This window comes from Pleurodeles waltl, chromosome 4_1 (assembly GCF_031143425.1).
Source record: "Pleurodeles waltl isolate 20211129_DDA chromosome 4_1, aPleWal1.hap1.20221129, whole genome shotgun sequence".
Classification (NCBI taxonomy): Eukaryota; Metazoa; Chordata; class Amphibia; order Caudata; family Salamandridae; genus Pleurodeles; species Pleurodeles waltl.
Window position 1 is genome coordinate 561,191,758 of NC_090442.1, and position 72,089 is coordinate 561,263,846.

A 72,089-nucleotide genomic window follows, 5' to 3' on the forward strand; every position below is an offset into this window, starting at 1 on the left:
ATAGGGATCCACCTGTCATATACTGTAGAGGCACCTGAACCTGGCCTTCAGGAGGCCGAAGGTCCACTCTATAATCCTCAGAGTTCGCCCATGAGCCTCATTGTAGCGTTCTTCTGCCCTTGTCCTGGGATTCCTCACTGGGGTCAGTAGCCATGACAGGTTGGGGTAACCAGAGTCTAGAGTTGACCCATCACATAAGGGATGCTGGTATTCCGCAGTATGTAAGCGTCATGCACTGGGCCAGGGAATTTGGCATTGACATGGGAGATGTACTGGTCTGCCAAACACACCATCTTTACATTCATGGAATGATAACTCTTCCGGTTTCTGTACACCTGTTCACTCCTGCGGGGGGTACCAAAGCCACATGTGTCCCATCAATGCCACCTATGATGTTGGGGATATGTCCCAGGGCATAGAAATCACCTTTCACTGTAGGCAAATCCTCCACCTCAGGGAAAACGATGTAGCTCTGCATGTGTTTCAGCAGGGCAGACAACACTCTGGACAACACGTTGGAAAACATAGGCTGGGACAATCCTGATGCTATGGCCACTGTTGTTTGAAATGACCCATTTGCAAGGAAATGGAGTATTGACAGCACCTGCACTAGAGGGGGGATTCCTGTGGGATGTCGGATAGCTGATATCAGGTCTGGCTCCAACTGGGCACACAGTTCCAGGATTGTGGCACGATCAAGCCTGTAGGTGATGATCACATGTCTTTCCTCCATTGTCGACAGGTCCACCAGTGGTCTGTACACCGGAGGATGCTGCCATCTCCTCACATGTCCCAGTGGACGGTGCCTATGAAGGACAACAGCGAGCACAGAGTCAACCAACTCAGAGGTACGTATCCACAGCTTACACAGAACACGATTCATAATCCTATATTTGCATTTATGAGTGTTGAGGCAAGGCCTAGGTATGTGTGACGCAGTTAAAAATTAAGCCATGTGGGCCCCTGAAATGGCGGCTGCCTGACCTGTGAAGTGGGACAATGGGATGTGAGGTAACTGTGCTGGCGTTGTACACCGTCGCGGTAGGCGGTCGAAGACCGTGGCGCAATTCTGCATTGGTTAACAATGGACCCTATGGGTCCCAGGAGCCAATGACGACGTACGCCGGCGGTGACGGTACGCGCCGCCATGGACGTGACCGCCATTTTCTATCTGTTCAATCACTCGATATCTGATCTTCGACAGGAGAGGACCTACACTGCAAGTGTTGCTGTGACCTCAGTCTGGAAGAGATAATTGCTCGTGCGTCTGGGGAAAGGGCCCCTGCCTTCACATCGGAGGAGTTGGAGAAACTCGTGGAAGGGGTCCTCCCCCAGTACACGCTACTCTACGGTCCTCCAGACAAACAGGTAAGTACACTGGGAGCATGCTGTATGGGCTATGCCTGTGTGGAGTGGGGTGTATGAAAGATTGGGGGGGGAGATTGAGGCATGCATGAAACGACGGTGAGTGCATGTGCCACATGGCAAAGGTAGGGATGGGGCCCAAACTGTGACAGTGCAGTTGGTAATAACTTTTCTTTTTCCCCTGTACAATTCATGTAGGTCAGCGACCACCAGAAGAAGGACATCTGGTGTGCCGTCGCCAAGGACGTCCGGACCCTGGGGGTCTATCACAGACGGAGCACCCACTGCCGTAACAGATGGAGGACATTCACCGCTGGAGCAAGAATACAGCAGAGGCCCAGCTGGGGATGGCCTCCCAACGTGGGAGGGGTGCCCCTCGCACCATGACCCCCCTGATGTTCAGGATCCTGGCGGTGGCGTACCCGGAGTTGGATGGGCGCTTGAGGGCATCACAGCAGACACAAGGGGGTGAGTACACTCTGATTCAGCTGATTCCGCTGATTCAGCGCGCAGTGGAGGTGTCTGGGTGGGGAAGGTGGGCTGTGGGTTTCCCTAGGCCAGGGTGAGTGTGCTAGTTAGCTCCCCTGCTTCTGGCAGACCCTTTGGCACCCCACCCCACCTGTGTACAGTGCAAACTACACCTAGTCAAGCTCCTGTGACATCCATGTGTGCAGATGTCAGCCATAGCCTTGTAGGCCATGTCCCAGGGATTGAAGAGTGGACCCCAAGTGCGCGGCATAGTGCAGGGGGCTTCTGTGTCTGTTGTGTCCGCCAACGGTAGCGGTAATGCATGCATTCAACATGTCTTTCTTCTGTCGTTCCCCCCCCATTTTGTGGTCTCCCTGTTCTTGTGTGCATTAGCATCATCAGGCAGAGGAGCAGTGGCACCGGAGCAGGAGGGAGCTGCATCCCACATGGCCCTGGAGGGTGAGACTACGGACTCAGAATTCACCCGTGGGACGGAGGGCGAGGGAAGCTCCACTGCGTGGACAGGAGCTGACACCAGTGATACGGGCTCGTCCTCTGATGGGAGCTCCCTTTTGAGCCTTCCGCATCTACAGGTACAGCTGCCACCCCCCCCCACCAGCACCACCCTCCTAGCAGCCCCTCAGCATTTGCCCCATGCCTGCTCACACAGGAGGGTGGGCATCACCTTCGCCCCAGGCACCTCAGCCCCTGCCCCAGTCACCCCTGCTGCCCTCAGTGAGGAGGCCATTGACCTCCTCAGGTCCCTCACTGTTGGGCAGTCTACCATTTTGAATGCCATCCAGGGTGTAGAGATGCAGTTGCAACAAACAAATGCATTCCTGGAGGGCATTCATTCTGGTCAGGCAGCCCTTCAGCGAGCTTTTCAGACTCTGGCCTCAGCGCTGACGGCAGCTATTGTCCCTATCTCTATCCTCCCCCCTCCAACTTCCTCCACCCAGACCCACACCCCTGTACCTCAGCCTACCCCAAGCACACCATCAGACCAGCATGCACACACCTCAACACACAAGGGAAGCTCTGGCAAACATAAGTACCACACATCCCATAGGCACTCATGCAAGCATCACACACATGCAGACACACCAACATCCACTGCCTCCACTGTGTCCCCCTCCTCCTCATCTCCCTCCTCCCTCCCAGTCTCATCTCCACTCACACCTGCATGCACTACATCTACAGCCACTATTTCCATCACCAGCACACACACCACCACACCCCGCTCATGTGCAGTCACCACCCCCACTACCATTCACACGTCCCCTCTGTCCTCTCCCAGTGTGTCTGTGACGCCACCTCCCAAGAACCACAAACGCAGGAACACACCCACCCAACAGCCATCCACCTCACGACAGCCTCCAGCGCATGCACCTTCACTCAAAGTCACCAAACTTACACCTCTTACAACCACAACCTCTTCCTCCACTCCCGAACCCCCTCCAGCTACCCGTCCCAGTGTTCCCAAGAATCTTTTCCTGTCCACCCTTGACCTCTTTCCCTCACCTCCCCCACCCCATCAGTCTCCTACGGCCCGACTCTCCAGGTCCCAACCTAGCACCTCAGCCACAACATCGGCGGGACAAGTTGTGCCAGTAGTCACCGGATTCTGGACTGCACCAGGCAGCAGGGCAGCCAATGTGGCAAGGAGCCACAGCATGGACAGTCCCCCACCTGTCAAGCATCAAAAGTTGGCCAGTGCCCAGCAGGAGAGGAGGAAGACTCCAGCCACCAAAACCGCTCCCAGGGGTACAGGTGGGAGTGTGGAGTCAGCTGCGACACCTTCCAAGGTGGGGAAGGGGCACAAGAAACCTGGCAAGTCTGGGAAGAGCAGCACGGCGGAGAAGACCGCCATCATTCCCGCTGCCCAGGAGGCCACCGCCATCAGCGCAGCTGGGCCAGACAGGACCGCCAGCACCAGCCCCGCTGGGCCACACAGCACCGCCAGCACCAGCCCCGCTGGGCCAGACAGGACTGCCAGCACCAGCCCCGCTGGGCCACACAGCAACGCCCGCACCAGCCCCGCTGGGCCAGACAGCACCACCAGCACCAGCCTGCTGTGCCAGACAGCACCGCCAGCACCAGCCCTGCTGGGCCAGACAGGACCGCCAGCACCAGCCCCGCTGGTCCAGACAGGACCGCCACCACCAGCCCCGCTGGCCCAGACAGGACCGCCAGCACCAGCCCCGCTGGGCCAGATAGGACCGCCAGCACCAGCCCCGCTGGGCCACGCAGCACTGCCAGCACCAGCCCCGCTGGGCCAGACAGGACCGCCAGCACCAGCCCCGCTTGGCCACACAGCAACGCCCGCACCAGCCCCGCTGGGCCAGACAGCACCACCAGCACCAGCCTGCTGTGCCAGACAGCACCGCCAGCACCAGCCCCGCTGGGCCAGACAGGACCGCCAGCACCAGCCCCGCTGGCCCAGACAGGACCACCAGCACCAGTCCCGCTGGCCCAGACAGGACCGCCAGCACCAGCCCCGCTGGCCCAGACAGGACCGCCAGCACCAGCCCTGCTGGGCCAGACAGGACCGCCAGCACCAGCCCGGCTGGGCCACGCAGCACTGCCAGCACCAGCCCCGCTGGGCCAGACAGGACCACCCGAACCAGCCCCGCTGGGCCAGACAGGACCACCAGCAGCTGAGTCACTGCCAAGGACCATGCCGCAACAAGCACTGCTGAACAGGACACCGCCGCCACAAGCACTGCTGCCAAGGACACCCCCGCCACAAGCACCGCTGAACAGGACACCGCCGCCATAAGCACCGCTGCCAAGGACACCCCCACCAGAAGCACCACTGAACAGGAAACGCCGCCACAAGCACCACTGGCAAGGACACCCCCGCCACAAGCACCGCTGAACAGGACACCGCCGCCACAAGCACCGCTGAACAGGACACCCCCGCCACAAGCACAGCTGCCAAGGACACCCCCGCCACAAGCACTGCTGAACAGGACACCGCCGCCACAAGCACCGCTGCCAAGGACACCCCCGCCACAAGCACTGCTGAAAAGGACACCACCGCCACAAGCACCGCCACAAGCACCACTGAACAGGACACCGCCGCCACAAGCACCACTTCCAGGGACACCCCCACCACAAGCACCGCTGAACAGGACACCGCCGCCACAAGCACCACTGAACAGGACACCGGCGCCACAAGCACCGCTGGCCCATGAGCGCCAAGGGCACTAATGCTACTGAGTCTACCACGAGCAGGATGAAGCACTTTGGGCACAAAGCCCCCTCCAGAACCAGTGGAGAGATACATCCACCACCTCTGTCCTTGGCAGGATGAAGCACTCTGGGCACAAAGCCCCCTCCAGAACCAGTGGAGAAAGGTATCCACTCACACAGTCCTTGGCAGGATGAAGTACTCTGGGCACAAAGCCCCCTCCAGAACCAGTGGAGAAAGGCATCCACTCACACAGTCCTTGGCAGGATGAAGCACTCTGGGCACAAAGCCTCCTCCAGAACCAGTGGAGCTGATATCCACTTGTGAGACTGTGGCTTTGCACTCCCAGGACTGAACAGTGGGCAAACCAACCACTGTAGAGACTTGAGAGACTGTGGCTTTGCACTCCCCAGGATTGAACAGTGGGCAACCAACCCACTGTAGAGACTTGAGAGACTGTGGCTTTGCACTCCCCAGGACTGAACAGTGGGCAAACCACCCACTGTAGAGACTTGAGAGACTGTGGCTTTGCACTCCCCAGGATTGAACAGTGGGCAAACCACCCACTGTAGAGACTTGTGAGACTGTGGCTTTGCACTCCCCAGGATTAAACAGTGGGCATGGGGCCCCCTCGTGGATTTAGCGTTGTGCACTCAACTGGCTGAGGTGCCCCCCCTTTCCCTTCCCCCTGAGGTGCCTGTTTTATTGCTATCTGATGCCCCTACAGTGTTCTCTCCATCATGTTCGGGTACTGAGTGTGGGCCTCGCCCAGGCAGTGTGGGCCCAGTGTTCCATGGAATTCAATGGAGCAACACCTGGACTACTAATCTTGGTGTATATATTTGTTAATAGTGTATATATATTTTTGCGTACTGGATTTTAATATATTACAATGGTTACACTCATTTCCTTTTGTCTTTGCATTCTTCCGGGGGGTTTGGGAGGTGTAAGTGTAATGTATCAACATGTATTAGTGTGTGTATTAGTGTGTGTGTTGTAGTTGGTGAGGGTGGGGGTGTTGCGTGGTGCGTGTGTGTGTCCCTGTTTTTTCCCTCACCCCTCCCCTGTGTTGTAGGTGCAGTACTCACCGTGGTCATCGCCGCCGGCGTTCGTGCTCCTGGTAGAGGGGCAAGAAGATAAGGGCAGGGAAAATGTGAAGCTCAGGTTCCATGGCATCCTGGTTCCTCTTGGGGTGTGTAGAGGTGAGCGGTTTCCCTTCGAAGTCCTGTTTCTGCCGTGTTTTTGTTCGTGGTGAATCCGCCCCGGAAAAGGTGGCGGATTGGTAGGTTGTGATACTGTGGGCGGTACATTGTCATGCTGTTTGTTTGTACCACCGTAGCGGTCGGAGTGTTAAAGTGGCTGTCTTTGTTGGCAGTTTCCGCCACGGTCGTAATTTTCATTTTTTTCCGCCGGCCTGTTGGCGGTCTTACCGCTGCTTTAACACCGTCTGCCAGGGTTGTAATGACCACCATTGTGTTCAGAGCATATTATTAGGGATAGGGTTATGTTTAATAATCCAATTGCAGTCCAACAAATGTTGGGTTAAGTACATATATTTGGGGGTAGAGGTGCACATTTACTAATCTGTGGAGAACCCACCTGATGGCAGCCACTGTCTGTAGGCTGCCATTTCCATGCAATGCACGGCCTTTGGCAAGGTGGGGGTAGGGTTGGCCTGTGGGCCCAGGCGACATCATCCCCCAAGGCCAAAACATATATATTAAGAGGAGTGGGCATTGTAGCTCCCTTCCTCAAGTCTTATTAGCCCCTGAAAATCCAATCCCTGGGGCCTAATTCTATGGAGAGGAGCGTATGCCACCCCCATACCAAGCCTTAAGGGTCTCTGGAAACCCCATCCCAGTAGCCAATTTCTAAGGAGAGGGGTGCATGCAACCCCATTCCCTGAGTCTTAAAAGGCCCTGGGGACCCCATCACCTTGAGACAAATACAATAAAAAAGGGGGCACATGGCCCTCTCCCCAAGCATTATCAGGCCCAAAGGCCCCCATTCCCTGGCTCCAAAAGTAATAAAAAAGGGGCACTGGGGCCCAGGTCCCTTCCAAAAGCACTATCAGACCCTGGGTAGCCTATCCCCAAAGGCCAGCTTACTTACGTGTCCCAGGGAGCCCACTCCAGGGTCACAGTAGTTGTTTCCCTGGTCGCACACGCAGGAAAAGATGTGTTTGCTCCTGTGTGGTGGGCAAATTTTCTAAACTCCTGACAAGTGGGAGCAAAACCTAAGTCTACTCCCAGCTGACGAAAGATTTAAAAATGCTCCTCTCAGCTCTGAGCTGACTTATTTTCTAATCCCCTGTCTCCACTGATGTGAGCAGGGAAACAGAATTGATATTGCCCCCTCCCTGAGGGAGCAAGCATAATTAGCTGCTTCCTCTGTGAGGGAGCAATGCTGGCTCCCACACTATGCTGGGAGCCGGCTGGTACTGGGTGGACCCTGGGGCTCATCTTGTGGCCACCAACTTGTTGTTTATGGATGCCCTGTGTGTGTACGAGAGCACCCACATTTATTAAAGGCAGGCCCTGGCGGACCAGGTCCCCGGGGCCATACTAGGCTATTGAAGGGGGCTGTATAGGCCTCCTCCCCATTTAATAAAGTATGGCCCTGGGCATAGGATCCCCAATGACTAATATGGCTTAGTGAGGGGGGCTGCGCAACATCCCTCCATTTTGTATTACTAAATACAGCCCTGGGAGATGGGATCCATGTGTCCTATGAAGGCTAGGTGGGGGTGGTCCCCTCCCATTTTTATTAATGAAATCTGGACCCATGGAATAGGGTCCCTGGGACCTATGAAGGCTCATGGAGGGGAGTTGTACCACTCTTCTTCCCTCGTTAAGAAAATATGACCCTGGAGAATGGGGTCTCCAGGGCCTAATGCAGCTTAGGGAGGGGAGCTGCTCCTCTCTCTGCTTTTTTATCAATAAAATACAGTCCCAGGGCAAGGGGTCCCCGGGGCTTATGAAGGCTCAGGAAGGGGGGCTGCATGGCATCTCTCCTTTTAATAAAGTAAGCCCCGGTGATGGGGTTCCCTGGAAATAATGAGGGTTGGTGATGGAAGTCGTGCACCACACCTATTAAAAACAAAAAATACGGCCCAAGGGATGGGGTCATGGGGTCTAGTAAGGCTTAAGAAGTGAGGCTGAGTAGCCCCTTCCTGTTTTTATTAATAAAATACAGACCCAGGATAGGATCCCTAGGGCCTATGAAGGTTCAGGGAGGGGGGCTGCATTGCTCCCTTCCCTTCTTTATGAAAATATGGTCCTGGGGGATGGGGTCTCCAGGGCCTATCAAGGCTCGGGAGAGGGTCTGCATGGCCTCTTCTGCTTTTAAAATAATAAAATAACGCTCTATGGGATGGGGTCCCTGTGTCCTATGAATGCTTTGAAAGAGGGGTCAAGTGGCTCCCTCCTCTTTTTATTCAGAATATAAGGCCCTAGGAGATGTGGTCTTTGTGGCCTTTGAATACTTAGGGGGACACGTGTCACCATCCCCTTTTTTGTTGAATTGGGACCTAGGGGAGGGGGTGCTTGGGGTCTATTAAGGCTTGGAGAGGGGATCTTCACTCAAGAGTGTATTTGTCATCTTTCCAGATCTTAGTTAAGATTGTGACAGCCAGTGATGATTGCTTTTCCCACAGCCTTCCTTAAATTTTTCAAATTCTAATTTAAAAAGATGGGTCTCCTGTAGGAGAGCATTGTAAGGTTTTTTTTTTACTTAACTGGAAAAATAGTTTTGAATCATAATGTATTATACCATGTACATTACATGACTGAATGGTGAGGTTATTCTTCTTCTGAGTAATCATTTCTCTGAATGCCTCAATAGTTCTAGTGCTATATAAAAGAAATAGAAAAAAAACTCTTAATACATCTGGAAGTGATAGGTGTGTATGTCATCTAAGGAAAAAGAACCAACAACTTCAGCCAGGAGGGTAGCGACATCTACTTACTTCATGTATATTTTCTGGATCTTGAAAAGTGGTATCACTTCTCCAGAGTATGCCATAGGAGGATGAGGAGAGGTAAGCAGAGTGGGTGGGGCTGCAGAAGGTCATTTATCAATTAGCATGTTTTAATGCGTAAGTAGGGTGACTAGTAGAAAGATTGTAGACATCATACTTGCTGAGGAGATCTAGATTTGTCTCCATCCTTTATTGTGAGGGGGACATATTTACTCTGATCCCTATCATGATTAGGACTGGGTTATAAATTTCTCTCCACCTGTGAAGTTGGCATAATTTTGGCTAGCCCATGTTATGTTTGTAATGCAGAGTTCTGGCCAAGTTTTACCAACAGCTGTGTGAGTTTTTTCTCAACTGTAGGTTGGCGAGGGCAAGTAAGAATTGGTGTCTCCTAGCACCATTTTCAAGCACCAGGAGGGAATTTCTTACTGCAAATGGTCATTGGCAGTCACAACCATTTGTGGTGAGAAAGATGCCGCTCCAGTAGAAAATCTACTCAAGTGGCATCAAAATCAAGTATGACAGCATCGTCCTCTAGTGTACTGCATGGTGCAGTTTGCATTGATTTTGCAGTGCCAAATGTGCTCCCAGCTGTAAAAATCAGCACGGAGTGACAATTTCCACCAGTTCTCAGAATTCTGTGGAATCTTGTGGCATTTTCATGTAACTCTGCAGAATTTCACAGATTGATACTGTGGAAATTCGGTCCATCTCTAATCATGATCCCTGCATTTAGAGGGTGGCTCTTTATGAAAGGGAGATGATATATGAGGTGTTATTTCCATATCTGAAAGCATTAAACCTATATATTCAAGCACTCTTTCTAGGTTCTGTAGGTAGTGGAATTCCCTAGTAATCTCATTAAAATTCACTAGCATTGCAGCAGTAGTCAACAAACCATATTGGATTTTTTAACCTTGAGGGAGGGGTGCTGTGCCTGAAATTTCTTATGAAGAATGTTGATATCATTGGAAAAATCGAAGACAAAGCAGATTCTAAGTTCCTTGTATGGATATGATCCATGGCTTGTGGAGGAATGCAGGATACGGAATCTATGATGCTATGGCACATTGCAGGTCATCTTTCAGGGCTCAGTCATTGTTCTGAATCTGCGGGCCCTTTCAAATTCCAGAGGTGGTTCAAAGTTTATTTCTTTCAGTATAGGTAGGGTCATTGCTAGAAACAGTAAGAGGTCTTGACCAGATATTGTCCTGCTGGCTCTTGCCCGCCACATCTGTCAGTTTTCTTCTGCAAGTGCCATATTTTGGGCAACAATATGCAGACTCCATGATTTTATTGTAGGTTAATCTATTTTCCAGTTGGTTCCTATTGAACATATACATAGTATACATGCTGGAATATGAAAGGTTGTAGGCAGCACATTGTAAAGGCATGTTCATGTACTGCTGCTACCGAGTTGATACCACTGTGTATGGAGGTGCGTGAGCTATAGCAATGTAAAGGAAGTGCATACATTTTAAATTTAGTATAAATATAACTTTAGAATTTCAAATATGTATATAGTTTATGTTTGATATGTTTAGAAAGAATAAATTAAGTTATAGTACTTTGAAGGTGGTACATACATTGTAAATTTAAGGCATAAGTATAACTTTAGGGTTTCTAATGTTTCTAATGTTTCTGTGGTTTATGTTTGGTTTGTATAGAAACAATAAATAAAGTTTTATGAACTACAACTAAGCTGCATCCTCAATTGTTTTCATTGACTTTCAATGATTTTTATTCCTTAATAAAAAAGTGTTTGAAATTATGTAGTAGAGTGTTTTTGAGTGGACTGTCGTTAAGTGGGGGATCATTGAATACAAAGGAGGAGAATGCCATAGAGTGGAGTGGTGTAGAGTAGAGTGGCTTAGGGTGAAATAGCATAGAGTGGGATGGGATAGAGTGGCATAGAGATGAGTGTCATAGAGTGTAATACCATGAGTGGAGTGGCTGGAGGGGCGTAGAGTTGCATAGAGTTGAGAGGTATACTGTGCAAATATGTAGAGTGGAATGCACAGAGTTAAATAGCATTGATTGGAGTGGCATAGAGTGAAGTAGCATAGAGTTCAGTGGTGTAGAGTGAAGTGGCACAGAGTGGAATGATGCAGAGTGGAGTGACGTACAGTGGAAATGCATAGAGTTGACTGGCATAGAGTGGAAAAGAATTCATTTTAGTGGCATAACGTAGAGCAGCTTCAAGTGGAGTCTTATACAGTACAATGGCGTAGAGTAGACTGACTAAGGAATATGGGTGAACAGTGGAATAGCATAGACTTGCATGTCATAGAGTGGGGTGGTGTAGAGTGGAGTGGTGTTGAGTGTAATAACACAAAATAGAGTAGTGTACAGTACACTGACATAGAGTATAGTGGTGTGTAGTAAAATAGTGTACAGTGAGGGGCGGTGAGTGGGATAGCACAGAATGGACAACATAAAGTGGAGTGGCATACAGTGGAATAATGCAGAGTGGAGTGGCATAGAGTGGTTTAGAGTCGACTGGGGTACAGTAGAATAGCATAGAAGGCTGGGAGTGGCATAGAGTGGAGTGGCATAAAGGGGAGTGGTGTGGAGTGGCACAGAGTCCAGTGGGGTACAATGCAATAGTGAAGAGTGGAGTGGAGTACAGTGGGGAGGAGTGGCATACAACAGAGTAGCTTAAAGTGAAGCTGAGTAATGTTGAATAGCATAGAGTGGAGCTCCATGGTTTGGGATGAAATAGAGTAGAGTTGTTTAAAGTGGAATAACATATAGTGGAGTGGCATAGAGTGGAGTAGCTAGAATGCATTGGTGTACAGTAAAATATCCTAGGCTGGAGACAAGTAGAGTACCATGAAGTTGAGTGGTGAGGAGTAGAGTGCAGTACAGTGTAATAGCATAGAGTGGAGTGGCATACATTGGTGCTGCATAGAGTGGAGGAGCATAGGGTGGACTGGCATGCTGTAAAGTGGCATATAGTGGATTGGCATAGAGTGAAGTGCCATAGAGTGGAGTGATGTCGAGTGGAGTGGCTTAAAGTGGGTTAGAGCTGAGAAGTGTACAGTGGAATAGCATGCAGTGGCAAGGAGTGGATTGGTGGAATGGCATATATTACAGTGGCTTAGAGTGCAATAGCATAGATTGTAGAGATATTGAGGGGCATAGAACTTGAGTGTCACTTGAGTGGCATATAGTAGAATTGTGTGGAGTGGCACGGAGTAGAATGGCATGGAGTGGAGTGTCATGGAGTGCCTTGGCTTGCAGTGAAAAAATGTAAACTGGAGTAGGGAATGGGATAGCGTGGAGGGGAGTAAAGTGGAGTGGCATAGAGTTGAGTGGCATACAGTGGAGTGGCGTAATTTGCAACAGCACTGAGTGGAGTGATGTAGAGTTGAGTGGCATAGAGTGGAATAGTGAAGAGTAGAGTGGCATAGAGTGGCATGGCATAGAGTAAATTGGCATAGAGTGGAGTGGCATAGAGTAGAGTGGCATAGGGTTGAGTGGTGTGAATTGGCATACAGGACCTCATAATGAACATGGTGACAATCACCCCCCACTGCTGTGGCGACGGTGAACAGAAGACCGCCAGTGGTGGCGAACAGGGCACCGCCTTATAATGATGCCAAAAACCTCCAAAAATCCTGCAACCTCCAGCCACTTCCAGGGCCCATGATGGTGGAAAGGCTGTACACCTCACCCCGCCACCACCAAGCAGACAAATCCTCCACCCAACAAATAATGATGCACCAATCACCGTGGCGGATAGTGGATGTCGAACGACCATTGGCGGTATGGACCGCCACAGACAGCAATGGGACCCTACAACAGGAAATGCACACATTGGAAAGTTTGAAACCCACACACCTGACATACATCCATGACACTATAAAACACTCACATACACACCCCAACAATCCTTTGCAACGCCAATTGCACGAATGAGACTGACAATACTACAAGCATACACTGAACACAGCATAACAAAAGTCACACAAATATACACAAAAGCACCCTCACCAGTACACCCAGAACACACACCATGGCACCCCCTAAGCACCCACATTTCACAGATAGGGAGCTAAGGACCATGGTGGATGAAATACTGAAGGTCGAGCCACAACTTTTCGGGGAACAAGTACAGCAGACAACCATCGGCAGGAGTATGGAGTTATGGCAGACGATTGTCAACAAGGTCAATGCAGTGGGAAACCATCCACGCACAAGGGACGACATCTGCAAGAGATGGAATGACCTGCGTGGGAAGGTGGGGTCTATGGCATCGCAGTCCAGAAGACTTGTGGAGGACCTCTACCTACACCCCGACTATACCAACTGGGAAGAGAAGGAACTGGCTATCCTGCACCCAGGGTTTCACTTGACTCACTGGAGGACTGGACTCGGGTAAATCAACTACAATTACTTCATATCCACCACACCTGTAATGCATGTACCACCCAACCCCTCCCACAACCACCAGGACCACATCCCTACCCAGGCCACAACATCCACATCCAGGCACCCTCCATGCCCACAAACCCACTAACAGGCCCACATCCCTCCCTCTGTGCACAGTCACCTACCCCTGCAAGGATTCACATTGGCATTACTGCACCCACAATGTACCTCCACACCCCACACAAAATGAAAGAATAATTCAACAAAAGGTCCATGCATGGCCAGACAGGGAAATAAAAGCACAAAATAGGGCAGGGCTGTGCATCTATCTTCAAATTAAGACATGTAACATACATGTCCATTCCCACCCATAGGCACCACCACCCATGCCACCCGGACGGAATGGCCAAGGAGTGCCAGCACCCCACATGGAGAGAGAGGCCCCACTCAGGAAACTGGAGAGGGATGCATGGATAGTGATGAATACCCTGGCCTGTCATGCAGCCCTGGACTGTCACCCTCCAGCAGCCCCACCCAGGATACCACTGACACCCCTGCCACCCAGCCACCACCATCAGCTCTGGCCAAACAAACCCACACCAGTGTCTCCAGGCCACAGACTGGCAGACCACATGTACAGAGGACAGAGTCTCCACCCAACAACAGGCAGGACGATGATGGCCCCAGTGCAAGTGGGACTGCCAGACCTGTGTAGGGGACACAGGCACAGGGGGCAAGGGCCAGTGGGAGGGCATCAGTGCCCCTGGGGGGAGCCCAAAGGATGGATGCTGCAGACCAGGAGGTGATATCGGAGGTCCTGGAAGCATACCACCATACCCAAGGCAGGATGGGCCACAACCCAGCCACCATGGAGCAGGATCAAAGGCTGCAGATAGCACAACACCAAGAGGCCATGGAGCAATGGAAACAACTCAATGCCACCATGGCCACCATCGCAGGAGTGCTGCAGTACCACAACCCTAGCCAGCCTGAGACCCCCACACACCTGGAAGCCCCTACCACTTGTCAGGACACTGACCTGCCATCTACATCTGCAGCAGCTGCTGTACTGGTGGCCCTGCCACAGGACACACAGGAGACCAGCACCTCTAGCCCTGCAGCCCAGCACCAGTCACTCAAACGTGCCCTCAGACCCAGACATGGCACTGGAACACCAGCTGGGACCAAGGCCCCCACTAAGAAGTGAGTCATCCCTGAACTGTCTCCAAAGTGTGCCACTGTGCTACCATGTTGACCTGCCAATACCAACAAACCAACTAGCAAGGGACAAATGGATCAATACCCACTGCCACCAACAGCTGAGCCCATGTAACTGGTATGGATATGCACCATGAGCGCACTCCTTATCACTGTACAGCGCACCTACAAATTTGTGAAACTTAATAAAACACATCTACACCAAATCCTCTGTCCTCTGTCATTATGAGTATACAATTGTGAGTGTGTTTGCATTAGCCAGTCAATTCCATATTCATACCTTTATTGCAGGAATGGTACCCCATGCACAACAGTGTCTGAAGTAAGTCAAAATGTACACCATTTCAGTTTCCCTGGCACATGCCACTTTAGTCTTCAGTTAACAGTGTCAGTGACTACAGGCACCACATCCCCAAGCAAATAAGTCAGACTAACAATATGCAGTGAAGACAACAGCATCAGTGAACAGTGCCCCATAGTCACTCGAAGTATAGGTGGATGAGCTGGTTCCTGGAGTTGACATCTTCCCCCTCTTCATCCTCACCATTACTCTCATCCCCCCTCAGAGGTTGCAGGTCTGGATGGACAGCACCCTCCTCCTCTGGAAGGGGGATAGCTTTCCTCACAGCCACGTTGTGCAGCATGCAGCAGGCCACCACTATTCTACACACCTTCTCAGGGCCATAGCACAGGGATCCCCCAGAGAGATGGAGGCAACAAAACCTAGCCTTCAGGAGACCTATAGTGCACTCAGTCACTCTCCTATTACGTCCATTGGCCTCATTATAATTCCTCTCTGCATCTGTCCTGGGATTCCTCACAGGTGTCAGGAGCCATTGCAAGTTGGGGTACCCAGAATCACCTGCAAATGTGGGCAAAAGAGTACTTGAACATACTGCCATTACTTGCATACTGGATGGTTGTCAGCTATGTACAGATCAAGTGTCATAGACACTCACCTATGAGCCATCCTCTGTCCCCTTGTAGTTGTCCCATCAAGTGTGGTACACTGCTGTTCCTCAGAAAAAAGTAATCATAGACTGATCCTGGAAACCTGGCATATACATATGATATGTACTGGTCAGCAGTACACACCAATTGTATGTTCATTGAGTGGAAGTTCTTTTGATTCCTCTACACCTGTTCATTTTCTCTTGGGGGTATGAGAGCTATGTGGGTTCCATCAATGGCACCTATCACATGGGGGATGTTAGCAAAGGCATAAACTCCAGACTTGATGGCAGGGAGTTCAGCCCTTTGGGGAAACTGGACATATGTCTGCATGTGTTGGACAAATGCATCCAGGAATTTGGACAGGATGAGGCAAAACATTGGCTGTGAGAACTCTCCATCCATGGCCACTGTCACCTGAAATGAGCCCATAGTCACAAAATGGAGTACAGATAACACTTGCACTTCAGTATGGTTGGCATGCTGATTCTGATTAGCCGGTCTAAGTACAGGATCCAGTAAGGCACATAGGTCATGGATTGTTGCACGATTGAGTCTATAGCTGACAATGATGTGACATTCATCCATGTTTTCCAAATCAACAAGAGGTCTGTACACAGATGGGGCCCTCCCTCGCCACATGGGTCTGTACCTACGGGGAGGAAAGAACACATATGTGGGGCACACATTCACGTTCAAAACAGGTTGTAAATGAATACCTGGATGTGCAATATGTAGGTTACACCCACAAGCTATGTATTATGTACAACGTTATGCACATGTTTGAAGACCAAACTGTGTTCTAATGGCATCCCAGTGTGGACACATTTCATAAGATGGGTGCTTGTGAGGATCAGTCACTCAAGTGAGTAAGCAACTAAGGGCTAGGATTTGTAGGCCCTGAATGAGGCTCCTGGCCAGGATACACGTACGTGGTGCTAGCAAAATGGTAGCCTCCTGCCATCCAGGTGTGAGGGAGTGGAAGTGACATCATTCTACTGGCGGTAGTCGTCACGGCGGAAGGCGGTGTTCACCGCCGTGCACCCATTCATTGGTATACATGGTTGTCAATGGGGAACCTGGGCCTATCATGATTGCCGCCGACGGTGACAGTGCACACCGCTGTGAAGCCTACGCCATGTCGTCACACCCATGAAACTTGACTCCCGATTCCCGTGCATGCAAGTACTCCACTGAGTGTGCTGCTGTGTCCTGACTCTGGTCCCTGAAATGGTGCAAGTCACAGGGAAACGGGCCCCGGTCTTCACCACGGAGGTGCTTGAGAAGCTGGTGGACGAGTCCTACCCCTGTATGCCAAGTTATATGGGTGACCAGAGGAGCAGGTGAGTTGGTGGTTGTCTTGCTTGGATGTTTGTGTGTACGATTTGTAATTACACAGGCGAAGATTGTGTAGTATGTACTGTCTGTGAGTTGGTAACATGATTCTGTGAAATGTCCGTCCTATAGGGGACGACATGTCATCTGTCTAAGATGGCCACATCCTGATGTCTGCTTTTCTGCTCTGTGTGTCCCATACAGGTCTGTGGCAAGCCATTGCCAGGGAGGTGCGGACCCTGGGGATCAACAACCAGCATAGCACCCACTGCAGTAAGCCGTGGGAGGACCTGAGGCGCTGGGCCAGGAAGACCTGCAAGGCCCAGCTGGGGAAGGCCTCCCAACGAGGAAGAGGTGCCCATCGAACATTGACCCCCCTAATGGCCTGCATTCTGGAGGTGGCCTATCCGGATTTGGATGGGCACTTGACGGCAGCACAGCAGCCACAAGGGGGTGAGTACCAACACTTTTAATACTACTTTGATGGATGTGTGTGGGTGCTCTGGTATGTATTCTGTCCAGTGCCAGGCACTCTGACTGATGTGTTTCTTTAGTCCTGCCCACCGTAGACACAGAAATGGTGTGGGGCAGGTATCGATGGGTGCAAATAGACTATGGGGTTTCACCTTCCTGTACTATTGGATGCTTTGCGGGCCCATGGACTAGTGGGTGCATTGGCTGGCATGGTCCCCCATGTGTGTAGTCCAAACAGTTCCTCAGGTCCGTGATTCATGTGGGTAATGTGGTGTATTCTGGGGTAGTGTCCACTAGTCAGGGGCACAGTCATGACTATTGTTGTAGGTGCTGCATGTAGGTGTGTGAGCTGGATGTGAGTGTGTGTGAACCAGATATGTACATTAATTCTGATATTTACAGATTTTTCTCATGTTTTGTCTCCCCACTCCTGTGCTCTGTGTCCTTTGTGTATATCAGAATCATATGGTGAGGGAGCAGTGGCACCAGCGAGTGGGGATGCAGCAGCCCACGGTTCCAAGGAGGCAGAGTCAGCGGAGGCCAAGGGAACCAGTGGGTTGGAGGGCGAGGGGGTTACCACGGGGAGGGAACTAGCACTGGCGGTAGTGACTCTGATACCTCCTCCGATAGCAGCTCCCTGGTGGTGGCGGACCCTAGTGGGCCCACCCACACTTTGTCATCTTCCTCCACCCCCATGCCATCTCTGCCCTCCCAGTTGCTCCCCACCCAGTTGCCCGTGCCTGCTCACCCAGGAGGGTGGGTGTCTTCTTCGCCCCAGGCACCTCCTCCCCTGCCCCAGTTAGCCCTGCTGCCCTCACGGAGGAGGCTATTGACCTCCTGAGAACCTTCTCTGTAGGGGAAGACAACCATTGTGAATGCCATCCAGGGGCTAGCATCCCAGATGCAGCAATGCAATGCATACCTGGAAGGCATTCACAGTGCCATGTCTGGCCTACAGAGATCTTTTCAGGCTCTGACCTACCTTTGACGGCAGCCAGTGTCCCTGGTCTTTCTGTCCCCCTCCAATCACCTCTACCCCTTCCAGCACCCCACTCCCTTCTCCCTCCCAAGCACACATTCAGACCGCCATGCACACAACTCAACACACAAGAAGCACACAGAGAAAAACAAGCACCACACTTCCCAAGACTGGCATACACACATCCAACATACAAAGGCACAGACAACAACATCTGCTTCCCCCAGTGTGTCCACCTCTCCTGCATCCCTGTCTGTTACCTCAACATGTACACCCACAAGCACTGCACCCTCAGTCACTGCTGCTGCCCCCATTCTTGCAGTCACCACATCTGACATCCAATCATCCACCCCAGACACCACACCTGCACTCACCATAACTATTGACTGACATATGCAGCACACTCACCAGACCTGCAGATACCAAGACAACATCCATATACACTGGCAGCCTGTATTGTCCCAATGTGTCCACCCCCCCTCCTCCCAAAACACTCAAACGTTTCCAGACACCCAGCCAACACACATCCACCACACATCAGCATACTGTACAGGCACCTGCATCCACGTCCAGCACACCTACACCTGGTACAAGCAGTCCCTCCATCTCCACTCCCACACCTTCCTCCAAATCCACCCCAACTGCCCTTACGAAACATTTCCTCTCCCATGTGGACCTGTTTGAACCCACTGGCCCACCCCGTCTCGTCCCTAAACGTGTCCATCTCCTTTCCCAGTCCACTCCTTCCTCATCCAAGTCCGTCCCAGTCTGCCCCTCCCATTCCTGTGCCCCTGCCCCAGGGAGGAAGAAGCCTCGTGTTGCCCTAGGTCTGTCTGCCACCCCCCGGTCTAAGCCCACTCCCCCACCTTCCAAGGGCAAGCCCACACCCCCTCCACCTCCCAAACGTAAGCCCAAACCACCCCCTTCCAGGCGTAAGTCCCTACCCCTGCCACCCCTTGCCCCTGTTCCCTGAGGTGCCTGGCTGCCCCATGGATGTCCCTTTACAGTGGAGTACACTGTGCACATGTGGGAGTCAAGTACGGGCTATTTGGGCCCATCAGGGTATTCTGTATGGAGTGGCCAATGGCCTTATTTGGACATTCCTTTTTTGGAGTTTTATTAAAGTTTGAGTGCCCAGTGGTGCTGTTGGCACAATATGGTGACGTTGTTCATCATTTCATTGTGGGGGGGTGGTGTGCACATGTGTGTACTTTGATGACCGACCTTGGAGCCTTGTGTCGGGTAAGTACATCTTGTTCTCATGGGTATGGTGTGTGATGGCGTGAGGGGTGGGAGTGCATTGCAGGGTGGGTGGGGTGGTTGTGTAAATGTGCCCTTTCTTCCCATGTTTACTAGGTTGCGGTACTTACCGTCGTCGCCTTTGTCGGTGGTCATGGTCATGGAGGTATATGGCAAGGAGCAGCAGTGACATTATTTGCATCTCTCTCTCATGTCTGCTGTGGTGTGTTGTTTGTGCTTTCGGTGAGTGTTTCCTTTTATATTGTTCGTTTCCGTTCCCGCCCCGGAACTGACGGCGGTCTTGTGCTTCATTATTTGGTGGGTGGGTGGTGCCTTTCCACCAGCCTGTGGGCAGCCTCCTCCGTCCTCGTCGCCACTCCAATGCTGGCAGTGTGTGGCTAGATCGCTACTTGTTTCTCATGTGCTTCATTATTTGGCAGTCCAGACTGCCAGCCTGTTGGCGGTAGTTTCCGCACCGCCGGCGGAGCGGTGTTTCCCGCCATGTTTATAATGACCATCACATTGTAACAGTGTAGAGTCAAGTGGCGTACCCTACAGTGGCATAGAGTAGAATAGAGTAAAGTGGAGTGGCGTACAGTAGAAGGCATACAGAAGAATGAGGTAGACTTGAATAACATAGAGTGGAGTGGCATTGATTGCAGTTGTGTACATTAGAATAGCATAGACTTGAATGGCGTTGAGTGCTCTAGAATGAAGTGGAATAGAGTTGAACGATGAAAGGTGGAGTGATATTGAGTGGAGTGGCATAGTGTGGAGTGGTGTCGGGTTGAGGGACATACAGTGACACAGTGTAGATTGGAATGGCATCAGGTTGAGGGGCATAAAGTGTAAATTAGAATGCATAGATTTGAGTAATGTAAAGTGGAGTAGCATACAATGCAGTGGCATAGAGTGGAGTGGCATTTAGTAGAAACACAGAGTGGAGTGGCATGAACTGGCATAGGCAGGAGTGGATTAGCGTGGAACAGTATAGAGGAGAGCATGGTTGGATAGCGTAGAGTGACATGCCATACAGTGAAGTTGAGTACAGTGTAGTAAGATAGAGTGGAGTGGCTTAGAGTACTGTACAGTTGAGTGACATATATTGGAATAGCTCAGAGGCGCAGAGTGGAGTAGCAAGCAGGGGAGTGGCATAAAGTAGATTAGCATAAAGTGGAGTGGCATGGAGTGGAGTTGCATAGAGTGGAGTGGTGTACAGTACAACTGTGTACAGTGGAGTGGCTTAGAGTGAAGTGGTAGAGTGGAGTGGCATAGAGTGGAATACGTTTGAGTGATGTACAGTGGAACAACATAGAGTGGAGTGCTGTATAGTGTAGTGGTGCAGAATAGAGTACCATTCACTACAGTGGTGGAAAGTGAAATAGTGTAGAGTGGAATGGCATTGAGTGGAGTGGGATACAGTGCAATTGCATAGAGTGGAGTGGAATAGAGAAGAGTGGTATAGTGAGGAGTGGTGTACAATAAATTTGTGTAAAGTGGAGTAGAGTGGAGTAGAGTGGAGTAGAGTTGAATAGCGCAGAATGGACTGGAGCAGAGTGACATAAAGTTGAATGATGTAGAGTAGTGTGGAGTAGAGTGGAGTGGTGTGGGGTGGAGTGCTATGTGACTTAGAGTTGCGACACATACAGTGGAATTGCAGGTAGTGGAGTGGTAAAAGTGGAGAGGTATAGAGTGGAGAGTACAGTGTCATAGAGTGAAGTGGCATGAAGTGTGGTAGAGGCAAGTGGTATACAATGTAATTGCAGAGAATGGAGTAGCGTTGGGTGGAGTGGCATATAATGGAATAGTGTAGATTGGAGTGGTGTAGAGAGGAGCGGTATAGCGCAGAATGGCATACAGTACAGTGATTTAGAGTGGAGTGGTTTAGAGGAGAGTGGCACAGAATAGCATAGATTTGAGTGTTGTTAAGTGGAATAGTGTGTAGTGGCGAAGATTGGAGTGGTGTAGCGTATAGTGGCATGGAGTGGAGTGGCATAGAGTGGAATGGAGTACAGTGGCATAGATTTCAAAGGTGTACAGTGGAACAGTAAGGAGTGGAGTTGAGTAGAGTGGAGTGGTGTACAGTACCCTGGCCTAGAGAGGAGGGGCGTGGAGTGGTATAGAGTGGAGTAGGTAGAGTGGAGTGGCATATAGCCGCATAGATTTGAATGAGGAACAGTGGAATAGTGTAGCGTGTTGTGGAATTGAGTAAAATACCATACATTACAGTGGCATAAAGCATAATAGCTTGAGTGGTGTGGCATAGAGTAACATGGAGTAGACTGCGGTACAGTGCAATTGCGTGGAGTGGAGTGCTATAGAGTGGAGTGGCATACTGTGGAGTGGTGTACAGTAGAGTGGGTAAAGTGTAGCGCAATAGAGTTCAACAGCGTAGAGGAGTGGTAAAGATTAGAGTGGTGTAGAACGGCATGGCATAGATTAGAATAGCATAGAGTGGAGTTTGATAGACTACAGCAGCATACAATGGAATGCCGTCACCTGAAGTGGCATAAATTGGAATGGTGTAGAGTGGAGTGGCAAAGAGTAGGGTGCTGTAGAGTGCAATAGTGTAAAGTGAACTGGTGTACAGTGGAGTGGCATATAGTGTAATGGTGTAGAGTGAAGAGGGATAGCCTAGAGCAGAGTGGCATAGAGTGTAGTGGCATGCAATGGAAGAGCATAGAGTGGAGTAGTGGAGAGTGGCATAGAGCCAAAAACTGTAGAGTAGTGTGGTGTGGAGTGGTGTAGCACAGAGTAAAGTGGCTCTGTGGTACAAAGTTGAATGCTGTACAGTGGAAGAATGTAGAGTGGACTAGTATGGAGTGGCTTGGAATCAAGTGGCATAATGTGCAATTGTGCAGAGTGAAGTAGTATAGAGTGGAGTGGGGTACATTGGAAACAGCAAGGATTGTAGTAGAGCAAAGTGGCATACTCTACAGTGGCATAAAGTGGCATAATGTTTAATAGAATAGATTGGAGTGGTATACAGAGCAATTGCATAGAATGAAAAGGTTCAGAGTGGTATGGCGTACAGTTGAAAGGTATACAGTAGACTGGCGTAAAGAGAAGTGACTTAGAGTTCAATAGCACAGAGTGGAGTGGCGTGGAGTAGTATAGAGTTGAGTGGCATGAAGTGGAATAGCATAGATTGGAGTGGCTTAGAGTACAGTAAAGTAAAGTGAAATAACAGAGTCGGGTGGAGAGAAATGGATTAGAGTAGAGTGGCATAGAGTTGAGTGGCACAGAAGTGAGTGTTGAAGATTGTAATATCTTAGAGTAGTATACAGGGCAGTGGCATAGAGTGGAGTAGCATAGATTCAAGTGGCATAGATTTGAGTGGCATCGAGTGGAATAGCATAATGTCGTGAGGAACCTTTTAGGACCCAGGTTGGTCCCCCCTGTTTTGGCTTAGATTTACAGTTCATGATTTATTTACATCTTATTCATGTTACAAAGACTGCTTTTAGGAAAGGCTCTTACACATTTTATCAGTTTGCTTTTATTCTAGGAAAGCAATGACCTTGCTGCTCATTTAGCTTAGCCTTTGCACAACATATATAATCAGTACTTTCAGTCCAAGCCTGTGGAGAGCGGTACACAATATGCTAGCTTATGTTGCCCACACAGGAGACAGCTTCTGTCAACCAGGCATAGCATTAAATCAGAACTGTACTCCCAATGTAGTATGTTTTTTTTAAAAAGCCGTACACTGACCCAGGGAGGGCAGAGGGCACTCCAGCCATGATGATCCTGAGACACATGCTGTGTGACATGCTGCTTGATTGGCTTTGATGTGCCAGCTTCCCAAGAGGATTGCCATCGACACCACAGGCTAATTATTGACATTCAATCCAGGTATGGGATTGGGGCTTATCCCTTAGATCAAGCCAAACAGAGGGTTAAAACCACAATGCTCTCAGAAATAGACATAGGGTTAGGTAGAAATAGGCATACTGTTAGGTAGTATCCTCTAGAACTACTAGAACTACTAGAAACACATACATCATGGTTGGATTGTTTATCTTCTTTACCATGTTTATAATGCTGATTACCTTGCTTTGTTTCATCTGTCTAATTATTGCAGCTCATTCTTTATCTGCTAGATTGAGATAGTTTCAACAAATGTATTGAAAATGTATCTCGCATCTTTTTTATTGCCTCAGCATGCATGAGCAACTGAGCAAAAGACGTATGATCTATGTCATGTTCAGGTTGTCATAATCACCTTTTTCCCCGGTGTGTTTGGGTGTGGCACTGTGAGCTAGCCAGGAGCTAGGCCAGTGGTTACTAACTACATTGATAGACTCAGTATCTCACACTTTGACGTTCTGGCATCCTAAACATACAGTCGTACTACCAAAGTTGGAGTGGCATAGCATAGAGTGGAGCGGCATAGAGTGGAGTGGTGTAGAAAAAGTGGCATAGAATGGAATAGTGTAGAGTCGAGTGACATACAGTGGAGTGTTGCAGAGTGGAATAGCATAGATTTGAGAGGTGTAGATTGGAGTGGAAATAGAATAGATTTGAGTGGTTTGCAATGGGATAGCATAGAGTGGAGTGGCATAGAGTGCAGTGGCATACAGTGGAATAGAGTAAACTAGAGTGGCTTAGACTGGAGTTGAGTAGAGTGGAGTGGCATAGAGTGCAGTGGCATAAAGTGGACTAAAGTAAAATACAATGTCTTAGACTGGAGTTGATCAGACTGAGTGGAGTGGCTTGAGTGGAGTGGCATAAAGTGGAGTAAAGTCGAGTGGCCTATAGTGGAAAAGCATAGAGTGGAGTGGTATACAATGGAATAGCGTAGGTTGGAAAAGAGTAAAGTGAAATAGCATAAAGTGGAATGGTGTAGAGTGGAGTGGGGTACAATGGAGCGGCGTACAGTGGAAAGGGTATAAGGGTGTACGTTGGAGTGGTGTAGAGCTCAGGGGTGTACAGTGGAATAGTTTAGAGTGGAAGGGTGTAGAGACGAGTGGTGTAGAGTGGAGTGGTGTAGAGTACAGGGATGCTGAGTAGAGTGCATAGAGTAGAGTGGCATAAAGTGGAGCTGCTCAGAGTGGAGTAGCATGGAGCAGAAATAGCGTAGAGCTGATTGGCATGGAGTGGAGTGGCATAGAGGTGAGTAAAATAGAGTGAAGTAGCAAGGAGTTGAGTGGCGTAAAATAGACTAGCATTGAATGTAGTAACATAGAGTGGCATACAGTCCAGTAACAAAGAGCGAAATAGTGTAGAGTAGAGTGGAGTTGAGTGGAGCATAGATTGGAGTGGCATGGAGTATAGTGGAGTAAAGTGGAGTGACTTAGAGTTTAATGGCACAGAGTAGCATAGAGTCAAGTAATATGCAGTGGAATAGCAAAGAGTGGAGTTGCTTTGAGTGGAGTGATGTGGAGTGGTGTACAGTGGAATAGCGTAGAGTGGAAAGTCATAGAACAGAATGCAGAGTAGAGTAGCACAGGGTGAAATGGTGTACTGCAGAGTGATGTACAGTGAAAGAGCATAGAGTGGCACAAAGTGAAGTGGTGTACTGTAAAGTGGTGTGCAGTGAAAGAGCATAGAGTTGGAGTGACATGGACTGGAGTGGCATAGAGTGGAGTACTGTAAAGTGGCATAAAGTCTAGTGGCATAAAAGTGAGGTGGAGTACAGGGTGGAGTAGCGTATAGTGAAATAACATAGACTGGAGTGATGTAGAGAGGAGTAGAGAAGAGTGGAATGCCATAGAGTTGAGTGAGGTAGAGTGACGTGGTGTAGAGTGTAATAGCTTAGAGTGTAGTGGCGTTCAGTGGAGTGGTGTAGAGTAGAATAGCATAGAGTAAAGTAGCCTATAGTTAAGTGGTATAGAGTAGCATAGAATAGGGTGAAGTGACATAGATTAGACTGGTGTAGAGTGGAGGGGCATAGAGTGAAGTGGCATAGAGTGGAGTGACACAGAGTGGTGTGGCACAGAGCGGAAACACGTAGAGAGGAGCAACGTACAGTGGAGTGTCAGAGTGAAAAAGCATTTGAGTGTGTGGCATGTCATTGAGGTGTCATAGAGTAGAATGATGCAGAGTAGAGCAGAACAGAGTGGGATGATGTAGAGTGGAGCATCATACTGTGGAGTAGCATATAGTGGAATAACAGATGTAGTGGGGTGGATTAGAGTTGCATTGAGCTGAATGACATAAGGTGGAGTGCAATAGAGTATAGTGGAGTGGCACACTTTCGCTGGTATGTACAGTAGGGCCCCTCCAGTAAGGTGCAGGCACCTGAATCTGGCTTTCAGCACTCAAAAGGTATGTTTGATTACCCGTTGGGTCCTACCCTGGGCCTCATTGAAAAGGTTTTCTGCTGCTGTAGTCGGACGCCTGAGAGGTGCCAGTAGCCAAGTCAGGTTGGGATAACCAGAGTCACCTGTGTGCACAGAGGTAATAGGCATATTGAAAGCTGTAGGTAAATCTGGAAGATGGTGTAGAGTGTGCAGAATACAGAGGCACACATATGACACAATACATACCGATGAGCCAGGCACGATCCCTTTGCAGTGGTGCCATCAGGTGTGGGATGCTGCTGTTCTGCAGGATTTTAGAATCATGCACTGACCCTGGGAAACAGGCAGTCACTTGAGTGATATAGAGGTCTGCAAGATATACCACCTCAACATTGGTTGAGTAGGTGTTTTTACGGTTCCTAAACACCTGTTCACTTCTCCTGGGTGGCACCAGGGCAATGTGGGTCCCATCAATAGCCCGATCACACGTAGCACAGGTGCTACAGCGTAGAAGGCTGATTTCTCAGTGGGCAGATCGTCACGTTGGGGGATCCTGATATAGCTGCCAATATGTTTGAGTGGGGCACATAGGACGTTCTCCAAGATGTCACTAAACATGGGCTGGGACATTCCGGCAGCCCAGCCCACTGTTATTTGGAAGGACGCTACTACAGTGCAATTCCTCATTGGTTAACATATTTGCCTATGGGAGACATGAGCCAATGGCGATCACCGCCAGTGGTGACAGTGAAGTCCATGGCGACCGTGACCACCATTTCATGTGCTCATGTTCACTTGACTCCTGGCACTCATGCAGAGAAGACCTCCACTGCGAGTGCTGCTGTGTTCTGCCACTGGTAGCCAAGATGCCACATGCTGCAGGGGATAAGGACCCAGCCTTCATGTGAGTGCACTATGATTATATTGTCTGTGAGTGGTACAAATGTGACTGGGGACCTTGGAACGATGATGAGTGACTTGTGGAAGGACCTGGCTGAGGGCTGTTAGGGCAACTGGAAGGTTAAAATGTGCATATGTACAGGGGATGTGTTATGTCCAATACAGTCCTTAAGATGCCACGCTTCATGTCTCGCTCCTATTCTCCGTGTTATCCATGCAGGTGAGTGCCCATCAGAAGAACGGGATCTGGCGTGCCATCGCCAAGCAAGTACAGACCCTAGAGTTCCATGCTTGGTGGAGCACCCACTGCAGGAAGCGGTGGAAGGACCTGAGACACTGGGTGAGGACCAGCTGGGGATGTCCTTTCAACGAGGGAGGGGTGCTCGTGGGACCGTGACCCCCTTATGTCCCGTATTGTGGCGGTGGCATACCCTGAGGTGGATGGGCGATTGAGGGCAGCAGAGCAGCCACAATGGGGTGAGTTCACATATGTACTTTGGTTATGTGATGAGTGATAGAGCAGCCTGTGCAGTGTGTGAAGGCTGTAGAATGTGTGCTAGATAGCTACTGTCAGATTAGGCTTGGGACACATAGAGGACGGATGTGCTACATTCATGTGTTCATATGCCGTGCAGGATATGATTTGAGGTTGATGTAACTGATAAGTGGCATCGATGACAGGACAACTGTGTAGTACATGAGCAGGGTCTTAGATGTGGGAAGGGTTCCTGTTTCTGGAGTTAACACACATTGGGGGTCATTCTGACCCCCGCGGGCGGCGGTCGCCGCCCGCCTGGAGGGAGCTGCCATATGGCCCTCCGTGGTCGAAAGACCGCGGGGGCCATTCTGGCTTTCCCGCTGGGCTGGCGGGTGACCGCCAGAAGGCCGCCCGCCAGCCCAGCGGGAAACCCTTCCCCACGAGGATGCCGGCTCCGAATGGAGCCGGCGGAGTGGGTATGTGCGACGGGTGCAGTGGCACCCGTCGCGTATTTCAGTGTCTGCAAAGCAGACACTGAAATACAAAGTGGGGCCCTCTTACGGGGGCCCCTGCAGTGCCCATGCCATTGGCATGGGCACTGCAGGGGCCCCAGGGGCCCCACAACACCCCATACCGCCATCCTGTTCGTGGCGGGCGACCCGCCAGGAACAGGATGGCGGTATGGGGTGTCAGAATCCCCATGGCGGCGCAGCAAGCTGCGCCGCCATGGAGGATTCTGCAGGACAGCGGAAAACCGGCGGGAGACCGCCGGTTTTCATGTTCTGACCGCGGCTGAACCGCCGCGGTCAGAATGTCCTGAGGAGCACCGCCAGCCTGTTGGCGGTGCTCCCGCATCCCCGGCCCCGGCGGTCCTTGACCGCCGGGGTCCGAATGACCCCCATTGTACTCCCAACTATACAATCAGTATTGCTGGGGCCATATCCCTATCTGTTGTCTGCTGGCATGTGGTGTATGTGTAGTCAGCAAATTCTGAGGTTTCACATCATACAGCAATATGTGCTTGGGTTATGTGGCTGTGCAAGTATGCCTCCAAATGCCGGTAGAGTATTATTTTGGGGTCTAGTGATCATATGGAGCCATGAGCCAATGGGCTGGGTCAGGCATGTGTTGAGGGCATGGCTTTCATCCTGTACAGGTTAGATTGTGTGTCAGCATTAGTGAAACTCATGTGCATAACTGAGGTGGCACGCATGGGCTGTCATTGCAGAGACATGTGTGTGTGAAGGCATGGCATGTAATAACATGGCATTAGAGTATGTTGTAGTGACTTGTGTGTGGCTGGTTTGCTGGCATTGACCAATTGCTCCCTGTTTCTCTTTCTCTCACCCTGTCTCTCACTCTCCCACCCTCCCTCCCTCTCCTACTCTGTCTTTGTGTGCATCAGCATCACCTGGTGAAGGAGAAGGGGCACCGGCGAGTGGGGAAGCTGCATCCCACGGGACCCAGGAGGCTCATACCAGTGAAGCCGAGGGGACCAGTGGGACGGAGGGCAAATGGAGCACCATGGGGAGACAGGAACATCTACACCATCATCTGATTCTTCCTCTGATGGCGACTCCCTGGTGGTGGCGGACCCTTTAGGTCCTATGCCTGCACCATCGTTGTCCACCCCCCTTACCAGCACTGCCCTCCCTGTAGCTCTCCACCCAGTTGCCTGTGCCCGACGACCCAGGAGGGTGGGCATTTTCTTCGCTCCAGGCACCTCTGCCCCTGCCCCAGTCAGACCTGCTGCCCTTAATGAGGAGGCTATTGACCTCCTGAGGTCCATCTCTGTTGAGCAGACAACCATCGTGAATGACATCCAGGGACTGGCATATGCAACAGTCAAATGCATTGCTGGAAGGCTTTCACAGTGCCCTGTCTGCCCTTCAGAGATCGTTTCAGGCTCTAGTCTCCTCATTGAATGCAGCCAGTGTACCTTCTTCCTCCATCCCCCCTCCAACTACCTGTTTCCACTCCAACATCCCTCTCCCATTTCCCATCCAAAGCACACTTTCATACCAGCATGCATCCCCTCCAACAGACCCAGAGTGCAAGGACTATCACATGCATCGCAAATGCCACCACCGCCATGCACACACCCACCATTCAGATGTACACACAACAACATCTACTACCTACCCTGACTCACCCACCTGCTCTCCCCTCACAGTCACATTGCCACTCACACATGCAGAAACCCCATCATCAGTCCCAGGTTCAGCCACATGTGCCATCACTGCCACCGTCACCACAACAGCAGACCCCCATACATGGACCCCATACACCACATCCACACGCACCACAGCAGTCAACTCATCCACTTGCAGCACATCCACGCTACCTGCACACACCACCCCAAGATTCACTCACACATCCTCCCTGCCATCTCCCTGTGTCTCCTCCAATCCTCCTCCCAGTACACCTTTACACCCACACTCATCCTGCCAACACACACCCAGCACACACATATCATACACCCATGTACCAGTACCCAAACCACATACACACCTGTCAACCATCCTCTCTCCCTCAACTCCCAAACACCTCACCCATGACCTACCCACTGCCTCTAAAAAAAAGATTCCTGCATGAGTTTCCCTGTTCCCCGTACCCTGGTCCAGTCCCTGTTCCCCCCAAACACCCTGCTACCCTTCCCAGACCCCTGCCTTCAACCTCTCTGTCCTCCTCTGGGCTGAGCTATGACTGCAGACAGCAGTCTGCAGTGCTGCCACAACAGTCACACCTGCCCCTCACACCTCCAGCCCTGGTAGCACTCCATATGGGTCCCCTGCTGTAGTAGCCTCCACCGCCGGCCCACCAAAGAAGGCAGGAAAGGGAGGCAAGGTAAAGGCGTCCTCCCGAAAGCAGGATTGTAAGGAGGGGAAGCCTAAAAAGAAGTGGAGGGACCCACCATACAAACCCTGATCACACATCCCATCCCCCAACCCTGAGGTACCTGCATGCTCTATTGATGCCCCTGCCCTGTGGAGATCTGCACATTGCAGTCTGGAGACAAGTAGGGCGGTCCTCACATGGCCAGTGTGCCCGGGACATTTGGACAATGATGCACTGGCCCTTGTGGCATTTTGTAAATAGTTGTTATAATTACATATTTGATATTTCAAATAATATTTCTCTACAACGGCACCGTTGGTGTTGATGCTACATAGCTTGTCCTGGCTTTCCTTGCGCATGTGTTTATGGTGACTGTGCGTTTGTGCGTGTGGACTAATGTCCTTCCCTACAGTGTGTGCTAGGCTGGGGTACTTATGGCTGGTGTCTATGTCGGCATCGCTTGTTCTGGATGTCAATGGCCATTTGGAGCTTTGGAAAGACTTGCAATTCACGTGCCTTGGCACCTACAGATGTGCCTGTGTTCCAGAAGGTGGGTTCTTCCTTTTATGGTATTTATTACTGCCATGGTTTCCGTGGCGGTTAGACCGCCGCGGAAGTCCTGGTGTTTTGCAACCTCGTAATATGGTGGTTGGAAACTGTCTGACCGCTGGCCTGAAGAGGCCTTCTGCCTATAACAGTGGTCCATCCACAATGGCAGTCCGGACGGAAACTTGACTGTGTTCTGCAGGTGCCTTCCCAGTACTTGCAACATGGCGGTCTATGCCACCAGGCCCGCGGCAGTGCAACCGCGGCAGTTTACTGACTGCCAAACTCATAATGAGGGCCTAAGTGTAAAATTGCAAAAAACTAAATAAATGTGCAACATGTACTACATTATATTTGCCCTTAAATATAATGTAGTAGTGTTTTTTGTCTTTTTTTTTGTATTTAATTATTTTAAGTAGCACTGTACTTTCAGGTAGTGCCACGGTACTCATTAAAATGGTTTCTGTTTTAAAAATAAATATTGAACAAAATTGTTCAAAAACTGTTTTTCATGCTGTGGACGACCTGCAGAGCTATGGATCTGAAGTCCAGAGCTGAATGGATGCCACCACATCAACAAATATGTGGCAGCTACCAATTTAGGACTCACATACTGAGCCCCATTGCTGAAAAAAGGTTTAAAAAGCATATAAAAGGACAGGGTAGGGATATCTTGCTCTCTGAGGCCTGTTGGGGAGTCCACTGGGACCAAACATGATTTACATTACACAGAGGGGGAGGTACATTGCATTGTAAAGGAGAAGTGGTCTTGGGAACCCCCGCTCCCTAAGTCTCCGTGAGGTCCCAGGGACCCCATTGCATGGGACGATCTCTTAATGAAAGGGAAGGGGGCTTGCAACCCCTCTTCCCCAGCCTTTTTTATGACCCTGGGACCCCATCCCCTAGGCTGTTTATACAATTAAGGAGAGGGGCCTGGCTCCTGAAAGGCCAATAGGGCTTCGTGAAGGGAGCTGAAGTGGCTTCAGGAGCCCCAGGACTTCCCTTGAGGCATCCAAAAAAAGTAAACATGTGGGTGTCCCAGATGAGCATCAGGATGCCCCAAAATTAGATAATAGGAGCCACTCGTTTATTATTCACTGCTCCTAGCAAGAAGCACCCTATAATGCCCTGCAAAGGCTCTTCAAATAATGTTTTTGGAGCCTGGAGATGTTCCTAGAAGGGACAGGGGCACCACAAATAATTTTTTTAAACGTAATGTGGGGCAACAGGGAATACAGAAGCCCTCTAGCAAATTGAAAAAAAAAACCATCAAATCCATAACTCCAGTAGCGAAAGCTTACCAGTCTTTTAAAACACTTCTAGCTAGAGCTCTATGCTTGTCAGCTGGAGTGCAGTGCCCTTTTGTGGTTAGTTATATGTCAGCACTTTGTAGCTTGAAAAAATGTAGAGAAAAAAAAGGGAAAGGCGAGTTGATTTTTTTAATAAATCTTTATAAAAATGTTTTTATGATAATCACTGATATTTAACATTGGTTACTTTTCACAAAGAAAATACCTTTGCTTTATATGTGTTAATATGCTGACCTTCTCATTAAGCCAATACGCTCACCTTTCATATTTTGGTATTCTGACCCTTTGACAAAGTCAGTAGTTCCTATTTAAAATGACACTCTTTATATTGTGCCATCACGTAGTCAGCTGTGAGCAGCTTTGGCATTTAGGAGCATGCTAGGTGTTACCCCCACACACTAGATGGCACAGGACATAAAATGGTACCCTGAGTATTCTCTTCAGATCATCTCTAGATCAGTGGAAGACAGAAGAAGGACTGCACCTGCTGTTCAACCTGTGGAGAGAACACCCAAGGGCTGGATCTCCTCCCAACTTGTACCTACTCTAAGGGCTGATTAGAGAGCCTCCTGTTCAGTTTCAGGAACAAAGAAACTGTAAGAAACCCAAATTTCTGCTACGTCTAGCTGAGCACTTCAAACTGGATTTGCCATGGACTCTCCTGATTGCTTCTGGAAGACTGAGTCCTAAATCCCAAGGCTACCACTGGACCACTGCTAAGTCACAGCCACTGATGTCAAACTGCTCGTAGTACTCAATTTTCTCGTTTGCCCCGTTGAAGGGATCCTGGATACCAGAACATTTCTAAGTACGAACATAAAGGACTTCACTGGGATCAATGCTAAGTAGGACCTGCCATTGACAACATGTTCCTGGAGCCAGACTTCGGACCTTGCCTTGTTGGAGTTTTCCCACCATCAAGAGACTCAAACTCTCACTGTAATGACAGGGTTCTTCCAGTGGAAAAGATAAGCTGAGTGTTGTCAGCGTATAAAACACTAATGACAATAGACTGAATGATAGTGACTAGTGGAGAAATGTGCATATTAAATAGTGTTGGACCAACCAACCAGATACCTCCATTCAGCTTTCCTCTCCCTCACAGACACACCACTGATCCATCAAGCCAACAGCAAAGGGCGCTCCTTCTCGCACCTGACAGCCAAGGCTTGGAACAACCTCTTCCTGTACCTCAAAGCCACATTGTCACTCCAGTGATTCAGAAGAGAACTAAAGACCTGGATGTTCAAACGATCATATCTCCACACAGCAGCATACACGTCCAGCACCACAAAACCCTAATGGGTGATTTGCTGTGTTCTATAAATGTTTAATTGATTGACTGACTATTGAGGAATCCCTACAGAACTCCATATTTGAGTGATTTTTTTCCAGAGGAAAGAGGAGAAATAATTACCAATTGATCTCTATTGTTGAGGAAAGACTGTATTGCAGACCTATCATTGGGAACACTATATTGAACTCAGTGCAGTGATAGGTCGAGTAGTGAAGTAGTATCAAGGTGAAACCCTGAAGGTGTATCGTCTTTAATCCAATCACCAACTTCCACCTTTGTTTTACACACCCTCTTCCTTTCATCAAAATAATTTTTCCTCACTTACCCTTTTTCACAGCACACCATCTTCCAAGACTCATGAAACCGATCCCTCGAGCCTTTCCTCCAACTCTTCCAAGAGAAGACCAATTCACTGTTGAGGATTCTGCCTTGAAACAAAGCACAAGGTGACTTTACTGTAGACTAATGCGGAGAAAATCAATATGCAACCAGCCTATCATGTAACTCTTTCTACCATTATAAACCAGCTGCTTTTGTTACCTGTCACATGAAAGTAATGGCAAATAGTTGAACACAATGTATGATCACTGATCCTGATACAACCTGACTTCGTCCTAAGGTAACTATAACTCGCACCTTCACCATGCACAGCTAATTACTCCACATTTTATATCACTGATGACACCTTTTTTGGCATCTTTGATGTTATCATTGCAACATTTGCATTAAAATTATTGGATAGAAAACTTGCATTGCAAGGACACGAGTAAACTTTGTTTTTTTTCAGTGAATATATAGATAGTGTCAGTAACCACTAGATAGTTATAGTTAGGACCTAGATATTTTGGTCTGTTAAGAAATGCAAAAGCTGCAATGGGTATGTGCTACTGCTGAAAAACCAGTTGCTAAATGCAATTTCTACACCGTAGAAATCACATTTAAGAAATTACTAAAATAGAAAAATTATATTACCGATTTCCTATTTGTGAATCGCTAGGAAATGTACAATGAAATCACAATTAGTGACTGAACAAAAAAAGGCTGTTTAAGAAATGCAATTACCACCAACCTGAACCAGGTGGTAACTAGAAAACAGGCCCCAAAATGCATCTGGCTCATCCAGAATGGCAGCATTATACATCCTGGCAAGGTGGATGAGGATCCAAGCCCTGAGGGTCTGAAGGAGGAGGAGACTGGAGAGGATTTTTAGGTTGAGGGTCACCCTCTTTGATACGACAGAGGAGATAATGGACAGCTATAGACTATCTAGCTATGTCATACTTGACCTGATAGCTGATAAACAGCCCCAGTTACAGGCCCAACAATGCCAAGCAACCCCATGCCACCCTACGTGCAGGTATTAAGTTGCATACATCTACTTGGAACAGGAAGCAACCAGTCAGTCATAGTAGTGGTGGGGGTGGTGTCACAAAGCCCATTATCAAGGTTCCTCCACAAATTCCTTGATGTAATGGTTGGTAAGCTGCGCCAATACATCGTCTTCCAAAATAACCACCAAACATTGCAGCAGACAAAATTGAATTTCCAGAGGATGGCATAATTCTCCAGTGTCATTGGCTGTGTGCCCCCCTTCTGCAACAGAATGTATTTATAGAAACAGGTGTTTGACACCTCCTATGTCATCAGAGACCTTGTGGCCAGGTACCCAGGCAGCACACATGATTCATTCATGTTCGGCCACAGTGGACTTTACAACCAACTGGCATGGGGGAATTTGGTGATGGATTCCTGAATGGTAAGTTTACCAGATACTCATTGCACAAACTAGCCAGGAATATATGTGTCATCTGGTCTAATGGTTTCCCCAACCATGGTCCAAGGATCCTTACACCTTTCCTGACTGCCCAGACACCAAGTGAGCGATGAGACAGCAGGGCACACAAAGCAACACTCTCAGTCATTGAGAGGACTTTTGGGATATTTAAATCCCGCTTCAGGATCATCCATAAGACAGGAGGTGTACTACTCTACAGGCCACAAACATGCTGTAAGACCATAGAAACCTGTGCCATGTTGCATGTAACAATGTGGAGAGAACTACAGAATGTCACCATTGAACCTAAATCAGATGAAGATTCTGATGATGAACAACAGCCACTACAGGGACAACAGGACGGCAGCCAAGCAGCTGAGGGATGGGCTAGATGCACAGATATCACCAACAACTACATCTGAGGAAAATCAAGACATGTCATGGTATCAATGAGACAACACACACATGGCTTAGTGCTTGGTGCACAAAGTAATTACCAACTTTAATTCAGGGGTCAACGTTGTCATAGCAGTAATAACCTGTACTAACTAAAAATGTGGCATGTCCGCAAAACATTTTCTAAGTGGAATGTGCCATGATGGCCCATCTTGCGTCCCCTTCCTCAACTCTTCTTCCCAAGCACAATGCAGCCGGGTCCTGTGGACGTATCAGTTTCAGACGGTTGGTGGGGATCATGCCTAGTGGCACAGGTTTCCATGGCAAACATCCCACTCATGCTCGATCCATCCTCGCTTCCCGGGGGTGGTGGGTTGCCTGCCAGACCGAAAATGTGAGTCTGGATACTCTCAAGAACCATTGTCACTGCACAAGGGCCCTGACAACATCCTGGCAGCAATGTGACATCTCTTTCTATGCATTAATTGTACGCCTAGCCAGGCTGCAGGTGGCATTGGCCAGCCGGTTCATGGTACAGGTGTGTGTGGGAATCAAATCAGGCCATTAATTGTCTATGACGCAGGCACTGCTGCCTGTTCTCCCTCTCCATCACCCTGATCGAGTGCTCCTGCCCCTTCTTGACTGCTTATGAGAGGTGCTGTAGCTCCCTGATCAACCCACTCATTTTTGGTTTTTCAGGCACTGGGTTCTAATGATTGCCCTCTCCAAACCACCATAGGTGGCTGAATTTGTGGCAGCTGAAGGAGTGGACACAGTGGCCATGCTAAGTTAACTTAGGTCAGCTTTTTTATGATCAGCTGCGGAGGACTGCTCTCCCTCACTGTCCTGAAAGCTGGGAAGTGCTGTGGTCCTGCGTCTCAATGCTGTTGGTGTGGAGGTGGATGGGCCAGGTGATTGTGTTATTGTCGGCTCCAGCTGTACATCACTAGCTGCTGCAGTGTATGTGACATTTGAGATGGGATCTGTTGGACACATATGCAGCACACATTTAGTATGAAATGATGATACTGTGTTGGATACACAATGTTGTAACATTGTGATTTGTTTGTTTGTATTGTAGGAGTTGTGGCGGATTATTACATGTGGTCATTAGCACACAATACAGCAGGGGGATGGAGTGGACTACAACTCCCAAGATGCTCTGGATGAGTGGTTGAGACAACTGACTGGAGTAGTCCAAGCGTTGTGTTCTCTGTTGTGGTTTGCCTAACATTGTAGTCTACAAACAACATACAGGTATGTCACTTACCTTGGCTGGTGGCTGCTAGGAGTGAGACATCAATCTCCAACTCCAGTGACACTGGCAGGTTCCAGTGTGCCCTCAATGAGGCGCTCCAAGGCAGTTGGGGGAGTCGGTGGATGGTCCTCTTCTGTCACCTGCAGCTCAGCCATTCTCCTGACCAGCCTCTCCTTTGCCCTGGAGGCCAGGTCATACCACCTCTTGCACAGCTTAGGGATGGGTCACTGTGTGGCACCCAAGACATTCACTCTGTTCTGTACGTCCTTCCACATCTTGATTTTCTGGGCCTTAAGAACAGCAAAGGAGGATTTTCCCAAAAGCCTGTAGATGTTGGCCACACATTCCTCAGTGAGGACCTCCAGCTACCTCTCAGAAAACTTTATTTTCCACTTCTTGCTGCCTCTAACATCCTTAGTCATCTCTGCAGCCACGGTGTGGTGTTCTCCTCTGTCCCTGGGTCTGCAGCAGTGTGTCTAGACCACTCTCTGCTTCCTGTAGCTGAGAAGGAATGGCCACACCTTTTTTATTACTTCCACGTGGGCCTTCAGGTGCATTTGGACCAAGATTTCTTAAATTGCAATTTCTAATGAGGAAATCGCAAGTTTGTGATTTCTTATTTACCAATTTCTTATTTGCGATTCCTCCCATGTAGAAATTGCAAATAAGAAATAGCTTAATACGTACATCAGTAAATACGACTTACAAATAGTGATCTCTAAACTTTTGAATGTACATCTGGCATTTAGTTTCTATACAAAGAGTGTTTTTTGTTTTGCTAATAACTTTGGTGCCATTTGATGAATCTTCACGAAATTTTCCAAGAAAATATGACACTCACTTCAGCTGCTGTCTGGAAAGTTTTGGGGTGATCCGTCAAGCGGAGGGCCGAGAAAAAGGGAGGGTCCCAAAACATGTTTTCACCATAGAGATTTTGAACGCCGATAGCACCAAAACTGCTATACAGAATTACACCAAATTTGGCAGAAAGGTGGCGCTTGGTCAAGATAAAGCCCTTTTTGTTATTTGGTGTAAATCCGTTAATTCGTTTTTGAGAAATTAAAAGAAATCCAAATTTGTATATACAGAGACTCAAAGGATTTGAGAGCCCTCCCGATCTTGAGCTGAGATCTGATTGGCTCCTAACACTTTAACAAGGACACCATGACCCCTTAGCTCTTTTCCTGGGGTCTCAAAGAGGTATTCACCTGGAATAACGGCAGATCTGTGAATCTGATAAAAAAATTAAAAAAAGAACAAAGTATAGGCTCCTGGGGCCATTCTTTATATAGTGCCCCCCATCTAAGCCCCAGGGTCCACCACCTCACTGGGGCTAAAAGCAAAAGTTATGTGGGGGGAACCCACAACCCCTGCAACCCCGTGGACCACCAAATCCCTGAGGCTTGAATCTAGTTCTATGTGGGGCCTCCCTCAGCACTGGGAACCGCCACCTCCCTGAGGCTTCAATCTAATTGTATGCAGGTGGCCACAAGGCCCCCTGCAGCCCCAGGGAGCACCACCTCCTTGGGGTTCAATTTAATTTTGTGATGGGGGCCACAGGTACCCCTGGCAGCCTTGGGGACCACCATCTCCCTGGGGATTGTATCTATTTGTATGCGGGGGCCGCATGGCCCACCGCAGCCCCAGGGACTGCCACCTCATCGGGGCTTTAATCTAATTGTATGTGTGGGGGCCACATGCCCCCCCCCCCACAGCCCCTTGGACCACCAACTCCCAGAACAAACACTAATAAACAGAAAGAGTGTTCATTTTGGACCAACTGCAGCCCTGAGGACTACCACACCTGTGGGATTATTTTTGTGGGAGGAGGGCTGTACGGCCTTCCTCAAGGAGCCACTTATGACCCTGGGGACCACCACCCCCATGACCGGCTCCTGCTATGTCCCAGGGTGCCCATCCGAGACATAGCTGTTTGCTGTGCTTGGTGGCAACTTTGACAGCTGCCACAAAGTCGCAACAAACACTTTGCTCCAATGAAGGAAGAGCTGTCAAATTATAACTCACGCCCTGCGGTAACTATAACTCACGCCCTTGCCATGCACTGCTAATTACCCCAGATATTATAGCAGTCATGACAACTTCTATAACGTCCTTAAAACTATAAATGAAACATTAGTAGTTAAATGTTTGGAGAAAAAGCTGTGTATGGCAAGGGTGCAACTTATAGTTATCTTAGGGCGTGAGTTATAGTTATTTGAAAGAATTCTGACTATAACTGCTGAATTTCTATGGTTTCATAAGAGTAAATTCAGAACCTAACTATATTGTCCCTGTGACCTTTGTTTTTTCATTGAATTGTTAAGGTTTTTTTAATTCTATTTCCTAACTATAACTTCACCATACCATTTTTTCAGTGAATATATAAGTGTCCAGTTCCTGCGGCCAATACCCATAATAACCCAACCCTGCATGCACCTCTCAAGCTGATATCAGCCCCAGGAACCCATCCCTGGGGCCCAGCATAAATATTGAATTTTTTGGAAGGAAGGGGGGTTACGTGGTCCCCCAGACCGATCTCGGCCCAGTGGTTCCCATCCTCTAGGGCCTGGCCTAAACATTTCACTTTTGGGGGGGTAGGGGGCTGCCCAGCCCCCCTTCCCAGGCTGATCTTGGCCCTGGGGATCCCATCCCCTGAGGCCTGCTCTAATTCTTTTTTTTTGGGAGGAGGGCCCTGCAACCCCCTCCCTAGGTGGATCTGGGCCCTGGGGCCCCCATCCCCCAGTGCATAGCCTAATTATTTTTTGGGGGGTTGAAGGGCTGAGTGAACCCCCCTCCCAAAGGCCAATCTCGGCCCCTGCAACCTAGTCCCTTGGGGACCAGCCATGTGACCTGAATAGAATAATAGAAATATAATAATAACACATATATAACATTTTTTATTGAGACTTATCATATTTGTTAACTTGTTATTTGCCAATTTCATGATGCAAAATGTTACAGCACCTCAAAAAATTTTTTTGCAAACCCTGGCAACTCACCCATAAAGTGGGAAAAATGGAAAAAAGTTTTAAACAGATATTCTACAGTATGTGGCACCTCATTGAGTGCAGAAAGGACAACAACACTTTTCCTTCTCTGACTTGGGGCAGAAGGACAGGAGGTTTTTGATATTCTTCCTCATGTACCTGACAGTGAAGCAATTAATCTTAACGAGTATGAAATGTATATAAGAATGCTAGATTTACACTCTTTGGCAAAAGTGAGTACCATTCTTGAGAGATATTATTTTGGGAAGGAAGAGGGTGCAAAATGAAGATGAGTCAATAGAGAACTGTACCACTTATCTGTGAAGCTTAGCATCCACCTGGATGAGATAATTAGGGACTAATTTATGCTAGGGTGCAATATTGAGAAAGTCTATGATGATCTTTGGTTGGGAGATGAACCAACTTTAGAGGAAGTTTTAAATGTGGCCAAGAAACAGAGGTAATGAAGAAAGTGAGATATCAGTCAGGAGGTACAAATTGTCAAAGAAGAAATGAAAAGAAATGATCAAAAGTCTTCAATAGAGGCTGACAAGAGAAAAGAGACAGCTAGGAAGTGTTTCCGACATGATAGAGAAGGACATTTTGCTAATTACAAAAATTGTCCAGCGCGATAGGGGTTTTGTTCATATTGTAAAAAGAAAGGATATTTCTCAGTAGCATGCAGATTAAGGAAAATTATACAAAGAGTGAATCAAGTAGATCTAAGTTGCAATGAGAATGAAGAGAATTCTGGGTAGGAATGTCGTCAAATAATTTTACAAGTCAGAAACAGTAGTGAAGCGGGTCCTCTAGATTTCATTGAAGTAGAGAGAAAGATTCTCTTTGACTCTGGTGTGAAAATTACTATTATGGCTGGCAAATTATGTGATAACAAATTAAAATGGAAAGTAAAACTATTTAACCCTGACATCAGACAGTGTGTGTATAATGGGGAACCTATTGAATTGCATTTATATTTTATGGGTTTAATTGAGTATGAGATATGGTACACTACTTGAAAGGTATATGTTTCAAAGAAAGGGGACAGCATAATAAGCTGGTTACATCAAAAGGATCTCGCTGTGATGTTAGATCCCAATAGTTCTCCACCTATCATTTTGAAAGAAATGCTAATGTCAATACCACTGACAGTGGGAAATTGGATATAGCTCTTCAAGACAACCTGAGAATTGAGTTTACAAGAGTTTTTAGAAGTGAATTAGGTTGCATGAGAGGTTACACACATATGATATGGATATCACCTGATGCTAAACCCTTTTATAGTAAGATATACAATGTTCAGATAGTAATAAAACAAGAAATAGGAACAGTCTTAGAAAAACGTAAGACTCAAGGAGTCATTGAAGAAGAAGTGGAAGGTACAAAATGGTTAGTGCTGGTTGTAGTGGCCAGGAAATCCAATGGCAATGTGAGATTGTGTATGAATCTCAGAAAACTTAACAAGGAGTGGTGATTGATAGGTATCCGTCACCGAATATCTCAAACATTTGGTAATGTTAGACGGGGCAAAGATCTTCACCACTATTGATTTGACTTCCACTTATCACCAGATTGAGTTAGAAGAATCATCTGGAGATCTCACAGCTTTTATTACACCATTTGGAACATTCAGATGTACCAGGCTACCTTTCAGTTTAGTATCAGCAGCATCTGTCTTCCAACGCACCATGGAGAAATTATTAAGTAATATAGATGGTGAATGTGTATACCAAGATGACATACTTTTTTATGGAAAGGATGAATGTGAACACATTTCTAGAGAAAGGGAGGTTTTTAGTAAACTAGAGGGATATATTCTCACTGTCAAAACTGAAAAATGCAGATTTGGCAGCAAGACCATTGATTATCTGGGTCACATGATAAAAGGTGATGGGTTGATGCCCAGAGCAGAATTAGTGAACATTATTCAAAACATTGTTTCTCCCATGAACAAAGAAAAGCTCATGGGATTCTTGGAACTGGCAGGGTATTATAACAAATTTATCAAAGGTTTTGCAGGAATCAGTTCAAACATGAGGCATATGTCGAGGAAAGGTGTTGAGTTTGTTTGGGACACAGAATATGAGAGGGAATTTAAGGAACTAAACACCAAACTGTCACTTGCCCCCAAAGTTAAAATTTTTGTCCCTATAAAGTGTTCAATTCTAACTACAGATGCTAGTCTCAAAGGACTGGGAGCGGTGCTTCAGCAAGGAGGTTGTACAGATGAGAACACCATCATGTTCATTTCGAGGAGTTTAAAGGGTGCAACAACACTATACTCAGTCATAGATAGGGAAGCTTTTGTGGTACACTGGGCCAACAAGAAGCTTAAAAGGTTTTTGTGGGGAAATCCGTTTGTAGTAAGAACAGATCATAAACCTTTGTGTGAGATTTTCAAGTCCAAGGGCATTGATGCTGTTTTTAGTAGAATCACAAAATGGTTGTCAGTTTGCAAGAATATGATTTTGAGGTGAAATATATCCCTGGGGTAGAAAGCATTCCAGCAGATACCTTGTCTAGATTAGTGTTGGACATCAACAATTGTTCCTAAGGAAGATTATGTGGATTCTGATGAAAGTGAGTGTGTCTGTGAGATTAATTTTGAAATTATTTCAGAACAGAGGTGGTTGAATGAGGTCAAGGCAGATAAGGTCTTCAGTACACTGGTAAATCTTTTACAGTTGGGTTGGAAAGACAATGATCATGGTGGTTTAGAATTTAGAGATTTTTGGTGGGTTAAGGATCAACTAATGGTTTATTATTCAAAGGTAGTAGGCTAGTTCCTTCTACTAAGTTAAGAGGAGAATTGTTAGAACAGGCACACAAATGTCACTTAGGAATCTCTAAAACTAAAGAAAGATTATATTGCTGCTATTGGTGGCCTAGAATGGACACTCAGACAGAGAGATTGGTAGAGTAGGTGCGTATAGATTCATGCCCCATTCAGTCACACAAGAAACTCCATTTGCTCTGTTTCAGAGAAGACAACCTAATACAATATTGGAACCATCTTGGGTGAATAAGTTTTGGAGTAACACAGTAAACAAAACAATTTCTGGGGGTTGGAATCTTAAAGAAAAAGACACCATGAAGTCTTGTAAAAAATACTTTGATAGAACGAATGCAGTCAAGAAGACAGAAGTCAATGTAGGTGACTGGGTCAAGATAAGACAACCTGGATTAGGAAGTGAGGGCAGCAAGTGGTCACAGCCTATGAGAGTTGTGATAGTTTTCACTAATGCAATCAAAACTGAAGGGAATTGGATTTGGAATTTAAATGGAGTGGTGATCCTAAAGGAAATGTATGTGATGATGAACAAATACTCAAACAAGATTGTGATGTTGCCAAAGAACAGAAGATCAACAGATGGAGCTCTAAGAGAAGAATTAAAACACCATTGTACTTAAAAGTCTTTGTGATGAAGGAGATGTTTGTGTTGACTTGTATTTGCTTATTGGAAGTTTTTTTAAATGTGTAATTTTGCCTACAATGTTTATTGTATAATTTGTGAGGGAGGTGTGTAATAACCATTCTGTGTATCTAGGGCGTGGTTGCCTTAACAGGTAACCATGGCATGGTTTAGGCCTATTCTAGAATGTGGGACAGAGTCGACCGGGCTGGGAGCCAGATGGCTGGGATGTTTTATTCTCCTTGCTACTTCATGTATTTACTTGAATATATAATCTTCAAACCCTATCCTGGTCTTTGGAATTGTGTGAGGTTAGGATGTTTTATTTTACTCGTTACTTCATGGATTTACTTGAATAAATAATCTTCAAACTCTATTCTGGTATTCCGTTATTTTGCAGAAAGGAACAGCTTCCTTCAGATGTTGGAAGATCTTCTGACCTGTTTTGTATTGTTTTGAAGCCACTTTATGACAATAGGAGCTCTATTTAGGGTTGAGCATGCAAGTGCTCTGGCCTGTTGTAATCTCTCTGTGGGCTTTTAACAACACCCACTCTTGCTATTCATTCTTTGTTGTGCTTGTCTTAAATGCTTCATTTTTATTGGTGCATTTAGTGAAATGTCCCTTCTTTGTGTGCTGAGTTCCCTCCCCAGGCATTTTAACTAAGTGAACATTTTTGTTGGCCATCACACTACATCATGATTCCTCCTGTTACAGCTGATGAACCCTCCTCTGATTTCGGTTTGCCTTTCGTCCCAGCCGCGATCCTTTTAAGACATTCATGGAGGGGGACAATAACTCTCATGCTCATGGCAGCAGTGGCACTTTGAATCGGCTTGTTTGTGGATCTGCAAAGTGTTGCCAGATTTTTAAAACTATAACACATAGCAAGAAGGTGATCTGCACAGAAATATCGACATTTAGCGAACTCTCCAGCCAGTATACCACTTCATTTGTATTTGCTTTTGTCTTTTAAAAGAAAACAGATGCATGGACAGATACAAACAGTCCGCAACCGGAGTACAATGTAAATAGCTCTAACTTGAGCAAAAGCAGGACCCATTGCATTACAAATGTATTTTTACTGGATGGCGTCACTAGGAACATCATGCCCACCATTTTGAATTTTGCATTATGAGGCACTTTCTCCTTAGCCTCTGAGATACTTTAAATCATTTGGATGTATGGGGCTTCTTTGTTGTTTTTTCAATCAATAAAACATGATTGGTGTTTGAAGGCTGTTCTGTATACCTCATAAGGTTCCTGTACTCCACACAAGTCAGTGTTTGGAGGATTTATCAGCAGATTGTCTCTTTGCAACATACGCTACCAGGCACAAAAACATCTCCTTAGCTGTGTTTTTCTGCTTTGGGATGTATTTGTGACTGCATGAGTTATTTTTTAATGGATGGTGGCATTGGAATTACCTCACCCGCCATCTTGTTTTGCATAATGCTTGAGTGCTTTCTTTCTTGCATGCCATTATCTCCTGAAATACTCTTACATTTGTTTTCTTCTATGGCGCTGCTTTATTGAAAACATGCTGATGGTTCAATAGGTGCTGCCTGACCTTTATTTCTGACAGAACTGCTTTTCATGACTGGATTTTCATGGCTGGTGTTTTCTCCTTTTGAGCATATTTTTGGTACATGTGTGCCACTCTTAGCCCTGAAGAGTTCCTCTGACTCTATAAAATAAGTTTCACTGACCAATCACTTCTTTCAGAGCCTTGGTCTGTTGAATTGCTTTATGGACAGGATTAAAGTACCCTTCTTAAGTACCCCTAATGGATGGTTCATATTCTTCTCCTGATGCAGACTTACCAGGTAGTTCTCGAGCAACAATGTCTACAATCTCACCAATAAAATTGGATTTATCCTCCTCTACTTCTAAACGGCTTAAGCATGACCCTTGTTCTCCACCAAAATCTGGGTCTTCTGTTTTGTTAGAAATAGTTTTAGAGGAAATTTGAGTCTTATGTCCATTTATCAAAAAACTATTATTCAAATTCAAACCCTTGATGATAAATGGTCAAATATGTAATCCAGACTGCCAATGGTGGAGCAACAGGACAGTGATATGAACGATATTTCTACTAAGGTTGTAGATTTGTAGAAGGATGTGGTAGTGATGAGAAAACATAATGAAGGGCTAGATAATAGGAACAGATAAAACAAAGTGGATTTGTATGGTCTTCCTGAAGATTTGGAGGGTGAAGATCCTGGCTTCTTCTTTACTTCTTTTCTGGCAAAGCTTCTTGGCTTACCTTCTTTTATCAGTTTAACCGGTTCTGTGCCCAGGATGTAGTGGTTACGTCCTGAGGCACAGTGCTGCTGTGCCCAGGACGTAACCATTACGTCCTGGTCACAGAGCCCAGAGGGAGCGCTAGCACTCCCTCTGTGGTGTTCCCCCCCACCCCCCCAAGTCAAGGATGGAAGGGGAAGCCCTTCCCCTTCCACACCTGATCCCCCCACCCCCCCTGTGACTTCAGCACCCGAGCGCGCGCTGATTTGTCACAGGGTCTCCCCCATCGTGCTGGAAGCTCTGCTTCCAGCGCGATTGAAAGAGAAATGCTCAGCATTTCTCTTTCAATCACCTGGGGAGGCCCGGAGAGGCTTCAAAGGGAAGGAAATGTATTTCCTTCCCTTTGAAGTCTCTCCCAACGTTTCAAAAGCCGGATTGCTTGCAATCCGGCTTTTGAAACCCAACTAGACACCAGGGATTTTTTTTTTTTCTGAAACTGACATAAGGGAGCGACCCCTTGGGCAAGGGTCGCTCCCAGGGGGGGCATTTTTTGGGAAGGCCTTTTCTGCCCCCCCTGGGGGCAGATCGGCCTATTATTAGGCCAATCTGCCCCCAGGGGGGGTCAGAAAGGGGGGCCCCCAGAGGGGCCCCAGGGATATATATATATTTTTTCTTTTATTTTTGTTTATGTTTTTGATTTAGGTGTGGGGAGTGACCCCTTAGGCAAGGGTCACTCCCCTAGGGGGCAAATTATATGTAGGCCATTTCTGCTCCCCTTAGGGGCAGATTGGCATATTTTTATGAGGCCAATCTGCCCCCAAGGGGGACAGAAACCACTAGACACCAGGGAGTTTTTTTAAAATGTGAATTTCACGCAAGGGAAGCGACCCCTTAGGCAAGGGTCGCGCCCTTGGGGGGGGGAAATTATTTTAGGCCATTTCTGCCCCCCTGGGGGTTATATCAGCCTATTTTGTTAGGCTGATCTGCCCCCAAGGGGGGCAGAAACCACTAGACACCAGGGATTTTTAGTTTTTTCTGTTTTACAGATGGGGAGCGACCCCTTGAACAAGGGTAGCTCCCCTGGAGGGGCAAATTGTATTTAGGCCATTTCTGCCCGCTTTAGGGGCAGATCGGCCAATTTTAGGTCAATCTGCCCCCAAGGGGGCATAAACCACTAGGCACCGGGGATTGTTTTTTTGCGCCAATGTCACGCAGGGGGAGCGACCCCGTAGGCAAGGGTCGCTCCCGGGGGGCGCAAATTTATTTTAGCCAATTTCTGCCCCCCCGGGGGCAGATCGGCCTATTGTTATTAGGCCGATCTGCCCCCATGGGGGCATAAACCACTAGGCACCGGGTTTTTTTTTTTTTGGCACCAATGTCACGCAGGGGGAGTGACCCCGTAGGCAAGGGTCGCTCCTGGAGGGGGTTGGGGGGGTGGGGGACAAATTTATTTTAGGCCATTTCTGCCCCCCCTGGGGCCGGCTGAGCTAGAGTCCAGAACTTTCTGTCACTGTAATGTGTGGAAAACGTGTTTTTTTTGCCAAATTTTGAGGTTTGCAAAGGATTCTGGGTACAGAACCTGGTGAGAGCCCCACAAGTCACCCCATCTTGGATTCCCCTGGGTTTCTAGCTGTCAATAATGCGCTGGTTTGCTAGGTTTCCCCAGGTGCCGGCTGAGCTAGAGGCCAAAATCTACAGGTAGGCACTTTGCAAAAAACACCTCTGTTTTCTTTCAAAAAATGTGAAGTGTCCACGTTGCGTTTTGGGGCCTTTCCTGTTGTGGGCACTAGGCCTACCCACAGAAGTGAGGTATCATTTTTATCGGGAGACTTGGGGGAACGCTGGGTGGATGGAAATTTGTGGCTCCTCTCTGATTCCAGAAATTTCTGTCACCAAAATGTGAGGAAAATTTGTTTTTTTTGCCAAATTTTGAGGTTTGCAAAGGATTATGGGTAACAGAACCTGGTCAGAGGCCCACAAGTCACCCCATCTTGGATTCCCCTAGGTCTCTAGTTTTCAAAAATGCACAGGTTTTGTAGGTTTCCCTAGGTGCCGGCTGAGCTAGAGGCCAAAATCTACAGGTAGGCACTTTGCAAAAAACACCTCTGTTTTCTTTCAAAAATGTGAAGTGTCCACGTTGCGTTTTGGGACATTTCCTGTCGTGGGAGCTAGGCCTACCCACACAAGTGAGGTATCATTTTTATCGAGAGACTTGGGGGAACGCTGGGTGGAAGGAAATGTGTGGCTCCACTCTGATTCCAGAACTTTCTGTCACCAAAATGTGAGGAAAATGTGTTTTTTTAACCAAATTTTTAGGTTTGCAAAGGATTCTGGGTAACAGAACCTGGTCAGAGCCCCACAAGTCACCCCATCTTTAATTCCCCTAGGTCTCTAGTTTTTAAAAATGCACAGGTTTGGTAGGTTTCCCTAGGTGCCGGCTGAGCTAGAGGCCAAAATCTACAGGTAGGCACTTTGCAAAAAACACCTCTGTTTTCTTTAAAAAATTGTGATGTGTCCACGTTGTGTTTTGGGGTGTTTCCTGTCACAGGCGCTAGGCCTACCCACACAAGTGAGGTATCATTTTTATCGGGAGACTTGGGGGAACGCTGGGTGGAAAGAAATTTGTGGCTCCTCTCTGATTCCAGAACTTTCTGTCACCAAAATGTGAGGAAAATGTGTTTTTTTAGCCAAATTTTGAGGTTTGCAAAGGATTCTGGGTAACAGAACCTGGTCAGAGCCCCACAAGTCACCCCATCTTGGATTCCCCTAGGTCTCTAGTTTTCAATAATGCACAGGTTTGGTAGGTTTCCCTAGGTGCCGGCTGAGCTAGAGGCCAAAATCTACAGGTAGACACTTTGCAAAAAACACCTCTGTTTTCTTTCAAAAAATTGGAAGTGTCCACGTTGCGTTTTGGGGCATTTCCTGTAGCGGGCGCTAGGCCTACCCACACAAGTGAGGTATCATTTTTATCAGGAGACTTGGGGGAACGCTGGGTGGAAGGAAATTTGTCGTTCCTCTCGGATTCCAGAACTTTCTGTCACCAAAATTTGAGGAAAATGTGTTTTTTTAGCCAAAGTTTGAGGTTTGCAAAGGATTCTGGGTAACAGAACCTGATCCGAGCCCCACAAGTCACCCCATCTTGGATTTCCCTAGGTCTCTAGTTTTAAAAAATGCACAGGTTTGGTAGGTTTCCCTAGGTGCCGGCTGAGCTAGAGGCCAAAATCTACAGGTAGACACTTTGCAAAAAAACACCTCTGTTTTCTTTCAAAAAATGTGATGTGTCCATGTTGCGTTTTGGGGCATTTCCCGTCGCGGGCGCTAGGCCTACCCACACAAGTGAGGTATCATTTTTATCGGGAGACTTGGGGGAACGCTGGGTGGAAGGAAATTTGTGGCTCCTCTCTGATTTCAGAACTTTCTGTCACCAAAATGTGAGGAAAATGTGTTTTTTTAGCCAAATTTTGAGGTTTGCAAAGGATTCTGGGTAACAGAACCTGGTCAGAGCCCCACAAGTCACCCCATCTTGGATTCCCCTACGTATCTAGTTTTAAAAAATGCACAGGTTTGGTAGGTTTCCCCAGGTGCCGGCTGAGCTAGAGGCCAAAATCTACAGGTAAGCACTTTGCTAAAAACACCTCTGTTTTCTTTCCAAAAATGTGAAGTGTCCATGTTGCGTTTTGGGGCATTTCCTGTTGTGGGCACTAGGCCTACCCACAGAAGTGAGGTATCATTTTTATCGGGAGACTTGGGGGAACGCTGGGTGGATGGAAATTTGGGGCTCCTCTCTGATTCCAGAACTTTCTGTCACCAAAATGTGAGGAAAATTTGTTTTTTTTGCCAAAGTTTGAGGTTTGCAAAGGATTATGGGTAACAGAACCTGGTCAGAGGCCCACAAGACACCCCATCTTGGATTCCCCTAGGTCTCTAGTTTTCAAAAATGCACAGGTTTTGTAGGTTTCCCTAGGTGCCAGCTGAGCTAGAGGCCAAAATCTACAGGTAGGCACTTTGCAAAAAACACCTCTGTTTTCTTTCAAAAATGTGAACTGTCCACGTTGCGTTTTGAGGCATTTCCTGTCGTGGGAGCTAGGCCTACCCACACAAGTGAGGTATCATTTTTATCGAGAGACTTGGGGGAACGCTGGGTGGAAGGAAATTTGTGGCTCCACTCTGATTCCAGAACTATCTGTCACCAAAATGTGAGGAAAATGTGTTTTTTTAGTCAAATTTTGAGGTTTGCAAAGGATTCTGGGTAACAGAACCTGGTCATAGCCCCATAAGTCACCCCATCTTGGATTCCCCAAGGTCTCTAGTTTTCAAAAATGCACAGGTTTGGTAGGTTTCCCTAGGTGCCGGCTGAGCTAGAGGCCAAAATCTACAGGTAGGCACTTTGCAAAAAACACCTCTGTTTTCTTTAAAAAAATGTGAAGTGTTCACGTTGCGTTTTTGGGCATTTCCTGTCGCAGGCGCTAGGCCTACCCACACAAGTGAGGTATCATTTTTATCGGGAGACTTGGGGGAACGGTGGGTGGAAGGAAATTTGTGGCTCCTCTCTGATTCCAGAACTTTCTGTCACCAAAATTTGAGGAAAATGTGTTTTGTTGGCCAAATTTTGAGGTTTGCGAAGGATTCTGGGTAACAGAACCTGGTCAGAGCCCCACAAGTCACCCCATCTTAGATTCCCCTAGGTCTCTAGTTTTCAAAAATGCACAGGTTTGGTAGGTTTCCCTAGGTGCCGGCTGAGCTAGAGGCCAAAATCTACAGGTAGACACTTTGCAAAAAACACCTCTGTTTTCTTTAAAAAAATGTGATGTGTCCATGTTGCGTTTTGGGGCATTTCCTGTCGCGTGCGCTAGGCCTACCCACACAAGTGAGGTATCATTTTTATCGGGAGACTTGGGGGAACGCTGGGTGGAAAGAAATTTGTGGCTCCTCTCTGATTCCAGAACTTTCTGTCACCAAAATGTGAGGAAAATGTGTTTTTTTAGCCAAATTTTGAGGTTTGCAAAGGATTCTGGGTAACAGAACCTGGTCAGAGCCCCACAAGTCACCCCATCTTGGATTCCCCTACGTCTCTAGTTTTCAAAAATACACAGGTTTGGTAGGTTTCCCTAGGTGCCGGCTGAGCTAGAGGCCAAAATGTACAGGTAGGCACTTTGCAAAAAACACCTCTGTTTTCTTTAAAAAAATTTGAAGTGTCCACGTTGCGTTTTGGGGCATTTCCTGTAGCGGGCGCTAGGCCTACCCACACAAGTGAGGTATCATTTTTATCGGGAGACTTGGGGGAACGCTGGGTGGAAGGAAATTTGTGGTTCCTCTCGGATTCCAGAACTTTCTGTCACCAAAATTTGAGGAAAATGTGTTTTTTTAGCCAAAGTTTGAGGTTTGCAAAGGATTCTGGGTAACAGAACCTGATCCGAGCCCCACAAGTCACCCCATCTTGGATTTCCCTAGGTCTCTAGTTTTAAAAAATGCACAGGTTTGGTAGGTTTCCCTAGGTGCCGGCTGAGCTAGAGGCCAAAATCTACAGGTAGACACTTTGCAAAAAACACCTCTGTTTTCTTTAAAAAAATGTGATGTGTCCATGTTGCGTTTTGGGGCATTTCCCGTCGCGGGCGCTAGGCCTACCCACACAAGTGAGGTATCATTTTTATCTGGAGACTTGGGGGAACGCTGGGTGGAAGGAAATTTGTGGCTCCACTCTGATTCCAGAACTATCTGTCTCCAAAATTTGAGGAAAATGTGTTTTTTTAGCCAAAGTTTGAGGTTTGCAAAAGATTCTGGGTAACAGAACCTGATCCGAGCCCCACAAGTCACCCCATCTTGGATTCCCCTAGGTCTCTAGTTTTCAAAAATGCACAGGTTTGGTAGCTTTCCCTAGGTGCCGGCTGAGCTAGAGGCCAAAATCTACAGGTAGACACTTTGCAAAAAACACCTCTGTTTTCTTTCAAAAAATGTGAAGTGTCCACGTTGCGTTTTGGGGCATTTCCTGTTGTGGGTGCTAGGCCTACCCACACAAGTGAGGTATCATTTTTATCGGGAGACTTGGGGGAACGCTGGGTGGAAGGAAATTTGTGGCTCCCCTCTGATTCCAGAGCTATCTGTCACCAAAATGTGAGGAAAATGTGTTTTTTTAGCCAAATTTTGAGGTTTGCAAAGGATTCTGGGTAACAGAACTTGGTCAGAGACCCATAAGTCACCCCATCTTGGATTCCCCAAGGTCTCTTGTTTTAAAAAATGCACAGGTTTGGTAGGTTTCCCTAGGTGCCGGCTGAGCTAGAGGGCAAAATCCACAGGTAGGCACTTTGCAAAAAACACCTCTGTTTTCTTTCGAAAATTGTGATGTGTCCACGTTGCGTTTTGGGGCATTTCCTGTTGTGGGCACTAGGCCTACCCACACAAGTGAGGTATCATTTTTATCTGGAGACTTGGGGGAACGCTGGGTGGAAGGAAATTTGTGGCTCCACTCTGATTCCAGAACTATCTGTCTCCAAAATTTGAGGAAAATGTGTTTTTTTAGCCAAAGTTTGAGGTTTGCAAAGGATTCTGGGTAACAGAACCTGATCCGAGCCCCACAAGTCACCCCATCTTGGATTCCCCTACGTCTCTAGTTTTCAAAAATACACAGGTTTGGTAGGTTTCCCTAGGTGCCGGCTGAGCTAGAGGCCAAAATCTACAGGTAGGCACTTTGCAAAAAACACCTCTGTTTTCTTTCAAAAAATGTGAAGTGTCCACGTTGCGTTTTGGGGCATTTCCTGTTGTGGGCGCTAGGCCTACCCACACAAGTGAGGTATCATTTTTATCGGGAGACTTGGGGGAACGCTGGGTGGAAGGAAATTTGTGGCTCCACTCTGATTCCAGAACTATCTGTCACCAAAATGTGAGGAAAATGTGTTTTTTAGCCAAATTTTGAGGTTTGCAAAGGATTCTGGGTAACAGAACTTGGTCAGAGACCCATAAGTCACCCCATCTTGGATTCCAAAAGGTCTCTAGTTTTAAAAAATGCACAGGTTTGGTAGGTTTCCCTAGGTGCCGGCTGAGCTAGAGTGCAAAATCCACAGGTAGGCACTTTGCAAAAAACACCTCTGTTTTCTTTCAAAAATTGTGATGTGTCCACGTTGCGTTTTGGGGCATTTCCTGTTGTGGGCGCTAGGCCTACCCACACAAGTGAGGTATCATTTTTATCTGGAGACTTGGGGGAATGCTGGGTGGAAGGAAATTTGTGGCTCCACTCTGATTCCAGAACTATCTGTCTCCAAAATTTGAGGAAAATGTGTTTTTTTAGCCAAAGTTTGAGGTGTGCAAAGGATTCTGGGTAACAGAACCTGGTCAGAGCCCCACAAGTCACCCCATCTTTAATTCCCCTAGGTCTCTTCTTTTAAAAAATGCACAGGTTTGGTAGGTTTCCCTAGGTGCCGGCTGAGCTAGAGGCCAAAATCTACAGGTAGGCACTTTGCAAAAAACACCTTTGTTTTCTTTAAAAAATTGTGATGTGTCCACGTTGTATTTTGGGGTGTTTCCTGTCACGGGCGCTAGGCCTACCCACACAAGTGACGTATCATTTTTATCGGGAGACTTTGGGAAACGCTGGGTGGAAGGAAATTTGTGGCTCCTCTCAGATTCCAGAACTTTCTGTCACCGAAATGTGAGGAAAACGTGTTTATTTAGCCACATTTTGAGGTTTGCAAAGGATTCTGGGTAACAGAACCTGGTCAGAGCCCCACAAGTCACCCCATCTTGGATTCCCCTAGGTCTCTAGTTTTCATAAATGCACAGGTTTGGTAGGTTTCCCTAGGTGCCGGCTGAGCTAGAGGCCAAAATCTACAGGTAGACACTTTGCAAAAAACACCTCTGTTTTCTTTCAAAAAATGTGATGTGTCCATGTTGCGTTTTGGGGCATTTCCTGTCGCGGGCTCTAGGCCTACCCACACAAGTGAGGTATCATTTTTATCGGGAGACTTGGGGGAACGCTGGGTGGAAGGAAATTTGTGGCTCCAATCTGATTCCAGAACTTTCTGTCACCAAAATGTGAGGAAAATGTGTTTTTTTAGCCAAATTTTGAGGTTTGCAAAGGATTCTGGGTAAAAGAACCTGGTCAGAGCCCCACAAGTTACCCCATCTTGGATTCCCCTAGGTCTCTAGTTTTCAGAAATGCACAGGTTTGGTAGGTTTCCCTAGGTGCCGGCTGAGCTAGAGGCCAAAATCTACAGGTAGACACTTTGCAAAAAACACCTCTGTTTTCTTTCAAAAAATGTGAAGTGTCCACGTTGCGTTTTGGGGCATTTCCTGTTGCGGGTGCTAGGCCTACCCATACAAGTGACGTATCATTCTTTTCGGGAGACTTGGGGGAACGCTGGGTGGAAGGAAATTTGTGGCTCCACTCTGATTCCAGAACTATCTGTCTCCAAAATTTGAGGAAAATGTGTTTTTTTAGCCAAAGTTTGAGGTTTGCAAAGGATTCTGGGTAACAGAACCTGATCCGAGCCCCACAAGTCACCCCATCTTGGATTCCTCTAGGTCTCTAGTTTTCAAAAATACACAGGTTTCGTAGGTTTCCCTAGGTGCCGGCTGAGCTAGAGGCCAAAATCTACAGGTAGGCACTTTGCAAAAAACACCTCTGTTTTCTTTCAAAAATTGTGATGTGTCCACGTTGTGTTTTGGGGTGTTTCCTGTCACCGGCGCTAGGCCTACCCACACAAGTGAGGTATCATTTTTATCGGGAGACTTGGGGAAACGCTGGGTGGAAGGAAATTTGTGGCTCCTCTCAGATTCCAGAACATTCTGTCACCGAAATGTGAGGAAATCGTGTTTATTTAGCCAAATTTTGAGGTTTGCAAAGGATTCTGGGTAACAGAACCTGATCAGAGCCCCACAAGTCACCCCATCTTGGATTCCCCTAGGTCTCTAGTTTTCAGAAATGCACAGGTTTGGTAGGTTTCCCTAGGTGCCGGCTGAGCTAGAGGCCAAAATCTACAGGTAGACACTTTGCAAAAAACACCTCTGTTTTCTTTCAAAAAATGTGATGTGTCCATGTTGCGTTTTGGGGCATTTCCTGTCGCGGGCGCTAGGCCTACCCACACAAGTGAGGTATCATTTTTATCGGGAGACTTGGGGGAACGCTGGGTGGAAGGAAATTTGTGGCTCCTCTCTGATTCCAGAACTTTCTGTCACCAAAATGTGAGGAAAATGTGTTTTTTTAGCCAAATTTTGAGGTTTGCAAAGGATTCTGGGTAACAGAACCTGGTCAGAGCCCCACAAGTCACCCCATCTTTAATTCCCCTAGGTCTCTTGTTTTAAAAAATGCACAGGTTTGGTAGGTTTCCCTAGGTGCCGGCTGAGCTAGAGGCCAAAATCTACAGGTAGGCACTTTGCAAAAAACACCTCTGTTTTCTTTCAAAAATTGTGAAGTTTCCACGTTGTGTTTTGGGGTGTTTCCTGTCACGGGCGCTAGGCCTAACCACACAAGTGAGGTATCATTTTTATCGGGAGACTTGAGGAAACGCTGGGTGGAAGGAAATTTGTGGCTCCTCTCAGATTCCAGAACTTTCTGTCACCGAAATGTGAGGAAAACGTGTTTATTTAGCCACATTTTGAGGTTTGCAAAGGATTCTGGGTAACAGAACCTGGTCAGAGCCCCACAAGTCACCCCATCTTGGATTCTCCTAGGTCTCTAGTTTTCAGAAATGCACAGGTTTGGTAGGTTTCCCTAGGTGCCAGCTGAGCTAGAGGCCAAAATCTACAGGTAGACACTTTGCAAAAAACACCTCTGTTTTCTTTCAAAAAATGTGATGTGTCCATGTTGTGTTTTGGGGCATTTCCTGTCGCGGGCGCTAGGCCTACCCACACAAGTGAGGTATCATTTTTATCGGGAGACTTGGGGAAACGCTGGGTGGAAGGAAATTTGTGGCTCCTCTCTGATTCCAGAACTTTCTGTCACCAAAATGTGAGGAAAATGTGTTTTTTTAGCCAAATTATGAGGTTTGCAAAGGATTCTGGGTAACAGAACCTGGTCAGAGCCCCACAAGTCACCCCATCTTGGATTCCCCTAGGTCTCTAGTTTTAAAAAATGCACAGGTTTGGTAGGTTTCCCTAGGTGCCGGATGAGCTAGAGGCCAAAATCTGCAGGTAGGCACTTTGCAAAAAACACCTCTGTTTTCTTTCAAAAAACGTGAAGTGTCCACGTTGTGTTTTGGGGCATTTCCTGTTGTGGGCGCTAGGCCTTCCCACACAAGTGAGGTATCATTTTTATCGGGAGACTTGGGGGAACGCTGGGTGGACGGAAACATGTAGCTCCACTCTGATTCCAGAACTATCTGTCACCAAAATATGAGGAAAATGTGTTTTTTAGCCAAATGTTGAGGTTTGCAAAGGATTCTAGGTAACAGAACCTGTCCAGAGCCCCATAAGTCACCCCATCTTGGATTCCCCAAGGTCTCTAGTTTTCAAAAATTCACAGGTTTGGTAGGTTTCGCTAGGTGCCGGCTGAGCTAGAGAGCAAAATCTACAGGCAGGCACTTTGCAAAAAACACCTCTGTTTTCTTTAAAAAAATGTGAAGTGTCCACATTGCGTTTTGGGGCATTTCCTATCGCGGGTGCTAGGCCTACCCACACAAGTGACATATCATTCTTTTCGGAAGACTTGGGGGAACGCTGGGTGGAAGGAAATTTGTGGCTCCACTCTGATTCCAGAACTATCTGTCACCAAAATGTGAGGAAAATGTGTTTGTTTTGCCAAATTTTGAGGTTTGCAAAGGATTCTGGGTAACATAACCTGGTCATAGCCCCATAAGTCACCCCATCTTGGATTCCCCAAGGTCTCTAGTTTTCAAAAATACACAGGTTTGGTAGGTTTCCCTAGGTGCCGGCTGAGCTAGAGAGCAAAATTTACAGGTAGGCACTTTGCAAAAAACACCTCTGTTTTCTTTAAAAAATGTGAAGTGTCCATGTTGCGTTTTGGGGCATTTCCTGTCGCGGGCGCTAGGCCTACCCACACAAGTGAGGTATCATTTTTATCGGTAGACTTGGGGGAACGCTGGGTGGAAGGAAATTTGTGGCTCCACTCTGATTCCAGAACTATCTGTCACCAAAATGTGAGGAAAATGTGTTTTTTTAGCCAAATTTTGAGGTTTGCAAAGGATTCTGGGTAACAGAACCTGGTCATATCCCCATAAGTCACCCCATCTTGGATTCCCCTAGTTCTCTAGTTTTCAAAAATGCACAGGTTTGGTATGTTTCCCTAGGTGCCGGCTGAGTTAGCGGCCAAAATCTATAGGTAGACACTTTGCAAAAAACACCTCTGTTTTCTTTCAAAAAATGTGAAGTGTCCACGTTGCGTTTTGGGGCATTTCCTGTTGTGGGCGCTAGGCCTACCCACACAAGTGAGGTATCATTTTTATCGGGAGACTTGGGGGAAGGCTGGGTGGAAGGAAATTTGTGGCTCCTCTGTGATTCCAGAACTTTCTGTCACCAAAATTTGAGGAAAATGTGTTTTTTTAAGCCAAAGTTTGAGGTTTGCAAAGGATTCTGGGTAACAGAACCTGATCCGAGCCCCACAAGTCACCCCATCTTGGATTCCCCTAGTTCTCTAGTTTTCAAAAATGCACAGGTTTGGTATGTTTCCCTAGGTGCCGGCTGAGTTAGCGGACAAAATCTATAGGTAGACACTTTGCAAAAAACACCTCTGTTTTCTTTCAAAAAATGTGAAGTGTCCACGTTGCGTTTTGGGGCATTTCCTGTTGTGGGCGCTAGGCCTACCCACACAAGTTAGGTATCATTTTTATCGGGGGACTTGGGGGAACGCTGGGTGGAAGGAAATTTGTGGCTCCACTCTGATTCCAGAACTATCTGTCACCAAAATGTGAGGAAAATGTGTTTTTTTTTTGCCAAATTTTGAGGTTTGCAAAGGATTCTGGGTAACAGAACTTGGTCAGAGACCCATAAGTCACCCCATCTTGGATTCCCCAAGGTCTCTAGTTTTCAAAAATGCACAGGTTTGGTAGGTTTCCCTAGGTGCCGGCTGAGCTAGAGGGCAAAATCCACAGGTAGGCACTTTGCAAAAAACACCTCTGTTTTCTTTCAAAAATTGTGATGTGTCCACGTTGCGTTTTGGGGCATTTCCTGTTGTGGGCGCTAGGCCTACCCTCACAAGTGAGGTATCATTTTTATCGGGAGACTTGGGGGAACGCTGGGTGGAAGGAAATTTGTGGCTCCACTCTGATTCCAGAACTATCTGTCACCAAAATTGAGGAAAATGTGTTTTTTTAGCCAAAGTTTGAGGTTTGCAAAGGATTCTGGGTAACAGAACCTGATCCGAGCCCCACAAGTCACCCCATCTTGGATTCCCCTAGGTCTCTAGTTTTCAAAAATGCACAGGTTTGGTAGGTTTCCCTAGGTGCCGGCTGAGCTAGAGGCCAAAATCTACAGGTAGGTACTTTGCAAAAAAGACCTCTGTTTTCTTTCAAAAATTGTGATGTGTCCACGTTGTGTTTTGGGGTGTTTCCTGTCACGGGCGCTAGGCCTACCCACACAAGTGACGTATCATTTTTATCGGGAGACTTTGGGAAACGCTGGGTGGAAGGAAATGTGTGGCTCCTCTCAGATTCCAGAACTTTCTGTCACCGAAATGTGAGGAAAACGTGTTTATTTAGCCAAATTTTGAGGTTTGCAAAGGATTGTGTGTAACAGAACCTGGTCAGTGCCCCACAAGTCACCCCATCTTGGATTCCCCTAGGTCTCTAGTTTTCAAAAATGCACAGATATGGTAGGTTTCCCTAGGTGCCGGCTGAGCTAGAGGCCAAAAGCTACAGGTAGACACTTTGCAAAAAACACCTCTGTTTTCTTTCAAAAAATTTGATTTGTCCATGTTGCGTTTTGGGGCATTTCCTGTCGCGGGCGCTAGGCCTATCCACACAAGTGACATATCATTCTTTTCGGAAGACTTGGGGGAACGCTGGGTGGAAGGAAATTTGTGGCTCCACTCTGATTCCAGAACTATCTGTCACCAAAATGTGAGGAAAATGTGTTTTTTTAGCCAAATTTTGAGGTTTGCAAAGGATTCTGGGTAAGAGAACCTGATCCGAGCCCCACAAGTCACCCCATCTTGGATTCCCGTAGGTCTCTAGTTTTCAAAAATGCACAGGTTTGGTATGTTTCCCTTGGTGCCGGCTGAGTTAGAGGCCAAAATCTATTGGTAGACACTTTGCAAAAAACACCTCTGTTTTCTTTCAAAAAATGTGAAGTGTCCACTTTGCGTTTTGGGGCATTTCCTGTTGTGGGGGCTAGGCCTACCCACACAAGTGAGGTATCATTTTTATCGGGGGACTTGGGGGAACGCTGGGTGGAAGGAAATGTGTGGCTCTACTCTGATTCTAGAACTATCTGTCACCAAAATGTGAGGAAAAAGTGTTTTTTTATCCAAATTTTGAGGTTTGCAAAGGATTCTGGGTAACAGAACCTGGCCAGAGCCCCATAAGTCACCCCATCTTGGATTCCCCAAGGTCTCTAGTTTTCAAAAATTCACAGGTTTGGTAGGTTTCCCTAGGTGCCGGCTGAGCTAGAAAGCAAAATCTACAGGCAGGCACTTTGCAAAAAACACCTCGGTTTTCTTTCAAAAAATGTGAAGTGTCCACGTTGCGTTTTGGGTCATTTCCTGTCGTGGGTGCTAGGCCTACCCACACAAGTGACGTATCATTCTTTTCGGAAGACTTGGGGGAACGCTGGGTGGAAGGAAATTTGTGGCTCCACTCTGATTCCAGAACTATCTGTCACCAAAATGTGAGGAAAATGTGTTTGTTTTGCCAACTTTTCAGGTTTGCAAAGGATTCTGGGTAACAGAACCTGGTCATATCCCCATAAGTCACCCCATCTTGGATTCCCCAAGGTCTCTAGTTTTCAAAAATGCACAGGTTTGGTAGGTTTCCCTAGGTGCCGGCTGAGCTAGAGGCCAAAATCTACAGGTACACACTTTGCAAAAAACACCTCTGTTTTCTTTAAAAAAATGTGAAGTGTCCACGTTGCGTTTTTGGGCATTTCCTGTCGCGGGCGCTAGGCCTACCCTCACAAGTGAGGTATCATTTTTATCGGGAGACTTGGGGGAACGCTGGGTGGAAGGAAATTTGTGGCTCCTCTCTGATTCCAGAACTTTCTGTCACCAAAATTTGAGGAAAATGTGTTTTTTTAAGCCAAAGTTTGAGGTTTGCAAAGGATTCTGGGTAACAGAACCTGATCCGAGCCCCACAAGTCACCCCATCTTGGATTCCCCTAGTTCTCTAGTTTTCAAAAATGCACAGGTTTGGTATGTTTCCCTAGGTGCCGGCTGAGTTAGCGGCCAAAATCTATATGTAGACACTTTGCAAAAAACACCTCTGTTTTCTTTCAAAAAATGTGAAGTGTCCACGTTGCGTTTTGGGGCATTTCCTGTTGTGGGCGCTAGGCCTACCCACACAAGTTAGGTATCATTTTTATCGGGGGACTTGGGGGAACGCTGGGTGGAAGGAAATTTGTGGCTCCACTCTGATTCCAGAACTATCTGTCACCAAAATGTGAGGAAAATGTGTTTTTTTTTTTGCCAAATTTTGAGGTTTGCAAAGGATTCTGGGTAACAGAACTTGGTCAGAGACCCATAAGTCACCCCATCTTGGATTCCCCAAGGTCTCTAGTTTTCAAAAATGCACAGGTTTGGTAGGTTTCCCTAGGTGCCGGCTGAGCTAGAGGGCAAAATCCACAGGTAGGCACTTTGCAAAAAACACCTCTGTTTTCTTTCAAAAATTGTGATGTGTCCACGTTGCGTTTTGGGGCATTTCCTGTTGTGGGCGCTAGGCCTACCCACACAAGTGAGGCATCATTTTTATCGGGAGACTTGGGGGAACGCTGGGTGGAAGGAAATTTGTGGCTCCACTCTGATTCCAGAACTATCTGTCACCAAAATTTGAGGAAAATGTGTTTTTTTAGCCAAAGTTTGAGGTTTGCAAAGGATTCTGGGTAACAGAACCTGATCCGAGCCCCACAAGTCACCCCATCTTGGATTCCCCTAGGTCTCTAGTTTTCAAAAATGCACAGGTTTGGTAGGTTTCCCTAGGTGCCGGCTGAGCTAGAGGCCAAAATCTACAGGTAGGTACTTTGCAAAAAAGACCTCTGTTTTCTTTCAAAAATTGTGATGTGTCCACGTTGTGTTTTGGGGTGTTTCCTGTCACGGGCGCTAGGCCTACCCACACAAGTGACGCATCATTTTTATCGGGAGAGTTTGGGAAACGCTGGGTGGAAGGAAATGTGTGGCTCCTCTCAGATTCCAGAACTTTCTGTCACCGAAATGTGAGGAAAACGTGTTTATTTAGCCAAATTTTGAGGTTTGCAAAGGATTGTGTGTAACAGAACCTGGTCAGTGCCCCACAAGTCACCCCATCTTGGATTCCCCTAGGTCTCTAGTTTTCAAAAATGCACAGATTTGGTAGGTTTCCCTAGGTGCCGGCTGAGCTAGAGGCCAAAAGCTACAGGTAGACACTTTGCAAAAAACACCTCTGTTTTCTTTCAAAAAATTTGATTTGTCCATGTTGCGTTTTGGGGCATTTCCTGTCGCGGGCGCTAGGCCTATCCACACAAGTGACATATCATTCTTTTCGGAAGACTTGGGGGAACGCTGGGTGGAAGGAAATTTGTGGCTCCACTCTGATTCCAGAACTATCTGTCACCAAAATGTGAGGAAAATGTGTTTTTTTAGCCAAATTTTGAGGTTTGCAAAGGATTCTGGGTAAGAGAACCTGATCCGAGCCCCACAAGTCACCCCATCTTGGATTCCCCTAGGTCTCTAGTTTTCAAAAATGCACAGGTTTGGTATGTTTCCCTTGGTGCCGGCTGAGTTAGAGGCCAAAATCTATTGGTAGACACTTTGCAAAAAACACCTCTGTTTTCTTTCAAAAAATGTGAAGTGTCCACGTTGCGTTTTGGGGCATTTCCTGTTGTGGGGGCTAGGCCTACCCACACAAGAGAGGTATCATTTTTATCGGGGGACTTGGGGGAACGCTGGGTGGAAGGAAATGTGTGGCTCCACTCTGATTCTAGAACTATCTGTCACCAAAATGTGAGGAAAATGTGTTTTTTTAGCCAAATTTTGAGGTTTGCAAAGGATTCTGGGTAACAGGACCTGGCCAGAGCCCCATAAGTCACCCCATCTTGGATTCCCCAAGGTCTCTAGTTTTCAAAAATTCACAGGTTTGGTAGGTTTCCCTAGGTGCCGGCTGAGCTAGAGAGCAAAATCTACAGGCAGGCACTTTGCAAAAAACACCTCGGTTTTCTTTCAAAAAATGTGAAGTGTCCACGTTGCGTTTTGGGTCATTTCCTGTCGCGGGTGCTAGGCCTACCCACACAAGTGACGTATCATTCTTTTCGGAAGACTTGGGGGAACGCTGGGTGGAAGGAAATTTGTGGCTCCACTCTGATTCCAGAACTATCTGTCACCAAAATGTGAGGAAAATGTGTTTGTTTTGCCAACTTTTCAGGTTTGCAAAGGATTCTGGGTAACAGAACCTGGTCATATCCCCATAAGTCACCCCATCTTGGATTCCCCAAGGTCTCTAGTTTTCAAAAATGCACAGGTTTGGTAGGTTTCCCTAGGTGCCGGCTGAGCTAGAGGCCAAAATCTACAGGTACGCACTTTGCAAAAAACACCTCTGTTTTCTTTCAAAAAATGTGAAGTGTCCACGTTGCGTTTTTGGGCAGTTCCTGTCGCGGGCGCTAGGCCTACCCACACAAGTGAGGTATCATTTTTATCGGGAGACTTGGGGGAACGCTGGGTGGAAGGAAATGTGTGGCTCCTCTCAGATTCCAGAACTTTCTGTCACCGAAATGTGAGGAAAACGTGTTTATTTAGCCAAATTTTGAGGTTTGCAAAGGATTGTGTGTAACAGAACCTGGTCAGTGCCCCACAAGTCACCCCATCTTGGATTCCCCTAGGTCTCTAGTTTTCAAAAATGCACAGATTTGGTAGGTTTCCCTAGGTGCCGGCTGAGCTAGAGGCCAAAAGCTACAGGTAGACACTTTGCAAAAAACACCTCTGTTTTCTTTCAAAAAATTTGATTTGTCCATGTTGCGTTTTGGGGCATTTCCTGTCGCGGGCGCTAGGCCTATCCACACAAGTGACATATCATTCTTTTCGGAAGACTTGGGGGAACGCTGGGTGGAAGGAAATTTGTGGCTCCACTCTGATTCCAGAACTATCTGTCACCAAAATGTGAGGAAAATGTGTTTTTTTAGCCAAATTTTGAGGTTTGCAAAGGATTCTGGGTAAGAGAACCTGATCCGAGCCCCACAAGTCACCCCATCTTGGATTCCCCTAGGTCTCTAGTTTTCAAAAATGCACAGGTTTGGTATGTTTCCCTTGGTGCCGGCTGAGTTAGAGGCCAAAATCTATTGGTAGACACTTTGCAAAAAACACCTCTGTTTTCTTTCAAAAAATGTGAAGTGTCCACGTTGCGTTTTGGGGCATTTCCTGTTGTGGGGGCTAGGCCTACCCACACAAGTTAGGTATCATTTTTATCGGGGGACTTGGGGGAACGCTGGGTGGAAGGAAATGTGTGGCTCCACTCTGATTCTAGAACTATCTGTCACCAAAATGTGAGGAAAATGTGTTTTTTTAGCCAAATTTTGAGGTTTGCAAAGGATTCTGGGTAACAGAACCTGGCCAGAGCCCCATAAGTCACCCCATCTTGGATTCCCCAAGGTCTCTAGTTTTAAAAAATTCACAGGTTTGGTAGGTTTCCCTAGGTGCCGGCTGAGCTAGAGAGCAAAATCTACAGGCAGGCACTTTGCAAAAAACACCTCGGTTTTCTTTCAAAAAATGTGAAGTGTCCACGTTGCGTTTTGGGTCATTTCCTGTCGCGGGTGCTAGGCCTACCCACACAAGTGACGTATCATTCTTTTCGGAAGACTAGGGGGAACGCTGGGTGGAAGGAAATTTGTGGATCCACTCTGATTCCAGAACTATCTGTCACCAAAATGTGAGGAAAATGTGTTTGTTTTGCCAACTTTTCAGGTTTGCAAAGGATTCTGGGTAACAGAACCTGGTCATATCCCCATAAGTCACCCCATCTTGGATTCCCCAAGGTCTCTAGTTTTAAAAAATGCACAGGTTTGGTAGGTTTCCCTAGGTGCCGGCTGAGCTAGAGGCCAAAATCTACAGGTACGCACTTTGCAAAAAACACCTCTGTTTTCTTTCAAAAAATGTGAAGTGTCCACGTTGCGTTTTTGGGCATTTCCTGTCGCGGGCGCTAGGCCTACCCACACAAGTGAGGTATCATTTTTATCGGGAGACTTGGGGGAACGCTGGGTGGAAGGAAATTTGTGGCTCCTCTCTGATTCCAGAACTTTCTGTCACCAAAATTTGAGGAAAATGTGTTTTTTTAAGCCAAAGTTTGAGGTTTGCAAAGGATTCTGGGTAACAGAACCTGATCCGAGCCCCACAAGTCACCCCATCTTGGATTCCCCTAGTTCTCTAGTTTTCAAAAATGCACAGGTTTGGTATGTTTCCCTAGGTGCCGGCTGAGTTAGCGGCCAAAATCTATAGGTAGACACTTTGCAAAAAACACCTCTGTTTTCTTTCAAAAAATGTGAATTGTCCACGTTGCGTTTTGGGGCATTTCCTGTTGTGGGCGCTAGGCCTACCCACACAAGTTAGGTATCATTTTTATCGGGGGACTTGGGGGAACGCTGGGTGGAAGGAAATTTGTGGCTCCACTCTGATTCCAGAACTATCTGTCACCAAAATGTGAGGAAAATGTGTTTTTTTTGTTTGCCAAATTTTGAGGTTTGCAAAGGATTCTGGGTAACAGAACTTGGTCAGAGACCCATAAGTCACCCCATCTTGGATTCCCCAAGGTCTCTAGTTTTCAAAAATGCACAGGTTTGGTAGGTTTCCCTAGGTGCCGGCTGAGCTAGAGGGCAAAATCCACAGGTAGGCACTTTGCAAAAAACACCTCTGTTTTCTTTCAAAAATTGTGATGTGTCCACGTTGCGTTTTGGGGCATTTCCTGTTGTGGGCACTAGGCCTACCCACACAAGTGAGGTATCATTTTTATCGGGAGACTTGGGGGAACGCTGGGTGGAAGGAAATTTGTGGCTCCACTCTGATTCCAGAACTATCTGTCACCAAAATTTGAGGAAAATGTGTTTTTTTAGCCAAAGTTTGAGGTTTGCAAAGGATTCTGGGTAACAGAACCTGATCCGAGCCCCACAAGTCACCCCATCTTGGATTCCCCTAGGTCTCTAGTTTTCAAAAATGCACAGGTTTGGTAGGTTTCCCTAGGTGCCGGCTGAGCTAGAGGCCAAAATCTACAGGTAGGTACTTTGCAAAAAAGACCTCTGTTTTCTTTCAAAAATTGTGATGTGTCCACGTTGTGTTTTGGGGTGTTTCCTGTCACGGGCGCTAGGCCTACCCACACAAGTGACGTATCATTTTTATCGGGAGACTTTGGGAAACGCTGGGTGGAAGGAAATGTGTGGCTCCTCTCAGATTCCAGAACTTTCTGTCACCGAAATGTGAGGAAAACGTGTTTATTTAGCCAAATTTTGAGGTTTGCAAAGGATTGTGTGTAACAGAACCTGGTCAGTGCCCCACAAGTCACCCCATCTTGGATTCCCCTAGGTCTCTAGTTTTCAAAAATGCACAGATTTGGTAGGTTTCCCTAGGTGCCGGCTGAGCTAGAGGCCAAAAGCTACAGGTAGACACTTTGCAAAAAACACCTCTGTTTTCTTTCAAAAAATTTGATTTGTCCATGTTGCGTTTTGGGGCATTTCCTGTCGCGGGCGCTAGGCCTATCCACACAAGTGACATATCATTCTTTTCGGAAGACTTGGGGGAACGCTGGGTGGAAGGAAATTTGTGGCTCCACTCTGATTCCAGAACTATCTGTCACCAAAATGTGAGGAAAATGTGTTTTTTTAGCCAAATTTTGAGGTTTGCAAAGGATTCTGGGTAAGAGAACCTGATCCGAGCCCCACAAGTCACCCCATCTTGGATTCCCCTAGGTCTCTAGTTTTCAAAAAGGCACAGGTTTGGTATGTTTCCCTTGGTGCCGGCTGAGTTAGAGGCCAAAATCTATTGGTAGACACTTTGCAAAAAACACCTCTGTTTTCTTTCAAAAAATGTGAAGTGTCCACGTTGCGTTTTGGGGCATTTCCTGTTGTGGGGGCTAGGCCTACCCACACAAGTGAGGTATCATTTTTATCGGGGGACTTGGGGGAACGCTGGGTGGAAGGAAATGTGTGGCTCCACTCTGATTCTAGAACTATCTGTCACCAAAATGTGAGGAAAATGTGTTTTTTTAGCCAAATTTTGAGGTTTGCAAAGGATTCTGGGTAACAGAACCTGGCCAGAGCCCCATAAGTCACCCCATCTTGGATTCCCCAAGGTCTCTAGTTTTCAAAAATTCACAGGTTTGGTAGGTTTCCCTAGGTGCCGGCTGAGCTAGAGAGCAAAATCTACAGGCAGGCACTTTGCAAAAAACACCTCGGATTTCTTTCAAAAAATGTGAAGTGTCCACGTTGCGTTTTGGGTCATTTCCTGTCGCGGGTGCTAGGCCTACCCACACAAGTGACGTATCATTCTTTTCGGAAGACTAGGGGGAACGCTGGGTGGAAGGAAATTTGTGGCTCCACTCTGATTCCAGAACTATCTGTCACCAAAATGTGAGGAAAATGTGTTTGTTTTGCCAACTTTTCAGGTTTGCAAAGGATTCTGGGTAACAGAACCTAGTCATATCCCCATAAGTCACCCCATCTTGGATTCCCCAAGGTCTCTAGTTTTCAAAAATGCACAGGTTTGGTAGGTTTCCCTAGGTGCCGGCTGAGCTAGAGGCCAAAATCTACAGGTACGCACTTTGCAAAAAACACCTCTGTTTTCTTTCAAAAAATGTGAAGTGTCCACGTTGCGTTTTTGGGCATTTCCTGTCGCGGGCGCTAGGCCTACCCACACAAGTGAGGTATCATTTTTATCGGGAGACTTGGGGGAACGCTGGGTGGAAGGAAATTTGTGGCTCCTCTCTGATTCCAGAACTTTCTGTCACCAAAATTTGAGGAAAATGTGTTTTTTTAAGCCAAAGTTTGAGGTTTGCAAAGGATTCTGGGTAACAGAACCTGATCCGAGCCCCACAAGTCACCCCATCTTGGATTCCCCTAGTTCTCTAGTTTTCAAAAATGCACAGGTTTGGTATGTTTCCCTAGGTGCCGGCTGAGTTAGCGGCCAAAATCTATAGGTAGACACTTTGCAAAAAACACCTCTGTTTTCTTTCAAAAAATGTGAAGTGTCCACGTTGCGTTTTGGGGCATTTCCTGTTGTGGGCGCTAGGCCTACCCACACAAGTTAGGTATCATTTTTATCGGGGGACTTGGGGGAACGCTGGGTGGAAGGAAATTTGTGGCTCCACTCTGATTCCAGAACTATCTGTCACCAAAATGTGAGGAAAATGTGTTTTTTTTGTTTGCCAAATTTTGAGGTTTGCAAAGGATTCTGGGTAACAGAACTTGGTCAGAGACCCATAAGTCACCCCATCTTGGATTCCCCAAGGTCTCTAGTTTTCAAAAATGCACAGGTTTGGTAGGTTTCCCTAGGTGCCGGCTGAGCTAGAGGGCAAAATCCACAGGTAGGCACTTTGCAAAAAACACCTCTGTTTTCTTTCAAAAATTGTGATGTGTCCACGTTGCGTTTTGGGGCATTTCCTGTTGTGGGCACTAGGCCTACCCACACAAGTGAGGTATCATTTTTATCGGGAGACTTGGGGGAACGCTGGGTGGAAGGAAATTTGTGGCTCCACTCTGATTCCAGAACTATCTGTCACCAAAATTTGAGGAAAATGTGTTTTTTTAGCCAAAGTTTGAGGTTTGCAAAGGATTCTGGGTAACAGAACCTGATCCGAGCCCCACAAGTCACCCCATCTTGGATTCCCCTAGGTCTCTAGTTTTCAAAAATGCACAGGTTTGGTAGGTTTCCCTAGGTGCCGGCTGAGCTAGAGGCCAAAATCTACAGGTAGGTACTTTGCAAAAAAGACCTCTGTTTTCTTTCAAAAATTGTGATGTGTCCACGTTGTGTTTTGGGGTGTTTCCTGTCACGGGCGCTAGGCCTACCCACACAAGTGACGTATCATTTTTATCGGGAGACTTTGGGAAACGCTGGGTGGAAGGAAATGTGTGGCTCCTCTCAGATTCCAGAACTTTCTGTCACCGAAATGTGAGGAAAACGTGTTTATTTAGCCAAATTTTGAGGTTTGCAAAGGATTGTGTGTAACAGAACCTGGTCAGTGCCCCACAAGTCATCCCATCTTGGATTCCCCTAGGTCTCTAGTTTTCAAAAATGCACAGATTTGGTAGGTTTCCCTAGGTGCCGGCTGAGCTAGAGGCCAAAAGCTACAGGTAGACACTTTGCAAAAAACACCTCTGTTTTCTTTCAAAAAATTTGATTTGTCCATGTTGCGTTTTGGGGCATTTCCTGTCGCGGGCGCTAGGCCTATCCACACAAGTGACATATCATTCTTTTCGGAAGACTTGGGGGAACGCTGGGTGGAAGGAAATTTGTGGCTCCACTCTGATTCCAGAACTATCTGTCACCAAAATGTGAGGAAAATGTGTTTTTTTAGCCAAATTTTGAGGTTTGCAAAGGATTCTGGGTAAGAGAACCTGATCCGAGCCCCACAAGTCACCCCATCTTGGATTCCCCTAGGTCTCTAGTTTTCAAAAAGGCACAGGTTTGGTATGTTTCCCTTGGTGCCGGCTGAGTTAGAGGCCAAAATCTATTGGTAGACACTTTGCAAAAAACACCTCTGTTTTCTTTCAAAAAATGTGAAGTGTCCACGTTGCGTTTTGGGGCATTTCCTGTTGTGGGGGCTAGGCCTACCCACACAAGTGAGGTATCATTTTTATCGGGGGACTTGGGGGAACGCTGGGTGGAAGGAAATGTGTGGCTCCACTCTGATTCTAGAACTATCTGTCACCAAAATGTGAGGAAAATGTGTTTTTTTAGCCAAATTTTGAGGTTTGCAAAGGATTCTGGGTAACAGAACCTGGCCAGAGCCCCATAAGTCACCCCATCTTGGATTCCCCAAGGTCTCTAGTTTTCAAAAATTCACAGGTTTGGTAGGTTTCCCTAGGTGCCGGCTGAGCTAGAGAGCAAAATCTACAGGCAGGCACTTTGCAAAAAACACCTCGGATTTCTTTCAAAAAATGTGAAGTGTCCACGTTGCGTTTTGGGTCATTTCCTGTCGCGGGTGCTAGGCCTACCCACACAAGTGACGTATCATTCTTTTCGGAAGACTAGGGGGAACGCTGGGTGGAAGGAAATTTGTGGCTCCACTCTGATTCCAGAACTATCTGTCACCAAAATGTGAGGAAAATGTGTTTGTTTTGCCAACTTTTCAGGTTTGCAAAGGATTCTGGGTAACAGAACCTGGTCATATCCCCATAAGTCACCCCATCTTGGATTCCCCAAGGTCTCTAGTTTTCAAAAATGCACAGGTTTGGTAGGTTTCCCTAGGTGCCGGCTGAGCTAGAGGCCAAAATCTACAGGTACGCACTTTGCAAAAAACACCTCTGTTTTCTTTCAAAAAATGTGAAGTGTCCACGTTGCGTTTTTGGGCATTTCCTGTCGCGGGCGCTAGGCCTACCCACACAAGTGAGGTATCATTTTTATCGGGAGACTTGGGGGAACGCTGGGTGGAAGGAAATTTGTGGCTCCTCTCTGATTCCAGAACTTTCTGTCACCAAAATTTGAGGAAAATGTGTTTTTTTAAGCCAAAGTTTGAGGTTTGCAAAGGATTCTGGGTAACAGAACCTGATCCGAGCCCCACAAGTCACCCCATCTTGGATTCCCCTAGTTCTCTAGTTTTCAAAAATGCACAGGTTTGGTATGTTTCCCTAGGTGCCGGCTGAGTTAGCGGCCAAAATCTATAGGTAGACACTTTGCAAAAAACACCTCTGTTTTCTTTCAAAAAATGTGAAGTGTCCACGTTGCGTTTTGGGGCATTTCCTGTTGTGGGCGCTAGGCCTACCCACACAAGTTAGGTATCATTTTTATCGGGGGACTTGGGGGAACGCTGGGTGGAAGGAAATTTGTGGCTCCACTCTGATTCCAGAACTATCTGTCACCAAAATGTGAGGAAAATGTGTTTTTTTTGTTTGCCAAATTTTGAGGTTTGCAAAGGATTCTGGGTAACAGAACTTGGTCAGAGACCCATAAGTCACCCCATCTTGGATTCCCCAAGGTCTCTAGTTTTCAAAAATGCACAGGTTTGGTAGGTTTCCCTAGGTGCCGGCTGAGCTAGAGGGCAAAATCCACAGGTAGGCACTTTGAAAAAAACACCTCTGTTTTCTTTCAAAAATTGTGATGTGTCCACGTTGCGTTTTGGGGCATTTCCTGTTGTGGGCGCTAGGCCTACCCACACAAGTGAGGTATCATTTTTATCGGGAGACTTGGGGGAACGCTGGGTGGAAGGAAATTTGTGGCTCCACTCTGATTCCAGAACTATCTGTCACCAAAATTTGAGGAAAATGTGTTTTTTTAGCCAAAGTTTGAGGTTTGCAAAGGATTCTGGGTAACAGAACCTGATCCGAGCCCCACAAGTCACCCCATCTTGGATTCCCCTAGGTCTCTAGTTTTCAAAAATGCACAGGTTTGGTAGGTTTCCCTAGGTGCCGGCTGAGCTAGAGGCCAAAATCTACAGGTAGGTACTTTGCAAAAAAGACCTCTGTTTTCTTTCAAAAATTGTGATGTGTCCACGTTGTGTTTTGGGGTGTTTCCTGTCACGGGCGCTAGGCCTACCCACACAAGTGACGTATCATTTTTATCGGGAGACTTTGGGAAACGCTGGGTGGAAGGAAATGTGTGGCTCCTCTCAGATTCCAGAACTTTCTGTCACCGAAATGTGAGGAAAACGTGTTTATTTAGCCAAATTTTGAGGTTTGCAAAGGATTGTGTGTAACAGAACCTGGTCAGTGCCCCACAAGTCACCCCATCTTGGATTCCCCTAGGTCTCTAGTTTTCAAAAATGCACAGATTTGGTAGGTTTCCCTAGGTGCCGGCTGAGCTAGAGGCCAAAAGCTACAGGTAGACACTTTGCAAAAAACACCTCTGTTTTCTTTCAAAAAATTTGATTTGTCCATGTTGCGTTTTGGGGCATTTCCTGTCGCGGGCGCTAGGCCTATCCACACAAGTGACATATCATTCTTTTCGGAAGACTTGGGGGAACGCTGGGTGGAAGGAAATTTGTGGCTCCACTCTGATTCCAGAACTATCTGTCACCAAAATGTGAGGAAAATGTGTTTTTTTAGCCAAATTTTGAGGTTTGCAAAGGATTCTGGGTAAGAGAACCTGATCCGAGCCCCACAAGTCACCCCATCTTGGATTCCCCTAGGTCTCTAGTTTTCAAAAAGGCACAGGTTTGGTATGTTTCCCTTGGTGCCGGCTGAGTTAGAGGCCAAAATCTATTGGTAGACACTTTGCAAAAAACACCTCTGTTTTCTTTCAAAAAATGTGAAGTGTCCACGTTGCGTTTTGGGGCATTTCCTGTTGTGGGGGCTAGGCCTACCCACACAAGTGAGGTATCATTTTTATCGGGGGACTTGGGGGAACGCTGGGTGGAAGGAAATGTGTGGCTCCACTCTGATTCTAGAACTATCTGTCACCAAAATGTGAGGAAAATGTGTTTTTTTAGCCAAATTTTGAGGTTTGCAAAGGATTCTGGGTAACAGAACCTGGCCAGAGCCCCATAAGTCACCCCATCTTGGATTCCCCAAGGTCTCTAGTTTTCAAAAATTCACAGGTTTGGTAGGTTTCCCTAGGTGCCGGCTGAGCTAGAGAGCAAAATCTACAGGCAGGCACTTTGCAAAAAACACCTCGGTTTTCTTTCAAAAAATGTGAAGTGTCCACGTTGCGTTTTGGGTCATTTCCTGTCGCGGGTGCTAGGCCTACCCACACAAGTGACGTATCATTCTTTTCGGAAGACTTGGGGGAACGCTGGGTGGAAGGAAATTTGTGGCTCCACTCTGATTCCAGAACTATCTGTCACCAAAATGTGAGGAAAATGTGTTTGTTTTGCCAACTTTTCAGGTTTGCAAAGGATTCTGGGTAACAGAACCTGGTCATATCCCCATAAGTCACCCCATCTTGGATTCCCCAAGGTCTCTAGTTTTCAAAAATGCACAGGTTTGGTAGGTTTCCCTAGGTGCCGGCTGAGCTAGAGGCCAAAATCTACAGGTACGCACTTTGCAAAAAACACCTCTGTTTTCTTTCAAAAAATGTGAAGTGTCCACGTTGCGTTTTTGGGCATTTCCTGTCGCGGGCGCTAGGCCTACCCACACAAGTGAGGTATCATTTTTATCGGGAGACTTGGGGGAACGCTGGGTGGAAGGAAATTTGTGGCTCCTCTCTGATTCCAGAACTTTCTGTCACCAAAATTTGAGGAAAATGTGTTTTTTTAAGCCAAAGTTTGAGGTTTGCAAAGGATTCTGGGTAACAGAACCTGATCCGAGCCCCACAAGTCACCCCATCTTGGATTCCCCTAGTTCTCTAGTTTTCAAAAATGCACAGGTTTGGTATGTTTCCCTAGGTGCCGGCTGAGTTAGCGGCCAAAATCTATAGGTAGACACTTTGCAAAAAACACCTCTGATTTCTTTCAAAAAATGTGAAGTGTCCACGTTGCGTTTTGGGGCATTTCCTGTTGTGGGCGCTAGGCCTACCCACACAAGTTAGGTATCATTTTTATCGGGGGACTAGGGGGAACGCTGGGTGGAAGGAAATTTGTGGCTCCACTCTGATTCCAGAACTATCTGTCACCAAAATGTGAGGAAAATGTGTT